The 65,715-nt window shown below is 39.6% G+C and overlaps 5 protein-coding genes and 2 long non-coding RNA genes across 8 annotated transcripts; 4 read left to right on the forward strand and 3 right to left on the reverse strand.

The window, feature by feature from the left end:
• The first annotated feature begins 9,247 nt into the window (after nt 1–9,247).
• LOC133741229 (uncharacterized) lies at nt 9,248–12,120 on the forward strand. Its single transcript, XR_009861698.1, has 3 exons — nt 9,248–10,179; nt 10,855–10,930; nt 11,858–12,120. It is a non-coding gene; the product is annotated as an uncharacterized LOC133741229 (long non-coding RNA).
• A 2,272-nt stretch (nt 12,121–14,392) lies between these two features.
• On the forward strand, nt 14,393–19,113 carry LOC133738688 (pentatricopeptide repeat-containing protein At4g33990-like). Of its 2 annotated transcripts, none has more exons than XM_062166270.1 (4): nt 14,393–14,512; nt 14,885–14,962; nt 15,550–18,707; nt 18,799–19,113. In XM_062166270.1, exons 2-3 carry the CDS (start codon nt 14,955–14,957, stop codon nt 18,002–18,004), a joined length of 2,463 nt encoding a protein of 820 aa, XP_062022254.1. In that variant the 5' UTR covers nt 14,393–14,512; nt 14,885–14,954; the 3' UTR covers nt 18,005–18,707; nt 18,799–19,113. The 2 variants fall into 2 exon arrangements, with proteins under 2 accessions (XP_062022254.1, XP_062022253.1); XM_062166269.1 differs by having other exon boundaries at nt 14,909–14,962.
• LOC133737171 (uncharacterized) lies at nt 18,416–18,893 on the forward strand. Its single transcript, XM_062164780.1, has 2 exons — nt 18,416–18,707; nt 18,799–18,893. Exons 1-2 carry the CDS (start codon nt 18,416–18,418, stop codon nt 18,891–18,893), a joined length of 387 nt encoding a protein of 128 aa, XP_062020764.1.
• A 9,346-nt stretch (nt 19,114–28,459) lies between the features above and the next one.
• LOC133736831 (folylpolyglutamate synthase-like) lies at nt 28,460–28,959 on the forward strand. The gene is made up of 2 exons (XM_062164425.1): nt 28,460–28,646; nt 28,749–28,959. Exons 1-2 carry the CDS (start codon nt 28,467–28,469, stop codon nt 28,860–28,862), a joined length of 294 nt encoding a protein of 97 aa, XP_062020409.1. The 5' UTR covers nt 28,460–28,466; the 3' UTR covers nt 28,863–28,959.
• A 1,659-nt stretch (nt 28,960–30,618) lies between these two features.
• LOC133737172 (receptor-like protein 9DC3) lies at nt 30,619–31,262 on the reverse strand. Its single transcript, XM_062164782.1, has 2 exons — nt 30,906–31,262; nt 30,619–30,633 (listed from the first exon to the last, which is right to left on the reverse strand). Exons 1-2 carry the CDS (start codon nt 31,260–31,262, stop codon nt 30,619–30,621), a joined length of 372 nt encoding a protein of 123 aa, XP_062020766.1.
• A 439-nt stretch (nt 31,263–31,701) lies between these two features.
• LOC133737173 (receptor-like protein 7) lies at nt 31,702–33,045 on the reverse strand. Its single transcript, XM_062164783.1, has one exon. The coding sequence runs from the start codon at nt 33,043–33,045 to the stop codon at nt 31,702–31,704; it is 1,344 nt and encodes a 447-aa protein (XP_062020767.1).
• Nucleotides 33,046–58,407: 25,362 nt separating this feature from the next.
• On the reverse strand, nt 58,408–59,553 carry LOC133736330 (uncharacterized). The gene is made up of 3 exons (XR_009859510.1): nt 59,244–59,553; nt 58,825–58,937; nt 58,408–58,544 (listed from the first exon to the last, which is right to left on the reverse strand). It is a non-coding gene; the product is annotated as an uncharacterized LOC133736330 (long non-coding RNA).
• Nucleotides 59,554–65,715: the final 6,162 nt, after the last annotated feature.

Genomic DNA, 65,715 nt, shown 5'->3' on the forward strand with positions numbered 1-65,715 from the left:
ATAGAAAAAATAGAAAATTAATAAGGCTTAATTGAGCGGGTTTATAGAGCCGGTCCGGGCTTGGCCCTAATGGGCTCAAATGGGTCGGGCCGAAGGGCCGGGCCGGGCTTCATTTGCATGGCCCATATCCTACCCTATTTGAGAAAGGGTCAGGCCGACCCGCCCTAATGCAAAGGCAGGGTCGGGGTCCGGCCCTACGGGCCGAGCGGGCTTGGAGCTAAAGGCCTAGGGCCAAATGATGACCCCTAAGCTAATCCATGAGTACCCGTACGTGCATGACCTTGATTATAGTTAGGAGGTCTCTCCTATGGTCCCTTTATTCTATTAACAAATCCTCAATATAGCAACACATTAATAATGAGAAAAATCATTAATCATTATCTTGATTCTCCCTTAAATGTCTAATGTTTGATGGGCTAAAGGTTGACAAATTGGGTGTAAGCAATACTAACATGATATAAAATGTGCGCTCATCAATTTCAATCAACCCACCTTACCGGTTTGCTTGGATTAAAAAAATAATTTTTAAGTGTTTTAATCTTAATCCTTTAAATTAAATCTAATGGTGGGTGATTAAAAAAATCTATGGTCACCTGGTGACCGTGTGAACACTACTCTATTGAGGAAAACCAAAATCCAAACATCATTCATAGTAAAGAAATTCCAAAGAAGAACTCAAAGCAAAACCAAAGAGAATTCTTCATGTGGATAGATTCACTACTTGGACAAGAAACATGGTCATTTCTTTTCTCTTTGTCTCGATTCCAAAACAAATCAGGGAGCTTTTCTTTAAGTTTCCTTTGTGCATCTTCTTCTGCTTCTCCAATTTGAATCAGATAACGAAATTGAGTAACCACCATGAGTTAATCTAATTTGGAATCACCAGATAACAAAATTGAGTAACCACCATGAGTTAATCTAATTTGGAATCACCAAACTAAACTTAAATATGATAAAGTAATCATGAGTTCACATCCATAATCAATTGACAATGGATGGAGTGGCCCAAATCATTATAAACTCATATGCAAGGTCCTTATTTTTCCATGTACGATTCATACTCTCAACATACCCCCGCACGTGTGGCGAATTTTCAAGTCATACACGTGGACAACTTATATTGGGTGACGTTGAGCCGATGTGGTTGGACGACATTCACACGTGTAGTAACCCGCTTTGATACCATGATAAAGTAATTTGAGGTTCACATCCAAAACCAATTGGTAATGGATGGAGTGACCCAAATCCTTATAAACCCATATGCAAGGTCCTCATGTTATGCCCCGTACCGAAATACTTTAACTTATTACCAGTTTACAGTTAGTAAAAGACAATTTTACTTCATGGGTTTCTATTTTACAGTTTAGGGGAGGAAGAGTTGACTTTTTTGTTGACCCGATAATTTAGGAAAATTTATTGTGGAAGTCGTAGAATACGTTAAACCGAGTTTGTAGACACGTAGTTTGGAAGAAAAAGTTATAACTAAAAAACCTAAGTTACTATTCCTGGCTTTTGGGTTTGACATGGGGCTTCTATTTTTGGAAAGTGGGAAGAGAGAGAGAGAGTTTTGGCAGCAAAAATCGAGAAACCCCGATCTAGACCCCTCTTTTTCGCCGTTCGGACCCGGAATAGAATTCCAGCGATATCTTCGTCGTCGGACCGCCATTGAGCACACCACCGGTCACAAAAAGATCATCTCTTCCTTCTATATCATTCCATGTAAGTATTTCACGTTGTAAAGCTTTGATTTGAGAGAATCGAAGAGAGATTTCCAGGTTGTGCGCATCGGAATTTTTGGTTCGATCTCTGATTTTCGGCCGGAAACCTTGGTGGGTTTAGTTGTTGGGGAGGCACTGATCGGTTTGATAATATTCTTGCAACTTGAAGCGACCAGAGGAGGAGAAATCGGAGGTGAACAGTGAACTTCGCCGGAATTTTTACTTTCGGGCCGATTTCCAGCCAATTGGTCTTGAATTGATTGTTGTGACAGGTACAAAAGTTTTTGGGCGCGCATGTTGTGAGGATTCTTTTGGTGTAGGTGGTGTGGCCCACGCGCCGCCACTGGTGGGGGCGCGTGGAGGCGCATGCAGCCACTTAAAATGTTTTATGTTAGCTTTTAAACAATATCCTGCGATTAGGAACCTTTAACCACACTTCGTGTTAGGGAATTCGAATTTGGATATCGATTGGAAAGTGTTAGTTTTGAAATTTTGGGTGTTTTATTCGTTGTTGTGAATCGAACTCGGTGGGTATCCATATTGGATTAAAGCATGTTAAAAGAAAAAAATACAGAATGTAAAAGAGGATTTGGAAATTGGTGAATCGTGGAGAATCATGGATTTCGAGTAATATGAATCCTAAATTGGAAAAGCCGGGTTTAGGAGAAATGATGAGTAAATTGAGTTCTTATTATTTTGAGGAAGTAATTGTTGATTTTAAATTGTTTCCCTATTATTATTTATATGCTGCCAATTTGTACAGTACGTACTTAGCCCTCGAGTGAGGAGGATCCCGACAGGCAGCAAGCATAGCTGTGAGGCTTACCTGTGAGTGAACCTTAGCTTTTAAATTAAATTATGCATGCAATAGTAAATCTTCAATTATGGTTTCAACTTAAGATTTAAATACAGATTACTACTCTGTAGTTTGGGTCCAAAATCAATTCAGTCCCTGAACTTCTAATTTCATCAAAAACACCCCTGCACTTTCAATTTTAATCTAATAGGTCCAATTTGTTAGTTTTCCGACAATTGAGCTATTTAACTTGTTAATGTGGCTCATATATGGCTTATGTTTTATGATGTGGTGTCGAGGTGGCCTGCATAGTCAATTTAGGAGTGAGTCCTACTATTAAAAATAAATAGTTTTCAACAAATAATCCAACTATAACTTGAATCCATAACAGAATATTAACGAATTGGACCTATTAGATCAAAATTGAAAGTGCAGAGGTGTTTTTGATGAAATTAGAAGTCCAGGGACTGAATTGATTTTGGACCTAAACCATAGGGTAGTAACTAGTATTTAGCCCTTTAAAATATTTGATTAAATATGTTTTTATTGTTATCGAAACGAGATGAGTTTTAAAACGTGGCTTGATAAGGAGGCTATCATTGTCGCATGCATGCACTACCTGGTCGGCAGTACCCTCCAGGTAATAGTCTGGTCGGCAGTACCCTCCACACTATATTCTGGTCGGCAGTACCCTCCGATGCGTCATCTGGTCGGCAGTCCCATCCATATGGCATGAGATAGTTAGTCAGCAGTACCCTCTAACTATCTGTGGTTAGTCGACAGTCTCCTCTAACCACCGCCACCTAGATTCTATTCGGCAATACCCTCTGATGCGTCATTTGGCAGACAGTACCTTCTAGATGGCATGAGATGGCTAGTCGGCAGTACCCTCTAGTCAGCGAACGTTTTACACTAAAATGTGGATTTTAGAAAGGCGGATTTGGAATGATTCTTTATTTGTGCTGCATGCTGGATTTTATGGAGAAGAAAATGGGAAACCATTCACTTATTTTAAACTTATTTAGTAATTTACTTTATTTTTGTCCACTCACTCTAACGGTTTTCAATGCTTTTCCCTGAGCCCTTCTGTTTTCAACGGCCCAGATTTCAGATTGCCGAGGTCGTGCGTTCAGGAATTTGTGGCTTAGGATCCACCGCTTCCGTTTTGACTGTAGGTTATTACTTAACCTACCAATGTAAGATATCGGCTTAATTTTCGTAGAATTGCTCTGATAACCGAGCTTAAGCTGGAGGAATGTTTAACATTTGAGAATTTGGATGTTATGATTGTGCTAAGATGAATTTCTATCCGGAATATAAATTATACCTGGAATGTAAATATTTGGAATGTATAATTGGTTGTGATGTTAGTTTAAGCTTCATGTCCAGGTTTTGTAAAATTTGGGTAGTTCATTTTAGGGGAAAGTCCAGGTTCTGTCGAATTTTCGGTAAAACTTTACCTAAGGTAGGCCCTGAAGGGCCGGTTTGGGTTTCAGGGTGAAATCCGGTTCAGCATTTGTTACCTCATTTTCCTATGTGTGATTCATACTAATTTTGCAAATTAAGTTGCTTTATATAAGGCGCTTGCTTAAGTAGCCTCACAATCCTGCTCCACAAACCATAGTCCTACTCTATTATTCTCACTATGCTAACACAAAACTCAACCAAAGCCAGCGCAAACTTGAGCACAAATTGTGCAAAACTACAATTATCAAAGCTTACTGAACACAAATTTGGGCAATCTCAACAAAATTGAACTTATCACCAAGCTTCCTTGATAAGAAAATCTTAGCATACCATCTTCTTCTTGTCATCACCTTCGAATTGGAAAGGAGAGAGTATGACCTTGTACGTAGGAAAAGGAGCAGCTAGCTTCCTCCTTGTACGTAGGAAATTAACAAGAAAAGAAGAGTGAGAATTGTTAACAAAGGCTGTGTTTGTTTTCCTTCATATAAGCACTTGATAGGAAAAGATAAATCCAATCTGATTGATTAGCGTGTTTGGAGCCTCAGATACATTGCTGCCAGAAAATATTTATCTTGTCAGAATTTGATAACAAATCCTGTTGAAGAGGTAATATGATTTAATTAGTTATCCATTCACTCACCACGGGCTTCTCTCTCTAACCTTCAATCCATGACACAACCATCAGACGTCAGCCACTCATGATTGGAGTCGAGGCCAGAGGTCGGCTCGTCGAGGAAGAGGATGATTGGGTCGTGGAGGATGTCGATTCCTATTGAGACGTGGCAACGCTCTCTGCTGGAGACGCCTCGGTGGCCTCCTTTGCCACGATGCGATTGGCCAAGGCGTCGATCAGAGTTGACTTGCAAGAACTGTTGGCGCTGAGCACCTCTAGCACTTCACCTTCTCTAGCCTCGCCGGAGATTTCGTTCAATAATGTATTTGTCCTTGTCGCGCCTAGACGGTTGCTCTAACCAGTAAACATCCCAGAAAGACTTAACTTAATTCCAGCGAATCTTGACGTTGTAAGTCAAGTTAGTGAACGAGAGCACGAACGGAAGCGACCTCGGGTTGTCAATACTTATGTCGCTCATGTCAAGGACCTGGTGATGATGCAGCGGAGTCTCGCCGCCATCGCTGGTGGCCTCCTTGCGGACATTTCTAACGTGCTTCAGAAGCTGTCCCAGGAAGGGCGACGAGCCGTAGGAAGTTGTCGAGCTCCATAGTGAAAACTGGCGATATCTTCTCCAAACAACGGCCATATTTTAGCTATGGTTCCAATTTTCAATCCAACTTGTATACTGTTGCTCCAAACACCGAGTGAGATTGAGATTTTCCAATCCAAACTGTTTCTAATCTATTCCAGTCAAGTCTGCCAAACGCGCCCAAATGGAGGAAGACATCTGGGAGAATTGTCAACATAGAGATGTGACAAGTATGTCACATGTCTATTACAATCCTTCATGCACTAGGATGCTAATCTTGCATGGAAACTCAATTAATAACACTAACATTACGTCAAACCCTTGGAAACCAACAATTTCCAACTTGCATTAGTAAAGCTAGTCCATGACTACCCGTACGTGCATGGCCTTGATATTCATGAATTCAAACATTCTCTCCTACGGTCCCTTTTTCCTATTAACAAATCCTCAAGATAACAACGTACATGAGAAAATTCATTAATCATTATCTTGATTCTCCCTTAAATGGCTAATGTTTGATGAGCTGAAGGTTTGACAAACCGGGTGTAAATAATACTAACATGATACAAAATGTGCTCACCTTACCAGTTTGCTGGAATTAAAAAAATAATTTTTAAGTGGTTTAATCCTTTAAATTAAATCTAAGGGAAATTTTTAAGTACAGTACTTGAGGTATAAGTCACTGAGAATTAAGGTGAACATACTTTACAAAACATCACAATGATGCTTGGGGTTCAAAACCCGACCTCACATAAATACACACCGTTAATTAGTTGTATCGTTCCTTATTTGTGTGATTTCCGTCAATCTTCTGAGGGAAAATTCGTCTCTTCATGAAAAAAAAAATTGGTTAGACCTAATCTTAATAGCTCGACGGCGGCACCGAGGCGCCATGACCGCCACCAGCATTAAGATCAAACCCAGACCCTTTTCGTTGCTCAATTTCGTCGCATCTCCCTCCAGCTTCTAAACCAGACCCTTCCATCCCTCAGTATTCGCTCTTAACCAATGCCTCGAGCTTCAATTTTTCCCTCTCTAGGTCCCTGATCTTCCCCCTCTGCTCAAAGACACAGCAAAGTCCGAGAGTTTCAGGTAAAATATACAGGCTCCTTTTTTGTTTAATTTCTGTATTGCATGAAGTGACAAGCTTCTGTACTCGCAATTATCCTTGTTTGTACTTAATATTTCTTATTTAATCTGTAGGTGAATGAGAGCTTTCCATTCTCGATTGCTTTATCCTGGAAAGGTTCTGGTGAGAATGCCCAAAGTGGAGGAGCGGATCAGACTACTGTCGTCTTTCCCAAGGGAAATCTCATTCCAAGTATCAAGCTAGGTTCTTACATTTTACAGATCTAGCACGTTTTCAGTTGATGTGCAGTATACCGAAGTTGGTGATTTGCAGGCACCTGCAAAGATCAGTACATATACGGTGATTTACTCTTATCATTTGAGGTAAGATTATTGAGAATATCATAATTTTGTTGATATTACCCTAACCTTTGCAGGATTGAAATTCATGATGAGTTCTCTTTATGCAAAGCACACATGGTCTCACTTCTGTGATCGACACACCATATCCACTATACATGATACATATATTTTATCACATACATGATTGAAGCTTGCAACAATCACTGGGAGATTCTCATCGGCGGGAGTATTCAAGAATTACGCTACCTAGGACATATGTGTGTTGCACTTTTTTTCTCCTTCGACCAAAGTTATTTTTGTCCCACTGGGTTTTTGTTACCTGACAAGGTTTTTAATGAGACAACATTAAGCCAGTTCAACACCATATCATAAATTGGTGGACATCCAAGGCGTAAATTCTCATTTGTTATGTCCTTAGAATGTAAACTCAACTATTATATAAATGGATCCAATAAGAATAAGTAAGATACCTCTCTACATTTTCTCCTATCTATCTCTCTAAATTCCTTGTTTCGTACCAACGTAAGTTTCTAGTTTATAACAATTTCTTTTTTCAAAATGTGTGGTTTTATTGGTAATTCAAAACTCATTTCCCCTGTTTTTTGTTTTTGTTTTTTGTTGACCCTATTTAATATATCTTTTTTTTGTTATTGTTGGAATTACCTTTTTTTTTTTTTATCGAAAACGGTCATCCCAATGTTGTATATCAGCAAGTAGTACCAAAACGACACACCTAAAAAGGGTCTTTTGAAAGAGTCATTTACAAAGTACCCTAAAAATCTATTCTATAAGCAGAATAAGAATCCAGCATATTCCAAGTACACTCATCTTTTTAAGGTTACACACTTTTATTCTAACAAAAACCTAAAGCTCCGAAGAATAATAAAAAGACATCAGAGCAATCTAGATTTTTGCAACCTACTCTAAAAAAAAAAGATAAAGGTAGTCATGACCCCTTTCCAAAAAGAAAGGAGGATGACCAAGAATAAACTACAAAATAAAACAAAGAAAAAACTCCTAAAATTCTTTTGGATCCAAAGCACCCTAATCCAATTGCCAAAAATGCAGCCCACCTCCAACATGAAAGCCCATCAGGCCCAGTTGGACAATTCCAGCCACATCATCCAATCATGCTCGAGAGGAGCATTACCCAAACTCCAATCTTAGCCGCTGTTGACTCCGGACGACCACCCACCATCACCATCGTCGGCACCCAATGATGACGTCAACCCATAAACCCCCGGCCTTGTATTCTAGAATACAACACAGGAAGCCTGTTTTAATAGCTTTCTTGTCAGCAATGATCCGAGAACCTAACACCGACAAGAGGAAAGCTCCACCATCGTGACCTACGCTACCTCAGGCAACCGTGTCAGGAGGAAAGCTCCAGTATAGCCACCCCAGCATATCAAAAAGCCTCCAATCCATCGTAGATCCCGGTTCAGAACTGTAATGCCCCAAACTGCACTTCATCACTTTGAGCACGTCACAGTGCCTTGTGTCTTTAAGACATAAACCGAATATTCAGTTTAAATCCTAGAAACCCACAAGGCATTTAGTTAAATAAAGTTTTTTCAAAAACTGCACAGTGAAAATGCTTAATATACTTTGAGGTGAAAACTTTCAATTGCTTGTTTTAAACTTTTAGTTCGTCTAAGACTCGAGTCAACAAGATGTCGAGGGATAATTGACTTAAACCCAACTACCGGAATAGGAAGGAATATTGAATCAACAAGTTATGATAATGTTATTCAGTCATCGAGAAATTGAATTAAACTTTGAAACTTGTTTCTAAGACCATTTACCGAACTATTTCCACACACCCTACTCTGTCTTTCAATCCCTTCACCAGTGCAAGTACCTGTACACACATTGTTGTAAGGGTGAGCTTTCGTCCTCACTGCTCTGTGGGACCTATCTCGGCTAGGTTTGAAAATCAATAACCAACGAATAATATTTTTAGGATCCCAGTATGAAAACAAATAAATATATATAAGAATGACAAACTTATAATATTTTCCGTCTTAAACTCGATGCATGATACTCAAATAAACACAGCGCCAAAAATTACCTATTGGTCAGTCCCATAGACCCACTACACGACCTTACCTCACATAAATTTCAAACCAGGTAAGCGTAGCGAGAGCGTTCGCTACCTAGCTATACACACGGAACCAGGTTGTCATTGCGATTGAAGCACCGTCCGACCTGTGTAGCTAACCCTTCGGAGGTTAAGGGGATTGAACCCAAGGAAGTCAATGCCACCCTTCATTCTCAAGCCAATAACAGGTATCCTGCGCACGTTAGCTTTTAAACACTTGATCTTTAAGTAACTAGCAATTTTATCATGCATCATACATAAATCGAAACAGAAAATTACTAATCAAGATTGAGTTCGGTGTCTCCTACTTGGATTCCGAAAGTTTACCATTTCATGTTGTCTGAGAATCACGAACCTTCCGTTCCTCGGGTAACTGGAGTCCTTGATTCTGACATAAGTAACATTAATAACTTTCCTTAAGGAAATAAAGACGAAAATTTTTGTCGATTTAGTCGTCCGACCAACTTCCCTAGTTTGACCAGGATTTGACCAAGGGTTGATCGACGTTTGCTTTGTGACACAGCATGCTTTATGTAATACCCGAAAAATTCAAGTTAATTTCCGATGACGTTTTGGAAATGATTTCGTGGTCGTGGACACGAGTACGAAGCTTAGAGGAGTGTGGAATTAGTTCGAACGATTTTATTTTGAAAACTGAACGTTTTAGGGGGGTCAAAGGAGTTGACTTTTTATACATTGGGAAATTGGGAAAACTTCCTTCATGAAAGTTGTAGAGCGCGTCGATACGAGTTCGTGGACATATGGAACGTAATATTCGGAGTTCGTATGAATAAGTTACGAATATTTGAAAATTGGGATTTTCTATAAATATGAAAAAAAATCCGAATATTGCAAATGAGGACAGAATTTCTGGAACTCCAGAAATTTCTCCCCATTTCTCTCCCGAGCCCAGCCGCGACCCCCTCCCTTCGTCACCTTCGTTCTTCCTCATCCGGCCACCGATTGATGTGAAACAAAGTGGGTTTTTCTGGTCTCGACCCCCTTTACGAGTTTGTAGAAGAAATCGAAGTGAAATACGAGCTGTATGAGGCTCTACAAGGTCGAGAAGAGAGCCTCGTCGGAGACGAAATCGCTCTTCCCCACTTTTTCTGGGCTCTACTTTGTCTGGCCATATCTTCCTCTACAGGCCTCCGATCGACCTGATTCCAAAAGCAATTTTTCTCACCGTGAAGTTTTCTACAACTTTCCAGAAGACATCGACTTGAGATAACCATCGTGGTGGCCGCTAGAAGACCGAGAAGCCGCACAGCCGAGCTGGAAATCGTCTTCCTTCGCCACCTTGGTTCTCCCAGCTCCGGCCACTATAGCTCGAGTTCTTTGAGGGCTTTTCTAGCCCAGAGGAAGTAGAAGCTATCCCCAAGAAGGCTTGCAGCGATTTAATCCGGGGTGATCGAATTTTGAAGATTGGGAAACTAGGGTTCTTCGGGTTTCAAAACTTGCGAGGTAAAATTCTACTTTTTGGCTTATAATCTGACTTTGGTGTAGTTATGAAAAGTGAAATTGGAGTTGAGTTGAAGGACTTTGATGTTGGGAGTTTTGTCTAATTTTGACTTTGGATGGGTGGCGGTGCCGCCACTGTGATGGTGGTTTCCGGCGACCTCCGGACACCCCAAGGACAGTTTCTGTCCATTTTTGTGTTCTACGTGTCGATACGATCGTTTGCATATATAATTCATAATTTTTGGATATCGTATGATGAAGTTATGAATTTTTAAGTTTCGATCGATTTCGATCGTTAGATTTGTGATATGTGAAGTTAGGACCGTCAGATGGACTTGTAGTTTTGATACGATGATCTTATGACTGTCCCAGTGGCTTTGTGTGGTCATGGGCGAAGATCCGACCGTTGGATCTTCGTATAAATGCAAAACGGTGATTAGGGAGGCGATTCGTGAGAATCCGTCCGTCGGATTTTTGTATAAATTTGTGAAGATGTTAGTAAGGACGATTCAGGAAGATCTGACCGTTGGATCTTCGTGATGATTTTTGGGGGGTGATCCTAAAGGCGATCCGTGAGGATCCGACCGTTGGATCATCATTTAATTTCGATCCGACCGTTGGATTGTCGTTTGAGTATGTTTTTGAGCTATTGGCTAAGTTAAGGTCATGTGTGATTAGGTGATTGACGGTCTCCCTTGGGTGAACGATTTCGGTGTGTATTGTGTTGAATTGAAGACGCAGCGGGAATATCGAGGTGAGTAAATCGCACATGGTTCATTCACGAACCGAAATTCGGTGATTTTATTTAATTGAGAAATTGTGGAAATTGTTTTACGAAAATAAATATTTGTTTTAAATTATATGGACTTGATCGACTACGGTCCATAGGTAAGTAAAATGTATTTAAACTATAAAAAAATGAATTTCTAGATTTTATTGCATGTGAACTATAGTTGGTATTAGTGGTCACTCTTGTGTGGGTGACTACGTATATATATATTTACGTGGAATATATATTGGATGGTGTGATTTACTGAGTTATATTTTGAGCATTACCCTTGGAATATGTGATTTATCTTAGATGTTGTGTTGTCTATGATAATGGGTAATTGAGTAAAGTGCGATAGTTGAGTCGTTGAGATGAATTAAATGAGGAGTCGAGTGAATTGAGAAAAGCAGTCATTCGTAAGGTGAACCTTGGCCCAGGTGACACTTTACGATACAGTTAGAGCTCTAGTCTGTCTGCCGTCATACTGCTTGGGGGATAAACGAGTTATCATATGCCCTTGGGTATGACATGACATACTGAATGGGGTGATTAATATAATTAATCATAAGCCTGTAAGTATGATATACTGAATGGGGTGATTAATATAATTAATCATAAGCCTGTAAGTATAATATACTGCATAGGATGATTTATATAAATAAATCATAAGCCTGTGAGTATATATTGAGTAAGAAGTTGTTTATTATTGAGTAGTCATGATGAGATGTGAGTTGATTGATGCTTGAAGTGATGTTGTACACTTCAATTCTTATGCAAAACAAAATTAAAATGTGCTTGAGTTGATTTTGTTACTTTAAATCGTGCAATCCTTTCATTTACTCATACGAGCTTTGCAAAAAGCTTACCGGGTTTGTATTGTTGCAATCCCGGTACACTATTCAAACGGTGTAGCGGGTAATCCTGCAGGTCAGGAGAATCAGGACGGTGATCGTGCGGGTTAGAGAATTTGTTTTAGTTTTACAGCAATTGTAATTGTGAGGTGAGTTATGCTCATTTGAGCCTTACAATATAATTTGGTGAGAGTGTGCTGTAATAAACAAATTTGAGATTTGGTTTATGTAATATCGAGCGATGTGAGGTGTGGTTGTTTTGAGAAAAAAATTCAGGTTGTATTTATGTGAGTTGTATTAATTCATGTTTCGGATTTTAATTGTATTTAAAATTCGGGGCGTGACACTTTAAGTGCCAATAATTTCATTGAACGTAGTTTTATCAACCACATACACATTTCCGACCAATCATGACCATATTGAAATAATTCAAATATTGAGTTAATTCCATTTCATATCTGGTGCACCCAAAACTACTAAGGGCCCCAATACATAAATAATTTTCTTTCCTTCCTTGTCATTACTTTTCTTTCTTTTCCAACACTAATTTTTCTTGATTTCATTCTAACTGAAAGTACTAGAATGGCCTAGAGGGGGGGGGGGGGGGGGGGGGGTGAATAGGCAACTCTCTGGAATGTACGCACAAACTCGAAACTGATCTCAAGGATTGTAATAAGATTGCTATCCCAAGACAATGAGAAATAGAACAAGCAGAAATCAACGTAACAAGCAAACACACATATAAGAACCAAAGAAACACAGAAGATGTTTGCGTAGTAAAAATCCTCAAGGTGAGGTAAACAACTGCGTGGCCTTAACTCTTGAAGGCCAAGTGCTCAAGCACACACTATAAGATAGTAGTCAAATTACAAAGTAGACTTACAACCTCTTGGATAACTCTGAACGCGGTTACCTCTAGCTAAACTCATTCAAGCCGGTTGAACTACTTCACACAAATTTGCTCACTTCCTCTAGATGTACTTCACACGTATCAACTCGTCAATCTTCAATTCTTGAATATGCTTGACTCCTAATTGAACTCGTAGGTCTTTCAAACATGAGAATGATATGGATGATGTATGAATGAATCCTTGACTCACTAATTCACTTAGACATGGAACAAATGAATTAATGATCAAGATTCAGCTTTGCCTTTTGAAACAAATGAACTTTTTTGTCTTGCAAAGCGTAACCCCTGAAACCTAACGCAAAACCTATATATATATATATATCAAGAGCCGACTCCCCCTAAAACAATTAGAGTGTGATAAAGACTAATTAAAGTAGATTGATGTCTAATAGGAATCTAATTTTCTAAAAGATAACAAAACGATTTTTATCCTAGATAAAACAGATACATGCTTTAATCAGTAAACGACTAAATCAGTGACTTAAAAACTTGATGACTTTCCTTAAACACATGACACATAGACAACGTACACAGAGGGAAAACTAAACAGACGACCTCAGGATTGAAGCATAACTAACAATCCTGGAACTCAACCATGCACAATGTAATGAATGAACCTTACCAAAAACTTCCATACGAGTCAGTAGGATCTTGTCTTGCGTTACATGCCTTGAACTTTAATTCCAATTATTTAGATCATTCTTTTCACACACTCTCTTAAGCTAGAACTCTCTAGTTTTGTATAAAGGGAATGCCAACATACAAGTTCCTATACCAACACTAACCCATTACCAAATTCACAGTAATCAATCACAATAGCAACAACAATCTCATTTCACCAAAGCTAGCAAGAATCTAGCTCATCTTGTACTAACCAAATCATGAATAGTCTTCGAAAAGCAGCCTTCACTTCTATGACACATAAGTGAAAGAATGCAGCCAATGAGAGAAAATCCTCCCTGTAGGTATAATGTTTACACTTGATGTGTTGGCATCCCTATACAAAGCACTAAAGAAGCCTACAAAGTTCATCAAAACTGATCTCGGAGAATTTCAGGTAATTGCATCTCATGCATAAGCACGGGATTGCAACATGTGTTGCAAAGCTAGGTCAAATTATCTTAATAACATTTATAAATATTGTTTAAGGTGGTTAAAATCAATTAATTATCTCTCCAAGTCTCCCAAAAATTAATTGTACGTTGTTTAACAAAGAAATAAAAATTTTAATTAAAGAAAGCTTTCTAAATCAATTACAAAGTAAGAAAGAGATAAGCTGTATCTGAATAAGAAGGAAAGAAACATATTCGGAAAATAGAAAAAATAAAAAATTGTTAGGCTTGATTGAACTGGCTTAAAGGATCGGGGCGAGCTTCATTTACATAGCCCATACCCTATTCTATTAGAGTAAAGATCGGGCCAACCCACCCTAATGCAAGGGCCGGGCCGAGCGGGCTTTAAATGAACTTAGGGCCATCCTTCTTCTTGTAATAGTTCTTTTAAAGTTTTTGTGGCTTGCCCAAAAAAAAAAAAGAAAAAAAAAAAAAAAGGGAAGCTAAAGGACTCATATTTCACAGTTATCCACTTAAGTGGTATGGGCCGGGTTGAGTAAAATTACCCGTATCCATACAGTTTCAGTTCCCAAATTCCGTGTCTCAGCTTTTATCCGTAAAATCTAAAGCCCTAAACCCCAGGATCATCGGAGGGAGCCCCACATTTCTGATACTCCTCCTTCTCAGCCTTCCAGCTTCAAGCGGCCCCAACAACAACAGAAGACAGCTATCTCTCCTACATTTCCAATACCAGGTATTAGTCCATCCTCACTCTCACTCTCACTCATTCTGATATCTTCAAACCCATTTCATTCATGTTTTTCCTTTTGAATTAGCGCTCTGACTATTGGGTATTGATTGGGGCTGACTAGAAATTCAGATTGGGGCTTTGATTGCTTTCTGTTCTATTATTCCTTCTCCTTTTGCTTTCATAACAGAATCAATTGCTGCTTTATTTGCTTTTTGTGTGCTCAACTTGGAGTATTCATGGATTATATCAGTTTTTCTAACAACAAGTTTGAGTATTCAGCTGGTTTGTATTGCTAATTGCATGATGCCAAGTTGTTACTCTCATTGATTTTTGTTCCGAATTCTGTCATTTAGTTCATTCATATCTTTCTAACAGCCCAGCTCATTTTGGAATCCTCAGATGAACACTGGCCTTGACCATTGAGATTTCTCTAAGACCTTCATGTATGTTCAGGTACAAAGTTTACGTTATCTCTGTTCTTCTTTACCTTTACAGTTTGTTTGGTTACTGAGAGTTTCTTGAAAATGGATGGCGTTGATCTAGGAATTCAAGAAATTTCATATTTTGGTGTAATTTTTTCTAATTTCAACAACACATAAAAGCGTGGAGCTTTTTCTTTTGGTAATTGGAGGTATTATATGCAGAGTTTGCGATGTTCAGATTGTATGATTCAAATGTTTGAAATGATTGTTTTCGAGCATTAATAATCACAATCAGGGTATGCCTATTTAAATAAAGATGAGATTTTGTATTTAAAACAACTGTTGAAGTTCCAATAGATCAATATCCTTTGCATATTTGATCTTTCTACGTGAAACATCAATTTCCCATGGAGAATAGCTTGTTTTGGATTTGTGCTTAACTTGTAAATTCAAATGAAGTTGATTGAATTTTATCAGAAGGTTTGCTGACATACTCTTATTGGTTTCTAATCATATTGCACATATGTGTCTTGAGATAATAAATTTGTTATTGGTCTAGTTTTCTTTCTTCTGAGATTATTCACTGCCTGGCTGATGGTTTGTAGTGTTTCTTTCCAGTTTGTTGCCCACCTGCAAAGGTAGGCGTGCTTGCAAAAGTTTCCCCTCACTGCGAGTCTGTTACCAATTCTTCTCATCAGCTACTAATTCATTGCCTTCTGTATCGGATGGCTTTGGAACTGAGAAAAAAAGAACTGATTTCGGTCTTCTATTTCAATCCTGCACAAAACTTCACCATGCGAAGTGTCTCCATGCTTTTCTTGTGGTGTCAGGAAAAGCTCAAGATATTATTTTTTCCTCCAGGCTAGTCAATCGGTATGCCTACCTTGGTGATGTTTCATTCTCACGCCGCACTTTTGATTCAATGCCTAGAAAGGATGTCTATACCTGGAATTCAATGGTGTCTGCATATGTTCGCAGTGGACGTTTCCGAGAAGCTGTAGACTGTTTCTCTGATTTTTTGTTGACCCCTGGTCTGCGACCTGATTTCTACACTTTTCCTCCTGTCTTGAAAGCGTGTGGGAATCTAAATGTTGGGAAGAAGATACACTGTTGGCTTATAAAGCTGGGTTTGGAATGGGATGTCTTTGTGGCTGCTTCCTTGATCCATATGTATTCACGGTTTGGATTTATTAGCGTTGCTCATAAATTGTTTGATGAGATGCCATTCCGGGATATGGGTTGTTGGAATGCAATGATTTCTGGGTTTTGTCAGAATGGGAATGCAGCAGATGCATTAGATGTCTTGATTGAAATGAGATCGGAGGGTGTAAAGATGGATCCTGTAACTGTTGCAAGTCTACTGACTGCTTGTGCACAATCAGATGATTCCTTAAGTGGAATGCTGATTCATTTGTATGTCATAAAGCATGGACTAGAGTTTGATCTGTTCGTATGCAATGCCTTGATTAACATGTATGCTAAATTTGGTTGCTTGGGACAAGCACACAGGGTTTTTTATGAAATGCATGTAAGAGATTTGGTGTCATGGAACTCAATAATTACTGCAAATGAGCAGAATGATGAGCCGATGACTGCACTTGGATTCTTGAACAGGATGCAACTATCTGGAGTTAAGCCTGATTGGTTAACACTAGTGAGTTTGGCTTCCATTATAGCTCAATTAAATGATGCTGAAATGAGTAGGTCTGTTCATGGATTCATTTTGAGGAGAGATTGGTTCAAGGAAGATGTTGTTATTGGAAATGCAGTTGTGGACATGTATGCAAAGTTGGGTGCTATAGATTCCGCACGTACTGTTTTTGAAGGACTTCCTGTCAAGGATGTGGTTTCATGGAATACTTTGATCACAGGTTACACTCAAAATGGTCTTGCAAGTGAGGCGAATGAAGTGTACTGTATGATGCAAGAGTGCAAAGAAATAATTCCAAACCAAGGAAGTTGGGTTAGCATTCTACCAGCATATACCCATTTAGGGGCCTTGCAACAAGGGATGAGAATTCATGGGCGGGTGATCAAGAACTGTCTCTACTTGGATGTATTTGTGGGTACCTGCTTGATTGACATGTATGGAAAATGTGGGAGACTAGATGATGCATTATCATTATTCTACCAAGTGCCCAGAATGAGTTCAGTCACTTGGAATGCCATGATTTCCTGTCTTGGAGTTCATGGGCATGGTGGGAAAGCTGTGAAGCTATTCAAAGATATGATAGATGAGGGGGTCAAGCCAGATCATGTAACCTTTGTATCTCTAATGGCAGCTTGTAGTCATTCAGGTTTGGTCAATGAGGGTGAATTGTACTTTCATATAATGCAGAAAGAGTATGGAATCAAGCCTGGTTTAAAGCACTACGGCTGCATGGTAGATTTACTTGGCAGAGCTGGGCATTTAGACAAGGCATATAGTTTTATTAAGACTATGCCTGTACAGCCTGATGCTTCTGTTTGGGGGGCACTACTTGGTGCTTGTAGAATACATGGGAATGCTGAATTGGGGAAAATTGCTTCAGAAGGCTTGTTTGAAGTTGATTCGGAGAATGTGGGCTACTATGTTTTGTTGTCAAATATATACGCAACAACTGGGAAATGGGAAGGTGTGGATAAAGTGAGATCTATGGCTAGAAACCGCAGACTGAGGAAGACTCCCGGGTGGAGCTCAATAGAAGTTAACAATAAAGTTGATGTGTTTTATACTGGAAACCAAACGCATCCATTATGCGAACAGATATACCAGAAGTTGAGGGAACTAACTGAGAAAATGAAGAGCCTTGGTTATGTTCCGGACTTCAGCTTTGTGTTGCAGGACGTCGAGGATGACGAGAAAGAGCATATCCTCATGAGTCATAGTGAGAGATTGGCGATTGCTTTTGGAATCATTAGCACGCCTCCTAAAACTCCCATTCGGATCTTCAAGAACCTGAGGGTTTGCGGTGATTGCCACAATGTGACGAAACTCATATCAGTAATTACGGAGAGGGAGATCATTGTGAGGGATTCAAACCGTTTCCACCATTTCAAGGATGGAACTTGCTCTTGTGGGGATTATTGGTGAAAATGAGAATCAAATAGAACAGTTGTGGCATGGTCAAATATACAGAGGTTTGGACCAAAAAAGAAAATGTACAAGAGGCTCCAACTGCAACCAATTGATGCTTAGATGTGAAGGGAAGCCAGCAACAAGCAGCATTAGCTGTTGATGATTTGGCTTCTACCTCAATTGTGACTCATTCGCAATTGCCAGCTTGTTTCCAGTCACATTGCTTCACTTTGACATCATGAGAAAAGGAAAAGAGAACCAGAATCCTACTAGTTTTTGTTTTACAGATAGTTTACTAGAATAAAATAATTCTGCTCTGAGGTGGCAACCAACTAACCTATTATCTATAACAACGTTTCCCCCCAAATCCACTCCCCCTAATATTACTAGGAAATCGACGAAGCTGCGTACAATAGTGGCGAGTTCATGGCAAACCCTCACGCACCACCGCCTCGACCTCTCTACAAGCAGAACTCCTGGTCGCCGGACATACTCCGTGAGGAGACATGGCAGCGTCAGAAGAGCAATTGGGGTACGCGGAGTCTCAACCGCAGCAAAAGCGTTTCAGACGATGACTTGGAGGAACTAAAAGCCTGCATTGAGCTGGGGTTCGGGTTTGATTCGCCAGAAATCGACCCCAAACTCTGCCGCACCTTACCTGCATTGGAGTCTTACCATGCTTTAAACAAGCAGCGGTTTGGTAAAAGCGTATCAACAGGTTGGTTAACAAGATTGATTTATTTTTTTGTTTCCTGGATCCGAACTCTCAAGGGTCTTTGATTCATTGATTTATTTGTGTTTGTTTTCAGGAGGGGATGATGCGGAGGTGGTGAAGATGAGGTTAAAGCAGTGGGCGCAATTGGTTGCCTGTGCGGTTCGGGAATCATCTTCTTCCGGGAGATAACAACTCAGTATTTGATCTTCTGTTACTAATTTCAGATTAATTATGACGAATTGTAAGCTTTTATTGTTCTCATTGTAAAGGAAAGAGAAACTGTAACGCTGATTTATATTTGGTAGAAATTACCATGCACCAGAAAGACTATACTTTTAGCTCCAACATTGCTTTTGCAAGCAAACACTTGTATTTGTTGATCAATGGAACGCAGAATTTTTTGATCAAACTTCAAGTCTAAGACTAGTTCATTATGATCATTGTAGAAAAGCATGACAACGGCATTAACCAAAACCAAGCGGCACGTCTGGGTCCTCCTCAATACTACCAACTACCAAGACTAGTTCTTTGTTACTGTTTGACAATTACATGTTAAAACACGGAGATGACGCCCCTAATTGATCAATGGAACGCAGAATTTGTTGATCAAATTTCAAGTCTAAGACCAAGAGGCACGTCTGGGTCCTCCTCAACGGCATTAACCGAAACCAAGGGGCACGTCTGGGTTCTCCTCAATACTACCAAGACTAGTTCTTTGTTTCTGTTTGGGTCTTTTATGCCCCGTTTGTAACCAAAAAAGAAAAGAAAAATGATTTCTACTATATAAAATGTGTGGCACGGATTCAAGGCAGCTGCTATACCGTCACCCTCGAGAAGAATATGTTCCACGTCAAATTTGTTCATGTCTCATGGTTTTCTTTAGAAGCATATGTTGCATAATTGTTTTTTTTTTTTTTTTTTTTTTTTTTGTGAATTATGTGTTTGTACGTAGAAAAAGGAGCAGCTATAAAATGCGCTCATCAATTTGAATAAACCCACCTTATAGTTTTGAAGTGTTTTAATCTCAATTCTTTAAATTAAGGGGAAATGCCCAAATACTCTAATTTTAGGGAAATTAGTCCCCTTCCCCCATCAAACTTATGGATTTCTCCATTACCCATAAGATAATTGATTTTGTTCCCTAATACCAAATTAAGTGTTTTTTTTAAGACTATTTTGCCCTCTACCCCTTTGTCACATAGAGAGAGAAGAGACTTCTCTAGAGCATATGATAATATAAAAGCTATTAACCCTAATCTCATTATCTAACCTAACCTATGGTCATGAACACTGCTAGCCATTTTACTGAAGCTTGGCATGATATGATTGAGGTCAGTGCACTGTGCATTATTTGGAGTCTAGAATCTATAATTGAAGTAATGGACAGAAGCCCAAACTGTTTGAAGCCCAGAAAGCCCATAAGCTTGAATATGGCCCAGGATTTCTGAGTCGAAGATTTACATAAAAGAAAGAAAGTACGTCGTCTGCAAATGGACGAGGAGAAGCTTCAGAAATTCGTGGAAGCCTACTTGAAGAAGAATGGGCTCAAGTTAACGGAGTACGCTCTCCAAGAAGAACTTCAGCAATCTCTTCCTCCCCCGTCTCTCAATTCGACCCTGACGTCGTCAGGCAAATCCTCGCCTTCTCCGAGTCAGTCGCTTGTAAAACAAAACAAATCCAAAATAAACTAGAAAACCTAAAATAAAAAGAATGTAAAACTAACCTAAAAATATTAAATCACGAATCGGATAATTAAGACGTTACATTTTGGCCTAAATCTGATAGGGCTCACTAAAGTGAGTCTTGAAGATCTCGTCGTTCCCATTCTGGAAAGGTATCATGCGTTTCAAACGGACATTCTGGCCAAAAGTTAGTCAAATCTGATTCAAAATCAAAACCTGACTTTTCGCACGAGAAACCCGAAAAGTCCAAAACCAAATCTTCTTGAATATTCCAGCGGCTAGTAACCTGATTACGCGTGAGTTACCTATTTTCCAATCACGCTTCTTGATTCTACACCGCTTCTTTACTTTTATGGTTTTTTGGCTAAACTGGGTCCATTCTCGTCCTACATCAATCATCTCTCTCTCTCTCCCGCATTCACATGCTTCCTTCATGCTTAGGGTAATTGCGTTTCATCTTTGACAGAATTTTATAGACTAGTTATGCGTGACACATTTTCGGGGTTCAGTGCAGTTGTTTGGTAAGCGTCTTGTATATGAATTCCAGTTTAGGAGCTGGGATTTTGTTTCTGTACCAAATTTCACCCCGGAGCACGCACTTTTGGTGCGTATCTGGAACACTTCACTTTGCTGGATCAGTTAGTTGTAGGTTTCCCTCTTCTTATAACTACAACATTGTCATCAATTAGATTTGGAAGTTGAATCCTTATCGGACATGTATCGAAAGATATGGGCTTAGCTTGAGGTTGGTTGATGAGAATCACGAGATGAAGCGTATTTTAGTATTTTGTGTTTTTTTTTTTCTTCTTTTTCTTTCTTTCTTTCTTTTGAGAAGAGTTTTGTGGTTATATATATTGTGTTGATACAGTGGAATGCATCATATTCATTCAAAAAAAAAAAAAAAAAGCATTTCAATAGAAGTCTAAAGTTGTTTCCCGAGGCAGGGACAATGATCCTCTGCGGAGCAACTTACCTAGCCACTTAAACTTTTAACTAGATAATGACACATGAATATAATGAATCTAATGATCTAAAATAAACTTTAGACTTCTATTGAAATGCTTTTTTTTTTTTGAATGAATATCATGTCGATATATTGATAACTCAAGCCGTGGAGACTACATATTTATGGGCAGTAATAAATTGGAAGTTGTTTCCCGAGGCAGGGACAGTGATCCTCTGCGGAGCAACTTACCTAGCCACTTAAACTTTTAACTAGATAATGACACGTGAATATAATGAATCTAATGATCTAAAATAAACTTTAGACTTCTATTGAAATGCTTTGCCAAAAGGGAAAAACATCATTGAATTCATTGTTTGACAGAACAAGAATCTCGAGCATCACACAATTCGCCAACGACCTTGGTAGTATCCCCTGCAATTTGTTATCACTAACATCAAACATCGTCAGATTTCTCGTGTATGTTTGCGGGAGATGGCCTTCTAAAGAGTTCTTTCCAAGGTCTAAAACCCTGAGCAAGTGTAGGGAGGAGAAAGAAAGAAACACAAACACACTTTTCTTTTTCATTAGGCAAAACAAATAAGCTCAATTTCTCCGAGTCCTCTTCTCACTTTTCTTTTTCATTAGTCTGGTCAGTATCCCCACAATCTCAAGGAAATACTCACGCTTCCTTGTGACGAGGACGACTGCAAGAACCCCTCCAACTAGCAACCACTATGCCAAAAAAGCTATCAGACAACAGAGTTCAGACGACAGAATAGTCATTTTCTGTCGTCTGAGTGTTTCAGACTAAACTCAGACGACACATAAATTAAATGTGTTGTCTGAATACAATGAGAAACCATGCTTGTTTCATTTTGAAGATATGGTCAGACTCAGACGACACTTAAATGTCGTCTGAAAACATGAAAATTTTCTTAGCAGAAAGTTTAGATTTCCCTCCAACAAGTTGAATCTTTTCCCTCCCAAATGCCCAAACCCTATCGGTGACTAACTAATGGGGTGATATTCAGACAACACAGTTAAGAAATTGTGTTGTCTGAATAAGGTGAGTCTGACTTTTTTATGTTTTAGGTCTCTTTTGGCATATCAAAAACCCTTCGTGATTTTTCATTCCCACAAACTCTGTCTAAAACTCTCTCTCCTTCAGCAAAACCCCCTCTTCCTCTCCATCTCTCTCATTTCCTTCCCCAAAACCCCACAACCTCCCAAGTCCCAACAGACCACCGCAATCACTCTCAATCAAAAACCAACATGCCCCAAACTCGCCTCTTCCTCTTCCTCTTCCGGCTCAACCCTGGTTCAGATCCAATCCCCAGAAGGCTGCTTTTCCCAAAGACAATGGTTTTTTTTTTTAATTTGGGCGTTTAGGGTTCTTCTGATTTTGGGGTTTGTTTGGTTTTTTACATTTTTCTCATGATTTTTCTTACTGCAGATTGAAATTGATGAAATCTCTCTCGCAAAGGCTATGCTTCGAGGCGTGGCCGGAGGAAGTGCGACCTGGCGTAGACTCGTGGGGCGAAGGGAAGGCAAAGTGGTGAGGACTCTTTGGGCGAGGACTACTTATACAGGCTGGGCAAAGAGGCCGATAACAAGAACATCGCCGTAGGATACCGAGGCGACGTCGTCGATGATCTTTTCGTCGGCAAATCCCTCAATCGAGACTCCGATATCGTCTTTGATTATCGATAGAAGGTCACCAGGTCCTTCCAGTACCTGCAAGGCGATTATTACATTGCGCCTCTCTTCATGGTATAATGGACTTCGATAACCTTCTCGACTTCGAGAACGACGACCCACTCCTCAGCCCTCTGCTAAAAATTGGTGGGTCTTCTCTTTTGTTCGATTTGGTAGTTAGGTTTTCTTGCTTTCTCACTTTACTTTCTTGAATCATTTAAATGTTTTGTATGAATTTTGCTCTCTTAGAACTTAAAATTTCATTCTTTCTTTTTTGTTTCAAATTGTCATAAATTGTTGGACTTGGAGTGAAAAAGTGAGAGCCCAACACTTGAACATGATCTGTTTCCATTTAAAATCATAGCAGATCTTGCTTTTGCATATACGTTAATGTGAAATTGACACTACAGGAATGCTAATATGCTAATTGTACAAACTGGCTAAGCATGATTAACGCGATGGGAGGTCTCCAACTTAAACTAACAGAGGCTTAAGACTACACTATCTAATTCTACTGATTGCTCCTATAGTTGACTTTGACTTGTCCACTTTTGATGCATTTCTATAGCATAGTCTGACAGAAAGCTTCATCACTAGCTAGCTTCATTTTCTTCCCCAATTACACACTTTACATATTTTTTGGTCTATTCATTCCTGCAGCTGCGGTTTGAAGTGGCTCACAGGTTTTGGTGTCCTTAGTAATTTACCCTGGACACCCCAAGATATATATATTTTGTCTAATCTACTGCAACTGCAATTTTTTGTTGTTATAGCTTTTGTCAACTGAGTTCTAATTTTGTTTTCAATTTTATTTTGGAGTGGTTAGTGGCATTAGACCAATGGTTAATACTAAACCAAATAGATTATGGATTTCAATTTGATTTGTTTCGATTCACTACACCAAAAAGTTAATCACACAACACTAATCACACAACGAAACGAAAATCATCTGTTGTGTGTTTTAGTAAGCTCTATTGTACAACGGTATTAGTGATATTTTGTTGTGTGAATGTCAACAAACTGATAACTTTTTTATCAGAACTAGATTGCACAATGGAATTAACCATTGTCCGTCGTCTGAGTCTTAAAAAATTTAGCGGCAGATTTCCCCCCACTTTAGAGTCTTGGTTGGCTCTTGAAACACTGAAATTTGGGTTACTAGGTACAACGGGTTTCACTATTTCCGTTGTGTGATTGAAAAACTAAGCACCAAATTACGTTTGAGGAAGCTTGAATGTCTTCCCCTAGATAGGCCTAGTGTAAGCTGCTGTAATTGTACAACAGATTTAAGATTTTCTGTTGTATGAACTTGGACTAGGCGGCAACATTTTGAGCCAAAATGTTATACGCGGCATATTTCCCTCCATGTTTTGACATTTTGATTTTGTATTAGTGTGCTCCTACAATAGTATGTTACACAATCGTTGTGGGAGTGACTTAGAGAATTTATTGAGGGTTAATTGTGTCCCAAAACCTAGCCATATCTCGACCTAATTGTAAAGTGGATAAAAAAGAAAACAAAACCTCTCTCTTGCCCCTCTCGAACCTATCGACCCGTCTCGACCCTCGATCATCTTGTTCGCCACTTTCCCTTCCCCTTCTTATCCAAAATGCAAATCCTGTGCCCTCCTCACTTGTAATCCAAATCCCTAGATCCAAACTACTAATTCAAACCCGCAATTTCCCCCATTTCCCACTCAATTTTTCGAAATCCATACCGAAGTTTTCCTCAATTGAAAAAATGGGATTCGAATTGAACGCTTTAGGGTTTCGAGTAATCGAGCAGCAGTGCGATGAGCAACAACACGGAAAGTGCAAATTCTGAGCCTCTTGAGCGTGACGACGGCGCTGAGGTGGTTACCTCAATTCCCGATTCTTCTGGCATTGAGGATGCGGTGCCGCAGCTGCTGCACGTCGTCGTTTCAGAACCATCGAAGAGCAAGACGAGAATGAATCTGACGACGATGAGGATATCCCCAATAAGTTCAGTCGGTTTCTTCACGTTACAAACCCTCAAGCTCGCCGCAATTCCTTCACCTTCTTCTTCTTTACGCTCCGTTTTCAAACCATTATCCAAAACCTTCCTCTACTGCCATAGCCACACACCAAGACCTCAAGTTCCTCTCTTCTTCGTCAAGGGCTTTTTAGCCTCAGCCGTACAATCCACTGTCGCTACAGCACCAAAAGCAACAAGCCCAGATGAGAAAGGTTCTCTCTTTTCATAAACTCGTTGGGTTTTTGAATAAAGTAGAGTTCTTTAGATTATGTTTAGTTAAAATTTTTGTTTTTTTTTTTTTTTTTTTTTTTTTTTTTGCGATTGTAGGTGTGAAACCACAGTGGAAAGTGATAGATTTCAAGGGGCATGGATAAGGGAGAACAAGGATGCTGTTGCTTGGGTAAATGCTTTATCATTCTGCATATGGTTTACTGAGATCCCATTCTTCTGGTTTATTGAGATATGGTCATAGGCTGAATTGGATATGCTTCTGGTACTGTGAATTGAGATATGCTTATAATTTTTGTTTTCTTTTTATAGTATTGTAGCCTAGTTTCATCGGATTTGGGTGATATCTGGTATGAGTCTGGATTTGATCGGTCATGAATTTAGGTTTCTTTTTGGTTGTCCTTTTGTTCTGCATCTTAGAAAGTCAAATCTGCAATTAATTCATAGGTTTTAGTGTAGGACCAACTCTGCAGTCTTTCTTTGTAGTGAAACTTGAATGGCTGGGAACCCATTAGCAAGTAGCAAGGCTTCGTTTTTCTTGTATTTCTAGTTGATGATGCCATTTTTGCTCTTTGAAAGCTATCATTATTGAAAAGATATGAACACAATTAGTATTGCAATCAAAGGATGAGCTGCATTAAATCTTAGTAACAAAAAATAGAGAAAAAGTATGGCATGCATGCTTATATTTAGATATGTTCCCTTGATATAGATATATTCCTAGGACTGCAGATGTAGGAGTGCTGCAGTACATGAAGAAATTAAAATTACTGCAAACACATAAGTAGGAGATCTTCCAATTAAAATTCCTCATGCAGGATTGTGTGCAGTAGGAGATCTTCCAAAAGTTTGTTGCCAAATTGAATGAGCACTATGAGAATGTTCTGATTGAAATGTGTTATAGCTTAAAATCAAATATCTAAGGAACAAGTGAGGGTGAAAGTGTTAGTAATTACTTTTCGTTATTTTAAAATCGATGCTGACTATAAGTTTAATAGTTTGCATAAGTGCCTTAAGTATGTAATAATAGATTCATATACTGATGGTGACATGGTGCAGCTCTTTCCGGTCATCTTTTAGTGGTTATTATAATATTTGATGGATATTGATCAATAACACATCAATGTATTTGCAAATCTGTATCTTCCTTTACAATTCAAGGTCAAGGTGAAATTATTTTTTTCTTTTGAAGAATTTGTTGTTCCTCTGGTATTTATGTTACTTATACATAAGAAATCAGGTGGTTAAACTTTTACCTGCTTAAAAATACAGGAGCACTACTTTTGGCCTTCAGACAGCATTGCTCTGGAGAAATTTGAGATAAAGTGGCCTGAAGTAACAAACCAAGTGGGGGAACAGATCACCTCGAGTACTATTTTGGTAATGTTTAGCACCAACTCCAAATGATCTGTTGCTCGTACTGATATTCATCTTTGAGCAGATAATCCGCTTGTCCCTAGCATCGGCCATTTGTACTTGGCAGTTAATGCTAAACACGATGAACTGGCTTCTGAGGGGACAATGCAATTCGCCAAGTGAGTTTTACAGAGTCTGCTCACATAGTGCAAGCATCATGGTCATCATATGTAATTTTTCTTGGATTGCACTTTAATAAAATAAAGATAGAGGTTAGTGGAAGTAGTATGCTCTAGCCTAGTCAACAAAGTAAACCTTCATGCTATTAAAAGTAATAAAACGTGCACTTTTTAAAAAAAAAAATTGGTGATTAGTAAGAGATAATGGTCACTGGAAGAAATATTTACCAGATTTTCTCAATATCTTTATAGTTTTGTAATGCTCTGAGCATAGTATGGTGTTCAGTGTTCCTTTTAATATAATATCTGGTGCAAACAAATTGCAGTGCCAACAAGTGCTTAAAGAGCTAGAAGCATCGGTCAATCTTGCTAGGGGTTTCTATATAGTCATAATTGCATTTACTTTTGGTTGGTATATATTTGTTGGATTTGATCATCTGCTACAAGCTTGGCCAAGTGGTTGAGACTTGCTGTGAATAAATGGGACAACATCATTGCTGGTAATAAGGTGGAAGTCTGGGGCACAAGTTCTTGTTGTCGTGGACTAGTGAGCTCACTCTCTCTTTTGAAGGCGAGGTTTATGTGTTTTTTGCTGTTATGCCCCAGAAGGTCACTCTCTGTTTCTTTCTTGCTTGTATATTATAAATTGTTTAATTCTAAAATGCTTGTATATTATGTACATAGTAAGGCATTATCCCTCTTGTTCATTGCATTTGTTAATTGTGTCAGGAACTATATGGTGGAATGTTGCATAAAGAGTCTTTGGGAGATCGAGCGTGGAGTACCAAGCATTAATGCAGCAAGCTATATTTTGTTTCATCGTGTAAAACTTAACCAGGAAACTTAAATGCTTTTTAGTCTATCCAATGTATGAATGCTTTAGCAATGTTCCTTAAATTCAATATTTGATGAATTGATGTATCCCAATGACTTTGGAACAAATGTTGATCATTTGATGGTTTGTATTCAATTTGTATTCCAATTGTTCACTATTAATTTATATCCATTCAAAATTTGGGTATTCACACAACGCAATTATATATATCATACAATGGATTTTAATAACTAACGTCATTTAGTTTTAATCTCATACAACAGAAAAGGCTAGAACTCAGTTGTCCCAGTTTAAATCACACAACAGAATAATTAAAAAAACGTTGTATGAGAATTTTAACCCACAACGGCATAAAAACAAGTTCTGTTGTGTGAATTGCTGCGCATGACTGCTGCACATGGTTGCGCCTGGCATCTGTCGAGTTCTGGGACAACGGTGCAAATGAATATATGTCGACTGATTGCATCTCACACAACGGTGAATTCACCGTCGTCTGAGTTTTCATCAGACAACATCGAGATAGACGACGGTGAGTCTCCAAATCACACAACGTTTTTTCGCCGTCGTGTGATGCAGTTTTTGGTGTAGTGTTTCCAGGTTTTGTTGATCTCCAGACTTCAACCCAAAAATTGTTGTAGTATCACAAAAAAAGAGTCCAGGTATACTCTTGATGCTCTTGTGTTTTTGATGCTCTTGTATTCCATTCCTTCTCAATTTAGCCCTCTGTGTTATACTTAGTTTGAGTCTTTAAATAAAAGTCCTCGTGTCTTATGTGAAAAAATTTAAGAACTTCTTGAGTGGCTTAATGTGTAGGTTATAGATTCAAAATGATGTCATCTCAAGTTATGGAACAAATGCAAAGCAATGTGGTTGTCAAAGAGCACTCAGAGGACCTACCTCTTACATCGTCATATGAATCTTCCATGGAAGCACTTTCCTCTCTCATTATAAGTAAAAAACGTGGAGACGGATCATCTGTTGGTGGTAAATATGAAAAATTGGAGAGGATGACGATGTATCTCAAGGTATGATGCTGACAAAATGATTAGCACAGCATGCTCTGAGTAGTTAGTTAACAATTTGATTTACTGTTCTGAGGTTGAAATGCTGGATGATTGTTCTTACAGATACTAGACTTGGAGAAAGACATAGGAGGACTCAGAATTATTCATGTAGCTGGAACCAAGGGACATGTGTTTCTTCTTACCATAAACTATATATGCTTGATAAATCAGACTTAGACTTTCAGAAACTTAGCACCGTTCTTTGAAATATATTATGATATCAAACCGTCATAATGCCATTTACTAATAAGGTCCTCAAACAAGGACATGTTTCTTACCTGTTAGATCAGATATGAACAGCCAACACACAGAGTCAGCAATGCATCTCCATATCTAATGCTATAGTTTGAAAACGTCCTTATTAGATGTGTGCATGTGTTTGTATTTTTAATGCAATTGAATTATGCAATTCTGTACATGTATAGTTGCTTTAAAAGGGTTCAAGGTGTCTGACATGATTAAAATGGAAAATGTTTTTGTAGTTTAGTACCTGCTTCTCTCTCTCTCACACACATTCTATTTTAGATTTGCGGATTTGCATATAAGGGTTCAACATGCACATTCTGTGAAGCTATTTTACGGCAGTGTGGTTTTCGGACAGGACTGTTCACTTCTCCTCACCTGATTGATGTGAGAGAAAGATTTCGTATAAATGGGTTAGTATTTTAACACACGACTCAGCTATATGGATTAGCTTTTGCTTGTAAACCACACACACACACACACAAATCTCAGTCTCTCTCTCTATTGCTATCTCTTTCTCTCAATAAGAATCGGTGTTCTAAACTAATAGGTGGTAGCAAGCCTCTAGTCCTTAGAGTTTCCCAAATTTGAAGAGTAAGAGCACCTAAATTTTCCATGAGTAGATAGTCTATTTGTACCTCATTTGTTTTGGCATAACCCCTTGTGGAAAAGAGTCTCATTAATTATTATACTGGAATTCCTTTTTTTATTGAATCTTTGAAATAGGTCCATCAAGTACATTAGAATTGAAGAGGAGATAAACTAGATGAAATGCAAACAAAAGTTCAAAAGCCTGTTTTCTTCCACCTCCTATTTTTGCAGAGACAACTATTATAAATTATTTCCAGCATGCAAGATTGTTGCATTGCTTTTGGTAGCCGGGTTTTGGTTTTGCGCTTTGTGGTATTTTTGTGTCTTTTCTTGAATATGATATCCTCAGCAAATATCTTTTCTAGCTTCAGTTTTTGTGCACACAGTTAGCTTTGTTAATTGAATATGTAAACAAGTATCAATCCTTGTTCTGAGCATGACGCAGCTGCAATGTGATATGTGGTTCTGTACTAAGTTTCGCTCTTGAAATATGTCATTTTGCTAAATTTCTGTGTTTGTGTTGTCTGCAGACTGCAAGAATTATATAGAACAATGGCAGTCTTCTCTTCAAAACTTTGATGCCTCAATTAGCTGATATCTCTGGAGGATTATCCGCTTCAAGAATCATAGCTGTTACATAATTGGCTAAATTAAAGCTTCTGCTACTTAGTCACTCTAGATTAGTATAGTTGCTCCAAATAGTAGTTTTTTTGCCTTATAAGTTTATTGAGCTGATGCTCATTAGGTTTATGTATGAAACAGTTATGGATGTATGTGTTGACTGTAATGACAGATTGAATAATATATGCCAATTGTGTAGTTTCCGGATTACATCCTAATAGGAATACAAATGTGACCTCTGAAATACCATGCAACCACTAAATCAAAGCCAAAATGTGTTGTTGGAGCTACGTAAGAACAACAGAATTCAGGAAAAATCTATTGTTATTTTCCCACTCAAACAACAGAAAATTGTGGCCTTACAATAAAAACAAAGTCAAAAATATATAAACTTTTGTTGACTCAAAACAAAAATAACAACATATAATTGTATCTTAAATGAATGTACAACAACAAATAATTGTCTTGTGTTGATAGTTTAAATAACAGTTAACTGTTATTAAAATACAAAACAAACATCAGTAAACTGTTATTATAAGTCATTACAAACAACAAATAACTATCGTCTGAATTTTAATCAGACAACAGACAACTTCAAAACCTTCTGTCGTCTTGGGTTTAATCAGACAACAGATGACTTGAAAAACTTCTGTCGTCTGATACCCCAAGAGACGGCACCGTACTAGACAACAGAAATTTTTTTCATCAGACGACAGATCTGCTCTGTCGTCTGATTGCTTTTTTGGCATAGTGTAACCCACACACAGATCCTGCCAGAACAAATATCCAATCCAATTCAGTTCCAAAATCAGAACCATTTTCTTCTTCTGTTGAAGGTAGCAATTGAGGAGCTTCATTGCCACATTTCTTTGGCAATGGATCTCCACACAACCCCAGGTTTCCTTCATATGAAGTACTCTCAAATGTAGCAAACTGGGTTCCACGAGGAATAGGACCACTGAGATTGTTATGAGAGACATCGAGTTTTGCAAGGAATGTAATCTGTGTCAGTTGTCGAGGGATCTTCCCTGAGAATTTGTTCTGTGAAAGGTCCAACGATTCAAGCAACTTTAATTTTCCCAAGGATGAGGGGATCAAACCAGTGAGAATGTTGTTGGACATATTGAGCAAACGAATCGAAGCCCCGTCAGGGCCCCAATGAATTCAGGAACCTTCCCTTCGAATCTGTTGCTTGAGATGTCAATGGCTGCAAAGTCCTCTGGAATCTTGGGATAGAATAAGTTCACACCTTTACTTGTGATTGTGAAGGAGAAATACTTACCGCCATATATATGAAGGATTAAAAAGAACATCTGAGGTTGTCTTCATGTATGAGAATTGATTCGAAGTGGTACCTTTGATTGCATTTCCAGAGAATATGTATTCAAATGGGAAGTTGCCTGAGAAATTATTGAAAGATAGATCAAGAATGCGCAATTGAAGGAAATGATCTAGATTCTTTTCAGGTTTCCTTATCACACCGTGGAACGCATTATGGCGCAGTGCCAAAAGTTTCAACTCCGGGAGAGTCCCCAACCAAAAGGGGAAAACATCATTGAATTCATTGTTTGACAATTGACAGAACAAGAAATTTGAGCATTACGCAATTCGCCAATGACCTTGGTAATGTCCCCTGCAATTTGTTATCACTAGCATCAAACATCGTCAGATTTCTGGTGTATGTTTGAGGGAGATGGCCTTCAAAAGAGTTGTTTCCAAGGTCTAAAACTCCCAGATTATCACTGAAGTTCCCAAGACACTGCGGAAGCATGCCACTCAACTTGTTATCTGACAAATCAAGGTAATTGAGAGATGTCAGATTGCAAATCAAAGGCAAAAGTTTTCCACTTAGCTTATTGTTTGAAATCAGATAGTACTCAATGGATGGTGAAGGTATCAGTGGTGATCCCTGAATCATGTTGGACGAGAGATCCAAGAGTTGTAGGCCGCTCCACGAAAGAACAACTGGAGGTTGGTCAAAGCCGGAAAGGAAGTAATTATGAGAAATGTTCATGACTGTCAAATTTTCTGTGCTTACGTTCCACATCCATTTCGGTACTTGACCATGCATTCCATTCTCAGCAAGATCGAGCCACCTCAAATTTTCTTGGTATCTTAGGAACCTTGGGAACTCTGTTATGTTGCAAGAACCCAATCCTAGAGTCATTAGGTTTGGAAAAGTTGCTGTTGCATTCAGAAACCTTGTCTCTTCGAACAATAATTCCAATTTATTTCCAGATAAATACAGTACGAGGAGATTTTGGAACTTTTGAAACATTTGGAAATTTACTTTGCCGCTCAAACTATTATTATTTAGATAAAGATACTCGAGATTCGTGAGATTGGATATGGACTCGGGAATGGAACTGTGCAAATTATTTGAAGAAAGATCTAGAGCAGTTAGTTTGCTAAGATTGCCTAGAGAAGATGGGATTGGCCCAGTTAATTGATTCATCGGAAGTGAAAGTGTTATGAGCTGGTTGAGATCTCCGATGGAAGACGGGATGTGACCATCGAAATCATTACCAGAAAGGTCTAACTCAGTGAGCTGGGTGAGGTTTCCTAGAGAAGATGGGATTGCACCAGTTAATTGATTTGATGCAAGCGAAAGTGTTGTGAGCTGGGTTAGATTTCCAAGAGAAGGCGGGATGTAACCACTGAAATGATTATTATCAAGTAACAGATATGACAGTTGGGTAAGGGTTTCCAAAGAAGCAGGGATTGAGCCAGTAAGTGTGTTATTTGAAAGGTCTAAATAAACCAGCCGCCTAAGATTACCGAGTGAAGACGGAAGCAAACCTGAAAAATTGCAACGACTAGCCACAAACTCATTCAGTGAATCAAGCTTTTCAATTGAAAAAGGGAAGTATCCTGAAAACCTTGTTCTAGAAACTCTCAATGACATGAGAGGACTTGTTTGTTCAAATGCCGGCAAAAAACCTGTGAGATCTGGATTTGATTCTATATTAAGAAATTTTAAACTCTGTCATTTAAAAAGGATTACCGGGAATTCGCCTAGCAGCTGACAATACTCTAGGAGGAGAGATGTCAAATTCCTAAAAGTCAATTCCCTCGTTTGGCATTATTAGATTAGAAATTTTAAATTTCTCGGTGGAAACAAATAAAGGAATTCATTATTTAAATTCCACACTTCAATTTCCACCAAAATAGGTGTCATTTACGAATTCCTTTGCAGTATTCAATTTTTATTTCCAAAACAAGGCTTTTTTCTATTTTATTTTTTTTATTTGTTTTAAACTTTATTAATTTATTACACATTTCAATTCCTAAATAGATACAACCAAACAATAGAAATTGCAATTAATGGAATTTTAGATTGATAGAGTTAAAGATTCCATCATTTATAAATTTCTACGGATTTTATAATTTTCTCATCCAAACGCACCCTTAAAGAAAACTCAACTATTTTGTTGACAGCTCGGGAATTTCCAATCCCCACCCTAATTCGAATCCAAGAGTCTTTTGGAAGACCCTCTTCAACATGGACTTGGTAACCGACTAATTAAGCCAACCCTATCTCACTGCAAACTTAACATAGGCCATCAATATATATAAGAGGGATGAATAGACCGAGAAATCATATTCCAGTATTTAATACTTCGTGCTTTTCAACAGAAAGAAAACCCTAATTACTGGTCCGATGACTCGGATCATATCATCACCAAAAAGACGACGTCAATCATCAGATTCAGACTTATTCATGGATAATGTTAATATTGACGATCTCCCTGAGGTTCTTTTGGTTGAAATTCTCTGTCGACTTCCTTGCAATAAGCTTGTTTTTCAATGCAAGTGTGTGTCCAAGCGTTGGTTGGGTCTCATATCGGCTCCATATTTTGTTGGCCGCTATCTATGCATCCAACGTGAATCGCAAAAGGCCAGCCCTCTAACTACTCTTGTTACATTTAATGGAGGCTCATATTCTCTCCTTACAACGTCTGACAATCCGGTCTTCCAATCAACAAGTTTCACTCTTAGTTTCCTCCCATGCTATCAACCCAAAGCATTAGGAGAACTAGCAAAATTTCGTCCGTGGAAATTTCTTAAAAAGGGTTGCGTAGTACCAATGTTTTCAAAGGCGATTTTGAGGCGAGCCCGGGGCGCGCTCCGGTGTGAGGCGACCGGAAAACGCCTCGCCGGTCTAAACTGAGGCTTGCTGCTGGAAAAGCCTCCGCCTAGGCGTCGGGGCGGCCATTTTTGCCGAAGGCGAGGTCTGATGCGGCGGGAGGCGGAAGGAAGAAGATGGAATAACGTGTATTTTTGTTTCTCCTTTCCTTCAGCCAAAATGACGTCATTTTATACAGGTCCCTTTTCTGAAAATTTCTTTGGGCCAATCCAATATAGGTAGGTAACATGCAAAAGATAATGGCCCATTTACATATTCAAAGCCAAAAGCCCAAAGAATTCAATAATCTGATAATATATTTATTAGTTTATATTTTTATGTATTTGAATATAATTTATAAATGTAATATATTAGAATAATATTTGCGGAAAAAGCGGTCGCCTCATCGCCTTGAGGCACTCGCCTCGCGAGGCACTAATAAGACGCCTTCGCCTTCGCTTTCGCATTTGAAAACATTGCGTAGTACCACCAGTTATTGTAAGGACGTACAAAGACTTGGTTTTGTGCTGTGCGACCAGGTACAATCAACGTGATTACTACCTCTGCAATCCATACACCAAGCAATGGACTCGTCTTCCTCCCACCCCTCAAGTACACTACCATGAGGTACCCCTGGCCTTTGTCTGTGACCCATACTATAAGTACGAAGGCGATCATTGTCGAAAACAAGAACAAATATTCAATAATAGTTCTGTCATGCTCAATGATGAGTATATGTGGAAGGTCGTGCGAGCAGTACCAAATTCATCAGATCCTAACTTCCATTTAGAGGTCTTCTCTTCTGAGACCCGTCAATGGAGAGAGTTAGTTGTTTCATGCTCGCGACCATTTTCGTCACTTGAAATATCTGTAGAATCTTCGCACTCCATTGCTTACAAGGGAATGTTGTATTGGTGGTGCCGTGACGGGTTTATATTCGAGTTAGATTTGTCCATGTCCACTACTAATACCAGTAGTACTGGCAGCGGTGATCATAATAATGTTGCTAAATGTCGATTCATTGAGCTGCCTGAGGATTTAAAAGTTCAGGGATTTCCCTATCTAGTGTTGAGCCAAGGGCGACTGCTGATGTACCTGTACCTGACGCAAGATGATGATGAGGATTCAATGAAAGTTTGGGAGCTGAAACAAGTGGTGACGGACAATAGTGGCCAAGGCAAATTCAAATGGTTAGTCGATAGAGTTTCCGTAACATCCAAAGATATTGAACTAACACGAGAAAAATACGGCCGGCCCAGTTTTGGAGTGGTAGCTTTCCACCAAAATAATGAGGATATTGTGTATTTATCAAATATTAACCAAGTTATCACTTGTAACCTCCTTGGAGGAAGGTTAGAAGCAGCTACAAAGATTCGATATTTGGGGATTTTAGAATTCACCTATCCGTTTGTGCTTCCATGGTGGCCTACACCAATTCCCTCCAGACCGTAGGCTGTAGATTAGGTAGACTACGATATGTATGTTTGTAAGAGAAGTTGAACCTCTATATTTATTTTTAGCTAGCTACAATCATTGTTATATAAATTATTTCCTTATTAGAAGAAGTTAAGGAGTTGTATGCATTTTTTTTTTTTCCTTGGACTCCTTGTCCATGTATAGCTTCTGAAGGTTTCTTGTGAACTGGAAGGGGTAACTATAGTAGGCAACAGAAAGCGAAAAGGGGAGAAAACAGTGGAATAAGAAACAGCAAAACAACCCAGTAAATCATTCTTGCAAAACACCAAGTCTGCTCGCCAAGTTTTCTCGCTAGCTTGTTAGACTACGTTAATAAATGAAGAGTACTGTTTGTCGAAATTTGCTTACTTCTCTCTCTCTAGCTCTCTTTCTCTCTCTCTCTTTTTTTTTTCTTTTACATTAATACTAAAATACTATTGAATAACTTGACATTGCCAACAGATTGAAGGTATTTTTGCAAAGGGATATCAAGGTGAGTTGAAATGCATCTCATGCCTACTCGAGGAAAACTAACTTCAAAGGGATATCAAGGTGAGCTGAAATGCATCTCATGCTCTCACCCTTTTGAAGACGTAGCACATGTTTTTTGTGCATGCCCTATTGCCAAAGAAATTATCGCAGGTGCCCCCTTTCATTTACATGCTTTCATCTCGCCAATTTTTAATTTCAAGGAATGGATGCTTGAGCAAGCAGTGAATCTTCAAACTGATGTGTTCCAAAAACTACTCATCGTTTTATAGGGTATTTGGATGAATCGAAATTGCACTCTCTGGTCATGTAAACCTCAGACAGCGCAAAACATTGTGTGTGGTACAATGGCTTGGTATTTTGAGTACCAGCAAGCCAACTGCTCTTCTGTTAGACCTGCTGTGGTATGTAAAAAACAGAAATGGACTCCACATGCACCTGGGATGTTAAAGCTTAATGTAGATGGAGCCTTTCTGCCAAATTACATGAAAGGAGGAGTGGGGGGTGTTCTTCGAGACTCTAATGGCCATTTTGTTGCTGCCTTTGCTCATCACCATGTTAACTACGTTACTTCTGCAAAGCAGGTTGAGCTGCTGGCTATTAAATCGGGTTTACAATTGTTGCATGAACGGCAAGTCAGCGACTGTACGTATTGTGCAGACTGACTATATATCCAGTAGCTGTAACTGAGATTCATGCGGAGAATTATCACATTTTGGAACATGAGAACATAATTGATGATATTCATTGGTGGTTGCAAGGTAAAGCAGGGATCTCTATTATCCACACACCTAGAACTGCAAATGCAGTAGCTCATAGGTTAGCTAGTGAAGCATATGAATCTGTGGATCGTTTAGATTGGCAGGGCAATGCTCCAGATATACTTAGACCATGTTTAAGTTATGATTGTAATCATACTGCTTAATCTCAATGCAATGATGATCCCTTTATTCAAAAAATGTATTTTTGCCTTCTCTTATCTCTCCCTTTCAAAGTGCATTGGTGCCAGGAAGATTAATTACAGATAATATTTTAGTGGCAATTGAAGTTGCTCACTTTGTGCATAACAAGAGGGCAGGTCAAGATGGGTACATGGCTCTAAAATTAGATCATAGTAAGGCTTTTGATCGAATGGAATGGGCCTTCTTACGCAAAGTGTTGGTGTACGTGGTTAATTTGGTTTTGCACAGACTTGGATTGATGTTGTTATGCAGTGTGTTACCTTAGTGAGGTATATATTAATTCCTTTCTTGTCCGTGGTAAACCTAGAGGCTAGCTATGTGATTCCTTCTAGGGGTTTGTGTCACGCCCCGAATTTTGAATAACAAATTCAAATCCGAAACATGAATTAAAACAACTCATACAAATAACGTCCTGAATTTTTTTTTTTTCATAAACAACCACACCTCACACCACTCAATATTACATAAACCTAATCCTCAAGTTACTTATTACAGCACACTCTCACCAAATCAAATTGTAAAGTTTAAATGAGCATAACTCACCCCACAAATACAAATGCTGTAAATCAATTACAATCACTCTAAACCGCACGATCACCGCCCAAGTTCTCCTGACCTGCAGGATTATCCGCTACACCGTTTGAATAGTGTACCGGGATTCCGAAACACAAAACCCGGTAAGCTTTTTGCAAAGCTCGTATGAGTAAATTTAAATTAAAACAATACTAACCATTCATACGAATTCATTTATCAAGACAACCACAAATCAGAAGTCATTCAACGTACCATTTATCAAACAGATAATGACTCTCAAAATAACCAAAGGAACTAATCGCACATCTTTCTTCTCAAAACCCCAAAAGCGTGACTGACAGACTAGAGTTCTAACTGTAGCGTAACCCATCACCTGGCCTAGGTTATGGCATCCGACATGATTGTCACTATCGTAGTCCATCAACATAGTTTAGAACATCCGATACGCATACTCAACTTAGCCCGTCACCCGATAAGGGTCGTGGCATCTATTACACTCAAATAATCGTAGCCCGTCATCCACCTAGGATTAGAGCATCTGATATGATTGTCACTATCGTAGTCCATCAACATAGTTTAGAACATCTGATACGCATACTCAACTTAGCCCGTCACCCGAAAAGGGTCGTGGCATCTATTATACTCAACCAATCGTAGCCCGTCATCCACCTAGGATTAGAGCATCCAATTCCCTCATACCGGTCACTACGTCGACCCTAAATCCAAAATCGGAACATATAGAATAGCTTTCACACCACATGATCAACATTTCATTATTCAACAATTAAATGCGGGAATAATAGCTTGAATAATAACCATTCTCAATCATTTCATCACTCAATAACATGCCATCCAATGTATATATTCCACGTAATTATATATATACGTAATCATTCACTCAGGAATGACCACTAATACCAACTATAGTCCACACGTAGTGAAAACCGAGAAATTCATTTTTATAGTTTAAATACATTTTACTTACCTATGGACCGTAGTAGAACAAGTCCATATAATTTAAAACAAATATTTATTTTCATAAAATATTTTCACTTCAATTACAATAAAAATAAAGTAAATAACGACATTTGGTTCGTAATATGAACCCCATGAGATTTACTCACCTCTAATCCCTCTGCGTCTTCTTAATAGCCAAAAAATAACGATCCGAAATCGTCCACCAATCAATTCGTCAATCACCTAACCAAACACGATATTTAACTTAGCGCACAATTCATAAAACGCACTTATACGAAGATCCAGCGGTCGGATCTTCACTCGTGACCACACAAAGTCATCAGGACAGTCCTACGATCATTATATCAAAACTACAAGTCTATCGGACGGTCCGATCTTCACAGATCACAAATCGAACGATCGAAATCGATCGAAATCGTAAAATTCATAACTTAATCATACGATCTCCAAAAATTAAATGTTGTATGTTGAAATGATCGTATTAACATGTAGAACACAAAAATGGGCAGAAACTGCCCTTGGGTGGCCGGAGGTCTCCGGAAACCACCATCACAGTGGCGGCGCCACCGCCCATCCAAAGTCAAAATTTGACAAAATTCCTAACACGAAAGTTCTTCATCTTAACTCCAATTTCAACTTCTATAACTACACCAAAGTCAGATTATAAGCTAAAAGATCGAATTTTACCTCGCAAGGTTTGAAACCCGAAGAACCCTAGTTTGAAATCTTCCAAATTCGATCTGCACAGGTGAAATCTGTTAGCGTGAGTCATGGCTTAACGTTAGGAATAGAATATATTGTAATTATTTCGTAGTTAGTACTTACCTGTTATATTCCTATAATCTTCTTTATATACCTCCACTGTGAGATGAATCAGATATTAGAAACTTCATTCTCTATATCTCGTCTTATTTGACTTGGTATCAGAGCAAAGATCCGAGAGGACTTTGTCTCTTATTTTCTGCTTCTAATTTTCCTAGTTCGAGGAATTAATTCAAAAAACCCATTGTTAGGGTTATTGTTTTTCCTTAAACGGCCTTACTCCCGTCGTTGTCTCTCATCCAAGAACGACCAGATTGTCTTCTTCTTGGACTTCAACGTCATCAGACCAGCCACTTCCATTGATCAGACCGGCTTCGTCTCCAGACTAGACCGCTGTCGTCTTCCTTGTCGGCTTCGTCTTCAGCCCGAGACCGCCGCCGCCATCTCTCATCAACCCAGATCGGCATCATTCTTGGTTACCATTCCAGAATCGTTCCTTCCCCTTGATTACCAGACCGGCGTCAACGTTCCCTGTCCAGATTGGCGCCGGTTCTTTCTGTCCAGATCGGCGTCTGCAATCAAAGTCTCTGCGACCCGGATCGATTCTTGTTCAGATCGCTCCGACAACCCAGACCGCCGTTGCTTCCATCCCTCACTCAAGTCGGCCGGATTCTTCAGTTGGCAGCCCAAGTCCGACCAGGTCTGACCTGATTCTTCATCTCGTCGCAACCCAGATCGATCGGACTCAACTCGGTCAACTCCAACAGGTTCCAAAAAAAAAAAAAAAAAATTTAGAGCCTTCTGTTCTTCTTATTTCCGCTGCATACTTTGGGATTTGTGTGTTTTTTGCTATTGTACTATTGCAATGGGTGGTGATGACAGTCAAAGTTCTAAGGCCAATGAGGTCCAGAAGGTTGAGGTCTCTGTCAAGAGCTCAGAAGGTGGTTCTTTCGGGGGTACCAAACTCACTGGTACCAATTTCCGAACATGGAAGAAGATTATGTCAGTTTATCTTCGTGGAATACACAAAATGGGGCATGTGACTGGAACAATCAAGGCTCCTAGTGAAGATGATGTGGAGGCCTATGCTAAGTGAGAAGATGATGATGGGTTTGTAATGTCAATTCTATTTTGAGCCATGACTGATGATGTGCTACAGATGGTGGAGCAATGTGAAACTGCTGAGGCGATATGGAAGACATTGGGGGATTTGTATACCAACGAGTCTGATTTTATACAGGTTCATGTATTGATGTGTAAAGCTGATAGTATGCAACAGAATGGGCAACCAGTAGCTGTGTATTTCACCAAGCTGAAGAATGTATGGGTTGAAATTGATCAGAAGCGTCCTTGCAAGATCAAGAATCAGGAAGATCTTGTGTGGTACCAAAAGGAGAAGGAGCTAGAAAGGGTTCATGTATTTCTAATAGGGCTTGATGAGAAACATTGCAGTGCTAAGGGAGAATTGCTCAGAATGACAGACCCTCCTAGTTTGAACACAACTTTTACATACATCCGCAAGGATGAGTCTCAACAGGAGAGTGTCAAACATGCACAGGTTGAAGTATCTAGCCTAGCCATTCAGGCCAAGTCACCGGCACCTTTCCTTCAGCAGCAGAGTTCAGCCCCACTTCATCAGCAAGGTTTCCCACAAGGCTTCACCAACCGCCCTCGTCCTCAATGTTCTTATTGCAACGACCTTGGGCATGTTCGGGAGACTTGTTGGAAGTTGAACCCACACCTTAAACCTAAAAAGCAAGGTTATCGTCCTAAGGCGAAAGCACCTGTTGTTCAATTGGTCCAAGAACCGGATTTCTATGGAGTGGCTGGCCAAGATCATCATACAGCAGGTGGAGTTACTCCTACAGCCTCTATAGCTGGTCGAGGTAAAATTGGTATGGCTTTAAAGGTTTCTAACTTTGTTGGTTCTGATACATGGATTATTGATTTTGGTGTCTCTGATCATATGACTTATGACAAATCATATTTTACTGAATTGTCTTCCCCACCAGTGTCCTATGTAACCAAGCTACCTTGAGAGAATCCTTCCCCAACCTCTGGGCAACAAAACCCCTCAAGAAATTCCTACTATGGTGGCCGGATGTGGGAGATATCGGCCGGTGAATGGAGGCAATTTCCAGCTCGGGCTGTGCGGCTTCTCGGCCTTGTATCGCCCTCCACAGTTCATTTTTCACCTCGATGTCTTCTGGGGAGTTGTAGACGACGTCAAGGCAAGAAAAATTGCTTTTGGAATCAAGTCGATTGGTGGCCTGTGGAGGAAGATATGGCCGGACAAAGGAGAGCCCAGAAAACGGTGGGGGAAAGCGATTTTTGACGTTGGCAGTCCCATTTCTCGGCCTCAATTCTTCTTCTCCAGCTCGTTTCAAGTTCGATTGGTTACCCAGACTTCATGTAGAGGCCAAGGCGAGCAACATCCCTCCAAGAACTCGGCCAAAGGTGGCCGGAGTTGGGAGGACGATGGAGGTGAAGGGGAGGAGGTCGCGGCTGGGCTCGGGAGAGAAATGGGGAGAGATTTCTGGAGTTCCAGAAATTCTGTCCTCATTTGCAATTTCCGGAAATAGAAATGCATTTATACTAAAATGGAAATATCTTCAAATTTCATAACCAATTCATACGAACTCCGATTTTTGTGTTCCGCATATGCACGAGTTCGTATCGACGAGCTCTACAATTTTTATGAAGGAAGTGTTCCCAAATTCCGTACGTATAAAAAGTCAATTTTCGAGACCCCCCAAAAAACGTTCGTTTTTGAAAATAAAATCGTTTCGAAACCAATTTTCTCGTACAACGACATACGAATCAAGCCTATATTTCATAATTCATATAATTGAACAAATATTAAATTATATAAATTAATTGAGTGAAAATTCGGGTATTCACAGTTTGAGGCAAGGTGACCCCCTTCCCTCTTATTTATTTATGTTTGGTGTGGAGGGCTTCTATGCATTACTGCAACAAAAACAGCGTTTGGGATTGGTTCCTGGTATTGCTATTGCCATAATGCCCCGAGCGTGAATCATCTTTTTTGCAGATGATGGAATGCTTTATACGCAAGCTACCCCTAAGACCTGCTTTCAGATTAAAGAGGTGATCAAAGTGTATGGAAGAGCTTTTGGTCAAGTGGTGAATTTCAACAAGAGTTCAGTTGCGTTTAGTAAAAATGTTGGAGAGCCTACTTAAGGTTCAGTGGCTCATTTGCTTGGTGTAGCGATTGTGGAGTCAGATGAATAGTATCTTGGCTTGCTTACCTACGTGGGACGTAAGAAAACTGCTACATTTTAATATATCAAGGAGAGACTTGGTGAGAAGCTGAAACATTGGCAAGGAATTGAAAATTGCTCAGCGGTGGTAGTAAGGATATTTTAATTTGAGTTGTAGCTCAGGCTCTTCCTAATTATGCTATGAGTGTGTTCCAACTAATTACACAAAACTTTTGTGAAGATCTTGAGCAAATGTGTGCAAGGTTTTGGTGGGGAAGTTCCTTAGATAAACGCAAAATCCATTAGAAGAAGTGGGATGATTTGTGTCACGCTAAAGAAGTAGGTGGTCTGGGGTTCAAAAGCTTATCTGAATTTAACATGTCTATGCTTGCCAAGCAACCTTGGAGGGTGATTTCAAACCCTGAGTCTTTGGTGGCACAGTTGTCTATCTAAAGCACGTCATTGTCCAGATGACAATTTTTGGAATGTTGATGTGCATGCTACACCTTCTTACTCTTGGCGTAGTATATTTGCTACAAGGGAGTTTATTCAAACTGGTGCTTTTTTGCAGATGGGGACTGGGCATAATGTTTGGGTATGGAATGATGCTTGGACACCCAAGCTACCTTCTCATAAACTCAGGTTGCTTTAATGAGTCAAGAAGATGTACAGACGGTGAATGAACTGATTATACCTCCCAATAATTGGGATGAGCACAAGGTGAGCTCCTTCTTTGTTCCTAATGACGCTGCAGCTATTCTTTCTATTCCCTTGAGTACGAGGCAACCCGAAGATAGACTGACATGGCATTTGGAGAAAAAGGTATGTTTACTGTCAAATCGGCTTATCGTTCTGCTTTTTCAAGAAATGCTTCTACTCTTCCTCCTTATGTTGTGGCAAATCAAGGAGTTTGGAAAAAAAATCTGGAATGCCAAAATGCCTATGAAATGGAAGGCACCTCCTCAAAGTTGGGTGAAGTTGAATTTTGATGGGGCCTATAATTCTGTGACTGGAAGAGCTGCTGTGGGTTTCTTGGTTAGGGATGCTTAGGGCACTTTCTTAAGTGGTGTTGGTAAAATAGTACATCATGTTCAATCAGCTGAACATGCTGAGCGTTTGGCTTGTAAGGAAGCGGTATCTTTTGCATTGGAGCAGGCTTTACAGCCCATTATTTTTGAGACAGACTGCTTGGTCTTGCAGCAGCAGTTGGCTCATAGAGATGTTCAGAACACGTACATCAATGCTCGGGAGACTTTATGATGATATCAATGCTGAGTTACAACTCATGACCAGTTCAAGATTGGTTTATACTAGGCGGGAAGCAAATAAAGCTGCACATACTTTGACAGCTTATGCTTATGCACAAGACCAGAATTTCTTTTTTTCTTCTAGTCCTTTTATTCAATCTGTAATTGATGCTGAAAAACAGGTACCCTGAGTTTGTTCTTGTTTATCAATAAAGTATAACTTCATTCAACTCAAAAATTGTAATAGGAGAGAATGTTCTAGAATTCCTAGTCGTATTTGGAATAGTTTTCATTGTATTATTAGAACATGTACTTTGTAATCCCTATATATAGGGCTCCTATTCTCAATAATGAAATACACAATTCTCTCATCAATCTCTCTCAATTCTCTTATTCTTAAACACAAAGGGGTAGTGTAATGTTTGCCCAGATTGAGGAGGACACTGACGCAGAAGAATTGCACGTGGGTGGAAGCATTTCACCAAGAGCTTATATCAGAACAACATGGTGATCGATCAACATATATAAGATGCTGAGGTGAACTATAAATTCCTGTTTGAGCCCAAAAGTAATTTTGGCAAGATCCTTTAGTGGATTTAGCGTAGCGGGCCGATACCTGCGGCCAAAAAATAAGCCTAGCTACTTGGGTTTGGGTTACAGCTTCACCCATTCCAAGGTCCATAAGGAAAACGAGCCATTATTGGAATCAAGTAGCAGAGATTGAATAGGAAACTTCAATCAATAATCCTTCTATGGCAAGGACCAGTCGAAACCCTAGGTATAAATACCAAGTTTCAAGGACGAATCAAGGACAACTCTTCAATCAACTAATCATACAGATTATCAAGCCTCTCCGGAGCAAACCTACCCGCAACCTAGTTGCGAACCAGCGAAGCAAGGGCAACGCCCTCGCAATCCAGCGAAGCTAAAGTCACGCTTTAGCAAACCCCGTGCTTTCTTCAAACTTCCCAGTGATTGCTCTGCTCAACCTACAACGTTAAGTATCGATTCGGTGACGCGAAGAGATCACAACCAAAGCCCTTACCCGTAAGGCAAGAAGTCCTTTTCCAGAAGGCATGCATAGAGAAGAACCTGGTGACGAGGTTGGTACTCTCCTCGTCCACAGCGTTTGATCAAGAAGTCAGGTCAAGGGATTCTACGACCACTGCACACCACGGTGCTGGCACGCCTGCGCATATGCTCAAAAGAGACAGTTTGTACGCGAACTGGTTTTGGAGCCAAACAATTCCCTTTGAATTAACAATTAGAGATGGTTTATGAGTTGCTGTCATCTGATTAATTATGACTAAATTCTTATCTTTATCTAAGCTGGTACAGATTTTTACGGGCACAGCAAGTGTGGGGTACAGATATGTTCAACTTGAGGAAGGAACAGAACTGTGGTACAGATTTTTGCTTCCATTGGAGCTTTTAGTGGAGACAGTCTTGTTTGACTATTTTTAAACTTCTTTTCTTTGTTTATTTTGTTGACACACTGATCTAATCAGTGGGATGCCAAACTGATCGAGATTTAATTAGTTTAGTACTGGGTTCTACTCTACACTTGTTTTTGCAACTCTTGATATTTGACAAGATGAAAATCAGCAATGTTGTCGTCTTAAGGCAAGCTAAGATGAATCTAGAGATCTGGTCGAGACAATAATGAGTCACTGAGTTCAGGTAACTTCTTTGTCTAGGAGCTACTAGTGCAGACAATTTTTGCAATATGTTTTAAAGGTTAGTCTTATGGGATTTGAACTTTTGAAGGTGCTGTCTCCTAATTACATGCGCGCAATGATCCATGTAGAATGCATTTTAAAGTGTTTTCAAGAAGATTTTGGATTCTTGGTAGCAGCCTTGCATGGTGTATTACATCCCTATTTTCCAGTCAATTCTCAGCATTACCAGAAGCAGTCCGGAAATGCCAACATGGATTCTGCATCATACATCTGTGTACCAATGTGAGTACACTGTTTTTCTTTGTTCTGTTGCAGTTCTTTCTTCCACAATTACTGTAGGTCTTTGATAGTAATATATGTTCAGAAAAGTTGTCCAGTCCTTTTGGCAATCGTTGATTTTTGCTGTCTACCTCATTGTGTAGGCAATCAATTTGATTTTGCACAGCTTGCGTCTTAGAGAGACCATGATCCTACCTCTGCAGTAGGAATACGAAACCTACACGACTACTCTAAATACTAAATGTACCCCATACCTCCAACACAAATTGTCCCAATTGGTGCAAGGTTAACATTGACATAGTCTTGCAGCTCTGTCTCTGGAAGAATTGGTGCAGGAGAATATTATGAAGGAATTTAGCAACTGGATCAAAGGTTTTTCTGTAAGCCTTGCTCTTGGTACAATCATGAAAGCTGAAGTCTGGGATTTATTCAAGGGTCTTCTTATTCAAGCTTAGTTAATCTGCGAAAGCCTATTCTATGACACGAGCTGTGACATCTCAGTGACTCATGTCTAGCTACAAGGAAGTTAATGAAACAGCAGATAACTTGCCAAGCTCGATCATTCTTAGCGGCTTAGCCATAGATTTGAAACTTTTGGCTAAAGAAGTCTTATGGGTTATGAAATATTGCAAATGCAATGCTACTTTGTTTCGCGCTTAAGTGCTAGAGTTAAAAAGGAAATAAGAAAAGAAAGGGAAATGCACCCTATGTAGTTGAATTTCAGATACTTACGCTTTGTGTGCCACATGAACTTTTTTTTTATATGGGAAACTGATTCCTGTCCCTTTCTTCCAAATTTTTGGTTGTAGCTATTTTTGTTGTATATTTGGGGAAAATGTTGAGAATGCTTGAGATAGATTAGATAAACAAGGTATAGATAGTATCGATCTTTTTGGAAATCCTACGAAATGATGGTCTTCCCTCTCTGCGTGCATCTGTGTTTTAAATTAGTTTTTCCTCTGTTTTGACTTCTGAGACTCTGAGAGAGTGGTCTCCTTTTTCCCTATAATCATAAGTTTTTTTTTTTTTTTTGATACACGTTGTTGATTAAAGTTGTGCGCAATCTTTCCTTTATTGCAAGTTTGGGCTCAGCTATTCCATCTTCTTGGGCTTGCTCTTTGTCAAGTCCCGTATCCGAAAAAATAAAAATAAAAAATAAAAGAATTAGCACCATCTCGCTGGACCTTTGAATCGTCAGCTAAAAAGAAATACCGCAAGCCGTATTAGATGCATATATTATTACATTTGCTTCCTGCGGTTTTAGCCTTTTCTTGTGGTTACGGCGAGGCAAAAAAGGAAGTTTACTCTTGAAATCCAACCATTGTGGCTCTTCCTTTTTTTGTCAAAAGCTCACAAAGATGTACATGTACATAAAGTATTATTATGGTCACAGACCCTACCAAGGTTCCCATCTTTCAAAATATCCCACCTTGTTGAAGGAAAATCAGTTTTATGTGTGCCTTATCAAACTAGGAGTAGCAATAGGAGAGAAGGTTCTAGATTTCCCAATCCTACACGGATTAGTATTCCATGTACCATTAGAACTAGTACTTTGTAAATCCCTATATAAAGGGCTCCTATTCTCAATAATATGATTTACATTCTCCCTACAATTCTCTCTACATTCTCTCTCGAATCTATTTTACTTAAACACGTTATCAGCACGAGTTCTAACCACAAACCAAAAACCAAAAACCCAAAAATCTTCTTCATCACCGCAGCTCCTAGCCCACGCTAGCCTCCCCTACGCGCCTCTGCGCACGCATCCTTGCTACCCCTGCACACCGCCGCACGTCTGCTGCCCCTGCAGCACCAACGCACAACCACTGCATCCTTTTTTCCGTTTCTGTGCACATCCGTCTTCTTGCAAGCCCCGAAACGTCTAGTTCAGAACCTCAGATCAAAATCCTTTCTTCATCAAAGTTGTTCGTATCTGTCTCTTCCATCTGACCTCCGAATTTAAGCCTTATCGGAGTTGTTTTGAGACCGGTACACCAATCGAAGTGCAAGCTGTTCAGAAGAGAATCTGTTCCGAATTTCAACAAGTAAGTTTTTAAATTAAAGTTCCAGCTTTCTGAATTTTAATTTCTCCTTCTTTTTCTTCGGGGACTTGCAACCTCCCTTCTTCTACATCCCACCTTTCTTATAACGTGGGTTCGATTCATGAAAAAGCGGAATCGTGGGGATTCACGCAATTAACGAACTAAGAGCGTTCGTAAGACTTCGGACTAAGAGCGTCCGTAAGCATCGATTTAACGAACTAAGAGCGTTCGTTGATAGGAGCATAATTATGCGATAATAATGTTGTTAATTCCCATATTTACTTTGTTAGTTTATCTTATTTTCTGGTTAATTTAGTTGTTTTTATGTTTATTAGGTTTTCCGAAGTAAGGAAAGAAATAAGAGCAAAAGGAAGGAGATATGTGCAATTGATGGAGAATTGTGGACTCTTGATGAATCAAGGAAGCTTAAGGCAATATGAAGGAAAAGATATTCAGCAATTAATTCTCTTGGCTGCTCCTATTGGATAGAAGGATGTCAATGAATCCAAAATCAATCAGAACATTAAGGAGTTAGAGTCCCAAAAGAAAAGAAGGAAAGAGTTACAAACTGAATAAAATCTCTCCTTGGACGTTCAAGAAAAGATCATCTCACATACGAAAAAGCATAGACGCACCAGAGCTGGAGGAGAACCAAGACTGCAAAATCACACCAGAAACGATCGATCGTTGGAATTCCCGAGATCGATCGTTGATCCGTATTTTCCAATTTTCTGATTTTTGTTGTCTTTCTTTCTCCATGAACTCCTTTGTGTTTTTGATTCCAATTATGTGTAACTAAATTTCCAGTAGTTAGGGGGCAGTTGAAGCCCCTAGACATGATCCACAACATGCTTTGACTTTCAATTTGTTTTCCAATTAATAAAGTTGAGGTTTTGTTTACCAATTTCTCATTGATGAATTCTATGTTTGTATGCTTTGGAGGCCTACTTAGTATGCATGCTAGGGTTCTAATACTTTGATTGTTTGATGCCTGGATCAATAGTTGGATTCCTCAAATTGTCTAGAGAAGTAATTGGTAGTTTTCACTAGCAAGTGAACAAAACCCTAGGTTTAGCAAGGCTCTAAGTTATTTGCGATGCCTAGTGATTGCTCAAACTCTTTTCAAACTTAACGATCTCTGCATGTTTAATCTAATAAACGTACCTTTAGGTTGCATTGCTTGGGAATAGTCTAGGTGTAGAGCACTTCCTGCCTAGCGTACAAAGTAAGAAAGGGTAATAGGTTGTGTTCAAGCGTACCGAGCCAATCTGAGCGTTTTCAACTAAGTTAATTGGAAGTAAATTGGACAAAGTGTGTTGTGTGTGATTGTTGGGGGTGGATACTTCCTTCCTAGCTAGTTTCATCATCTTGATATCAACCAATCTTAAATCTGTTCAGTTTCGTTTTTCTTTCTGTTCTCTGTTTTAAAGTATTTTATTCTCATAGTAAACGAACTCCAAAAATTCCCAAATTTTGTGTGCTGGACGCCTTGTGTGTCTAGTACGTCTCTGTAAATTTTCATATTTTTCTGGGTTGTTTTGGTTAGGATTTTAGTTTGTTTTTCGACTGCTGTTCAGTAGGAACTGCAGTCACGTATTGTGACTTTTGTTGAAGTTTTTAGTTTAACTTAATCCTCTGCGGGAGACCCTTATTTCCCTATATTACAATTGACATATTTGCAGGAGAATAAGGAAAATCAATAGCTTTTAATTTAGCTATCATTCTTAAGCTACGGACTAAGAGCGTTCGTGAGCACCTATTTTGACCATTCAAACATCATTGTTTCGGTCTAATCCAAATTTCTTGGAAATCGATTTCTTGGTAGCATTAAGGCTCGGAAATCTTAATACTAGTTTTCGTGGAAGCATTGACTCCAAAACTAATCCGTTCTTGTTTCTCCTTTTTGGATATCAAACTTGAACGAGCTCGATTTTACTCCATTGGATTCTACGGGCACGGATATTTATTTGCCTACAATCCAATAGCCATGTTCTAAAGGAACCGCTCAAGACTCACAAACTGAGATAGAAAATTCCAGGGCATTTACCCTGATGAAGCGCCACATGAAGATGGCCCTCCAGTTTGAGTACATGAATGAGGATAACTCTAACAACCTTTGGGTTGCGCCTAGTGAACGTTTTAGTAACATTCACAACTTTTCGAACATGGAAGCACGATGGAATAATATCTGCTTCACTAAAACTTTGAAAGAGTTATGAAATATTGTTCGGAGGCTCTCTGCATTATATTATTTATGCATGATTGTGGAAAACACAAAAGAACAAATTGATTGAGAAAACCCTAACATGACCATAGGGGTCATGACGTTGAGGGTATAGGGTTGGACACCATGGCGCCAATTTTGGCCATGATTGCACTATTCCAACGCCATTGGTCCTAGAGACCATATGTATTTTGTCAATACACCTCAATCAAGAGAGCATCCTCTTCATGGTATTTTATGGAGTACCTGATTAATGGTAATCAAGATATCGAGCTATAAAAGACTTTAAATCTGGCGATGAAGATAGAATGCCGCAGATTTTCATTTAGCATAGTCTTTTAATTTTCCAAGAATTATGTAATGGTAATTATGCCTTAATCAATAAAATGACTTATTGGATTATCTCTTTTCCACTAGGCGTACTCAATTAAGTATGATGTCTAGGAAAGTAATTGAGATTAGTGGTACTTAACAGAGCTTTGCTCCACCGACATCTCTCTCTACTTCCCTGGTCATATTTAAATTGGAATTACCGAACGAATTGAGTGACTACAATTTGTCTAATGTTTGATTTTACTTTGGATTAGATTATGGTCACGAAACCTTGATGTAATCATTGGCTATTATTAATAAAGTATTGATTTATTTTATCTCATGTCATGGACATATTTTTCGAACTTTATTACTTAAAAGATATAAGAGCCAATGGTTTTCATGTGGAAACACATTGTGAGAATGGACAAGAGTTCCTTTGCATCACCTCTAATGACTACGGACATAAAAGAGTCTTAGAGAAACTTATGTGTCGCTCTAGTGGGTTGTATGCAACCACTATTCGAGTAATTGAATCCAATCATGTTATGAGAGATGATTTATGGGATTCTGACACATATAGGCTTTGGCACGACCGTTTGGGACATCCAGGTCGTGATATGATGATCCGTATATTAAAGACTTCACACGGACATCCATTTTTCAGAACGAAAAGCAGTAAAACTCGGTTTTTGGACACCGAAGGAGCCCCTGCGCCTCACGGCGCCTTTCACCCCCAAATCCGGCCATCATTGGCCGGCGCCGCCATCCCCCTGCGGCCTCAGGGTGGCATTGACGCCACCAAGGCTCCTGTGACTCCAATTTTTACTTCTAAAGTCAATTGTGACTTCGTGGCTTAACCAAAATCCTCATTGGTTGTTTCTAAAGCCCATCATTCGTTCTACAAAGCCTGCTCTTTAGCAAAATTAGGATCGAGACTATCCTATGCAAAGGACACTAAAGAAAATATACCATTCTTGCAAAGAATCCAAGGTGATATTTGTGGACCTATTCAACCACCATGCGGACCATTTAGATATTTTATGGTGTTGGTTGATGCATCGACACGTTGGTCACATGTCATGCTATTGTCCACTAGGAACGCTGCATTTGCTAAACTCCTAGCACAAATTATTAAGTTAAGGGCTCACCACCCTGATCATCCTATTAAGTCTATAAGGTTAGACAATGCTCGGGAGTTTACATCAAAAACTTTTGATGATTATTGCATATCCATTGGGATTGAAGTTGAACATCCAGTTCCTCATGTTCACACCCAAAATGGTCTCGCAGAAGCCGCCATTAAACGTCTACAAATGGTCGCTAGGGCATTGGTAATGCGCACCAATCTCCCTATTTCTGCTTGGGGCTATGCAATATTGCATGCACCTGTGCTTATTCGTCTGAGGCCCACTGCCACTCGACCATTTTCTGCGTCCCAGATGGTGACTGGGTATGAGCCTAATGTCTCACACTTACGCATATTTGGGTGTGCAGTTTATGTGCCTATTGCGCCGCCACAGCGCACCAAAATGGGACCTCAACGACAATTAGGCATTTATGTTGTATATGATTCTCCAACAATTGTCCACTACTTAGAACCCTTGCCAGGCGATCTCTTTACCGCAAGATTTGCGGATTGTCACTTCGATGAGACAATCTTCCCGTCGTTAGGGGGAGATAAGAACATAAATGTTCAACAGGAACGACAAGAATTGTCGTGGTCTGTCCCCACTCTGTCTCATCTTGATCCCCGAACCGCACAGTCCGAAATTGAAGTGCAGAGAATTCTCGATCTTCAGAACGTAGCAGAATCGATGCCTGATGCGTTTTCTGATATCGCTAAAGTGACGAGATCACACATACCTCCTGCAAACGTGCCTGCAAGGATTGATGTCCCTAAAATTAGAGGACCTGACGCCATCTCAAGGGCAATTGAGCATGGCGCCAACGTCCCATCTCACAATGATGGTGACGTTGTGGCTAGGCCCATGGCTCCTGCCATGAAGCGCGGGAGGCCTATAGGTTCGATGGATTCTCGCCCAAGAAAGAAAGCGAGTTTGGCACAAAATAATCCATTAATCATCGATGTAAATAATCCATCTCATGAGAATATTCCGGATTATGGTTATGTCCAAGAGACATCATTGGGGGACGCTCCAATGTCAGAACCAAATCCAGAGAATAGAGAGATCTCCATAAATTACACTAGTGTACATGAGATGATGGATATAAATTCTATGGCAATTGATGATGCATTTGCATATCATGTTGCAAAAGGAATCATAGAATATGATGATATCGAACCTCGCTCTGTCGAAGAATGTCAACGAAGAGCGGATTGGCCTAAATGGAAAGATGCGATCCAGACTGAATTAGATTCACTAGCAAAGAGACAGGTATTTGAGCCTATAACGCAGACACCCCCATATGTAAAACCTGTTGGCCACAAATGGGTCTTTGTTAGAAAGCGTAATGAGAAAAATGAGGTGGTTAGATATAAAGCCCGCCTTGTGGCGCAAGGTTTCTCACAACGCCCTGGAATCGACTACGAGGAGACATATTCTCCCGTAATGGACGTTATAACGTTCCGCTACCTTGTCAGTTTGGTAGTTTCCGAAAAACTTGACATGCAGCTTATGGATGTGGTTACAACATATCTCTATGGGGATCTAGATTCAGAGATATACATGAAGGTTCCAGATGGACTTCAATTACCCAAATCAAGTGGCTCTAAACCACGGAGCGCGTTTTCAATAAGATTAAAACGCTCACTATATGGATTAAAATAATCCGGACGGATGTGGTATAACCGTCTAAGTGACTACTTGATTGGGAAGGGATATATTAATAACAAAATATGCCCATGCGTGTTCATTAAAAGAACAAGTTCCGGATTTGCAATCGTAGCAGTTTATGTCGATGACATGAACCTAATTGGAACTCTAGATGAGTTAAAGGAGACTGCTATATAGTTGAAATCCGAATTTGAGATGAAAGATCTTGGGAAAACACGGTTTTGTCTCGGTTTAGAACTCGAGCACCGTAGTGATGGGATTTTGATCCATCAGTCTGCATATACTCAGAAAATCCTAAGGCGCTTTAATGAAGATAAAGCAAAGCCTGTGAGTACTCCCATGATCGGTCGTAGTCTTGAGCCTGGAAAAGATATGTTTCGCCCAAAGGATGAGGACGAAGAATCATTAGAGGCCGAAGTGTCCTATTTAAGTGCAATATTTATGTCGATGACATGAACCTAATTGGAACTCTAGATGAGTTAAAGGAGACTGCTATATAGTTGAAATCCGAATTTGAGATGAAAGATCTTGGGAAAACACGGTTTTGTCTCGGTTTAGAACTCGAGCACCGTAGTGATGGGATTTTGATCCATCAGTCTGCATATACTCAGAAAATCCTAAGGCGCTTTAATGAAGATAAAGCAAAGCCTGTGAGTACTCCCATGATCGGTCGTAGTCTTGAGCCTGGAAAAGATCTGTTTCGCCCAAAGGATGAGGACGAAGAATCATTAGAGGCCGAAGTGTCCTATTTAAGTGCAATAGGCGCATTATTGTACTTAGCTCAATGCACAAGACCAGATATCTCATTCGCAGTGAACTTGTTAGCTCGACATAGCTCTGCGCCAACACGCCGCCATTGGATTGGCGTAAAGACAATCTTTCGATACCTAAGAGGTACGATTGATATGGGCCTATTTTATCCCTACAGAGAGAAGAGGAATGACGGAAGAATGGGATCGGACCCCATTAGGCATGGAGCCACCGTCCACCATGACAAAGTGGCCGGCCATGTTGCTGCCAACGCCGCCACCACCACCAAGGGTGGCCGGCCTCACCCTATCCCCCTCCATCAAAACGACAAGTGATGTTTTGATGGGTTTTGCTGATGCAGGGTACCTCTCTGACCCTCACAAAGGTCGCTCCCAAACGGGTTATGTCTTTACCATGGGAAGCACTGCGATATCTTGGAGGTCTACAAAACAGACAGTTGTTGCTACTTCCTCAAATCATGCAGAGATTATTGCTCTACATGAAGCCGTACGTGAATATATATGGCTAAGGTCTATAATTAGACATATACAAGGAAGTTGTGGTTTGAAGTCTACCACGGATGAACCTACATGCATTTATGAGGATAATGCAGCTTGTATTGAGCAAATGAAGTTAGGTTTCATCAAGGGCGACAACACCAAGCATATATCGCCTAAGTTCTTTTATAATCAGCAACAACAATCACTTCTAAAGATTGAAGTAAATCAAATCCGATCAGAGGATAATGTAGCGGACTTATTCACTAAGTCGTTACCTAAATCCACCTTCGAGAAACATGTGAAAAGCATCGGATTGAGAAAGTTATCCGAACTTCCATGATTGTAGCAATCAGGGGGAGATATCGACATCAGGGGGAGTTATGATGTCTACATGTTCGATCTCGAAGAGTAGAGGACGTGTTGTACTCTTTTTCTCCTCCTCGAGCGTATTTTTTCCCACAGGGTTTTTTCACTCGAGCAAGGTTTTTAACGAGGCAACGGATGAAGCGTCACCACCAAGTTTGAGCGGCACAAGGGGGAGTGTTGAAGGAAAATCAGTTTTATGTGTGCCTTATCAAACTAGGAGTAGCAATAGGAGAGAAGGTTCTAGATTTCCCAATCCTACACGGATTAGTATTCCATGTAACATTAGAACTAGTACTTTGTAAATCCCTATATAAAGGGCTCCTATTCTCAATAATATGATTTACATTTTCCCTACAATTCTCTCTACATTCTCTCTCGAATCTATTTTACTTAAACACACCTCCAGAACATCAAAATATCCTTCATTGAAAGACAAAAGAATCCCTTCATAATATCCCATATGCATATCAAAATATGCTGCAGGGTTTGTTATTTTCCGGAATTTTATACATAATAGAGTAACAATCATAATCTAAAAAGCATTAACTGAAGGGTTTAAAACATCATTAGAAGCAGAAAATCAACTAATAGCTCAAGCATACACCGCTGAATCTATTTAAGATTACCAGTCATGGGGCCAAGAAGAAGCAGATTCTAATAAGTCACACAAACTCTTACAGTTCAATGTCTCAAAAGAAAACTAAATCAGTGAACTTGATATATACACTACTACCAGTGCTATTTGACAACGTTCATAACACTACGTTTTTTTTTTTTTTTGGCAAACCATAACACTACGTTTAAACATGACTTGACCATATATATATATATATATATATATATATATATATATATATATATATATATATATAATAACATAAATCCACTCCATTCTTCATCATTTAGTAGTCTTCAGTCCTAGCAACTCTCATAATATGGCACTCAATCTCCTGGTTTCAACAGAAGCAAAGCATTAAGGACTGAGGAAATCATGCATTTTATAATTGATTCAACCAAATTGAAGCTATAACGGATGATGGAAAACAAACCTCTTCCTCTTCAAGAAGATCTAACCTCTCTCCATCTTCTTTAGAAACATGCCAGGCTTCAAAATCTGAAAGAACACAGCTTTAGAAGGTCTCAGCCAATCACGCAGCTAGTAATAACTATTTGATGTACTGGGGCATTTATCATACTTTCATGAAATTTATTAGAGGTCCCTTTTAAGATAGTTCAAAAATCATAAGCATAACTATTCAGTTTGATAGCCACATTCTTTCTAGTACTTCAAACATCAAAACATAAGCATAAGAGTAAAAAGCCACATTTTTTCTAGTAAAGCAACACAGATATGTGGGTCTTTCCACAACCAGTTTCCAGATACACAATTATGTTCTCCTCCAAATTAAGCTTTCTTACACAGTTCCAATTGATACCTTCAAAAACAACACATAAAAATCAATAAACAAAACGAAAAGACTCCACTTTTACTTCATTTTCAGTAATCAAAATCCAAATGAACCCAACCCAATATCCATTAATTGAGCAAAACTTTTTGTCAATATCTAGTACCAGCTGTCCAGTGTGTGAATATATAGTTCCAAATGATACCAAATCCTATCAACATGCAATGTATATTCGTTCTCTTCAAACCATTTTGGCCCTTGAAATCAGGCATGATCGGGTTTTGCAACTAAAAGCAACTAAAATTACCTCCTTCTCATTGCCATAGAGTGGAGCACAATCAATATGCCGATATCCTGCCTGCAATTGGAAGAATCACAAAAAGACTGAAATTTGATCTCAATCGGGTACAAAATTCAACAATCCTAAGAAGGAGAAGAGGAAAACTCTTCTAGGTTCCTAAGCCAGGGCTGGACTGCTAGGTTCCTAAGCCCAAAGAAGGCATCTTAGCTCCGGTTTTCGGAGCAAGAGAGAATTATGAAACTCTGGTAGAGCTGAGGGGAGGAAAGCGAAAGGGAAGAAAAAAATGGGGCGCAGACTAAGGATCGCCTCTTATACCTAGGGCAGAAACTTCATCTGTTGTCTCTGCTACAGGCCTTTCAACTGCATCCGACGATCATTCCAATCTGAAGCCAATGGTGTACTCTTGTCAGGTTGTTCTTTAGCAACGCATAACTTTGAAAAAGAATCAAGCAGGAAAATTGGGTCAAAAACAAAAAATATGATATTTGAAAGACATAATGTTGGGGAACAGGTTCAGTACATACTATAGCAGCTTCTGGGGCTCTCAAATAGGTTCCTCGACAGAAGGCAGGTGTTCTTGTATAACATTCAATGCACTTTCAAATGAACCAGTTCTGCAGAAGGATCCTCCATGATATACTTAGATTCGACAACCTAATGCAATCGTTGCTCTGCATAGCTAGAATTGTCAACTGGACCATTCCATTAGCATCAGGCACCACATAGTCTCTAGTATGAGTTTCTCTACTCATCATAGAATTAGCCACTGCAAAACCATGAGTATCATAAAATGATCAGTAAATGGAAAACACTAAATTTTACATTGTTAAAATGAAAGCTCGCGATCATCTACTCATCACAAATCAAGTTGCTGAGAACTTTGGGGCCGGGGGGGGGGGGGAACAATGCCATTTTAACCAAAAATAGCTAGCTCAAAAGAGACCAAAAGAAAAAGGCATTGAGGGCTTTTTCTTATGAGACCATAATCAACTATGAACATAAGAGGATTCATCTCATTGTGAATGTTGTAGAGAAATACAGAAGTATAATCCCATAAAAAATGTAGAACACTCAACAAACTCCTTGCCACTTGTTTAGTAAAAAACCATAACCTTTCCCTACCTGTCACCAAAAAAAAAAAAAAAAAGCAAAATCTATTGTCCCAACTGCCAATGGAATTCCAAAAGCAAAACTAACCTGGCTCAGCCCTTGATCCATCTCGCACATAGGCGCTCCAGCAAGAATCCTAGTCAACGGACCTTTTTGAAAAAATCAAGCAAATACATCTTAAAATGAAGAAGAGGGAAAAAAATATATATAAGGAATCTAAAAAAACAAAACAGTTGTTGGAATCAAATATGAAATTGGTAAGATCTCAACACTGTATTGGATAATACTTGAAGAAAACTAAGATGATGATATGCACAGTTGCCTCAATAGTGTTAGTTGCCTTGCAAACCGTAGAGGTACATGTGCCTTGATCAGTATCATGTGCTCGTTATATTCCTATAAATTAGAGAAAGTTAGAACTTGGAAATAATGGTTTTAGTTACCAAGTAGAAAATTTTTCCAATCACGGGTAATATGTGTTTACTTCACAAAAGAAAATAGAAGAAGAAGATAAGATAGCAGGAAGAAAGAAAATAATCAACATCCACCGTATACTTACTGTTGTCTCCACCATTTCAACCTTATGTATTGTACTAAGAAGCTCTCTTTTTTCAAAATAGGATCAAGGCTTCCACCGGTACCATAGAGTCCTGTAAAACAAAAGACATTCTTATTTTTTAACTTATAAGAGCACACACATGACAAATTACTCATAGTATGAAACAATTAGAAGTACTTTCAATTTTGCCTGGATTGCACTGCAGAAATCATTTAAGCCCTGGCCACTCAGAGCAGATATGCAAACAACATCATCTCTTTTCTGCTTCTATTCTGATGCTGTTAGGATTGCTCACCTTATCAACCTGCAAAAATGTAGCTGTCTATCATCAATCTTGTGCATTTTCTTATATTTCTCCATATGTAATAGCAACATTCAATTTGACTAAAGCAACCGAATGTTGTGCATTATGATCCCCACCACTAACAGTAACTTCATAATTCTTCGAATCCATAAAAAAAAAAAAAAATAAATAAATAAAAAACCTTTATTTCCCAATCTATTTAGAGACAGCAATATCAGAGTTCACCAAAACAAATGCATATAACAAATTCCAAGCATCAACAGCCATTTACAGAACTCACATCTTGAGACATTTGAGTAACACTATCTGCCAAGCTTGAAGCCAGCTCTTGTCAGAGCACTCCACTGAATCCAAAGAGGCTCTACACTTCTGAAGCGGCAATTCTCCACGAACCTAAAGCAACCAGACGCACAATTCATATATTCAATCCAAAAACTTCTCCATACATATAAACACAATCTTATTGAAAAAGAAAAAACCAAAGGCTTTCTGAGCTTCTCTGCAACCAGATTATACAACAAACACAATAGACAATTATGAGCAAATTGAAGAAAACCCATCAAAACTATCAAACCTAATCAAACTTCAAAGCTGTTAACATCTATATAATTGTTTTCAATAATAGACCCATATCAATTTTCATGCTAAATTAAAAGTCAGAAGTTAATCGATACCATAGAAAAAATCAAAAAATCTTACCAATGTGGTGTTCTATGTCAAGCCTCCGATGAATATCCTAAATGGAAGTGTCCCCTGATGAAGAAGATTAATGGTGTTACTGTTACTTTCAACTGTCAAGGCCATTGAATGGAGTTATTTGGATTCCAGGCTGATTAATTTTATTTGTTTCTTATTATAACTTGGTTTTCTTTTGAAGCATGTAGACTATCCTTGGTATTTAGGAATTAAAGGTCCTGAATCTTCAACAGTGTAAGGACTATAGGAGTGCAAGTAGTGGAGAGTGAAGTGGTTTCAATATATGAGTGTAGCAAATAAGATGTTCCCACTTGTTCAACAAAACAATAGTATAGTGATGGAAAAAGTCGTAAGATTCCTGGTATATTACCTTGCCACGAATGATGTACCAAGGATGATTGATTTCTGAGTCCAAATCACAAAAAGCTATACTTCTTAGCACTTGAAAAAACAAAAATGTTTAAAGATTGAGAGCATTATCGTTGAAAAAGTCAGGACAATTAAGAAAGCTGAACTCAAATCATGTTATTGAGTTCATTTTTAATAATGTTAAAGCTTGCATACATCCTCTATCTTAGTTCTTTTTATTGTTGGAAATGTTAGGATTCCCCTGTTTTTACCAGTTAACAATCTGTAGGCAATTAGAAATTATGATTATCATTGAAATAGTTTAATTTGTTTCAAGTTAGAACTTGATTCAGTCAACTAAAAGTAGTCTGACAAGAGTCATATACCTATCGCAATTAATCCAGTTTATATTCGTTTTGAAGTAGTTATCTGTTGTTAAGAGTTAGAACTGAAAGGAAACAAGTGACTGGATATGCCTGCTCTAAAGCACGTACCAAGATCTATAAAAGCTATTGAACTACAATTAAATAGCAAAAACACATTTACTACAGAAAATGACAGATTCTCCAGCTTAAGTAACTTGGCAACATTACTGTCTTTATGGAGATGGCTGTTGAAGGATATTGACACTTAGTGTGCCTAGTCAAACTAGGATAAGTTCTATAGTTGTAATAGGAGAGGTTTCATACTCCAAGTTAGATAAGGAATCCTTGTACTCTTAGATTATGCACTTTGTAATCCCTATATATAGGGCTCCTATTCTCTATAATGAAATACACTTCTCTCATCAATCTCTCTCAATACCAATATACTTAAACACGTTATCAGCACGAGCCCTAAACCACAAAAGCTAAAACACAAAAACCGAAACCAACTATTCTGCTTTCCTGCGTGCCTACTGCCCCAGCAGCCCCTAGCCCGAGCTAGCCAAGCCTTCGCTGTAGCCTGCCTTCGCGCGCCCCGCGCTACATGCCCCTGCGCTCCTTCGCTGCAGCTTGCGCGCCCGTGCGCTTGCAGCGCTGTATCGCTGCCCTTGCAGCCTCACAGCAGCCCCTGCTGCCTTGCGCGCTGCCCCTGCAGCCTTACCGCAAGTCTGCTGCCCCTGCAGCGTCCGTGTCCTCCAGCTAGCTTGGCTAGCGTTTCTGCCCTACGCTACCAACTGGCAGCAGCTGCAAACTGCAGCCCATAGCCGACTGCACACTCGGTCACACCTCCCATTCACCTCGGCCAACTCTGCCGTGTATCTGCTGCCCCTGCAGTTTGCCTCCACTGCTCCTGCACCACTACTACCACCGCAGCCCCTGCTGCCCCGCATTCACTGCACTCCTCTACTCGGATTGCTTCGCTCCATCACGCCTGCATCGACATGCGCGTGATCCAAATACAAGTAAGTATTCAAGAGTAAGTTTTGAAGATCATAAATTTAAATACTTCTTCTTTTCTCGGGGACTTCAAAACCTCCCTTCTTCTTCATCCCACCTTTCTTATAACGTGGGTTCGATTTTGAGAAAGCGGAATCGTGGGGATTCGCGCTATAAACGAACTAAGAGCGTTCGTAAGACTTCGGACTAAGAGCGTCCGCAAGCATCGATTAACGACCTTATAAACATCATTGTTTCGGTCTAATCCAATTTTCTTGGAAATCGATTTCTTGGTAGCATAGCTCGGAAATCTAAATATTTAGTTGTCGTGGAAGTTTTAACTCCGAAACTAATATATTTCTTCTTCTTATTTCAGGATGTCAAAACTTGACTTTCCTATCCTTGACTCAACTGGCTCGGAATATCATAGTTGGGTCACGGATGTTGAGAATCATCTCACTTCAAAAGGGATCCTACCCGTAATTCAAGCACCAAATCCCGACCTCATATTTGAGCGTACGGCTACAAATAATGCCACCGCTCTCATCTTAATGAGACGCCACATGGATAAATCACTCCGATTGGAGTATATGCCAATCAAGGATGCTAGAGAATTATGGGTTGCGCTTGAGGAGCGTTATGGTAATGTAAAGGATACCCTCCTCCCTGACTTGAAAGTTCAATGGAACAATCTACGATTTGCTGACTTCAAATCTGTAGCTGAATATAATTCAGAAGTTCTTCGCCTCAAAACCATGTTGGGGTTCTGTGGACAACCTGTCACAGAGCAAGAACTAATTGAGAAACCTCTCTCCACCTTCCCCGTCTCAGCTATTTTGCTATCAAAGCAATACCGAACTGAATTCAATACTGGACGGCTCACGAGGTTTCATCAGCTAATTAATATTATGTCTGTAGCTGAAAAGCATGATAATATCCTCTTGAAGAATTATAATTCGAGGCCCATCGGAACTAAGAGCGTTCATGAGGCAAATTATAATAATGCACCCAAAGGAGGGCGCAAGGAGCGGAACCCTAAAATTAAGGGACACAACGGCCGTTTTGGTCCATATAACCGCCCTACAAAGGAAGGAAACCGCCAAAATGTCGCGGGAACACGTAACAACAAAGGCAAACGTGGGAGAGGGGGACACAAGGTCGCCGGCCATAGAGGTGGCGCCATTGTCCAACAAGGACGTCAATCTCGTCCTCATGCACGTGATGCATCTCAATTCAAGGGAGGAAATCGTAATGATGCATGCCACAGATGTGGATCTATTGAACATTGGTTCAAGCAATGCAATGCAAGCAAACAATTAGCTGCACATTACAAGGCATATAGAGACTTCAGAGAGTCTGAAGCACATGTTGCCGAAGAAGAAGAAGGAGATGGTGATGATGCCAACGTCAATCTCACCATAGCGGACTTCAAATCTGACAAGGAATTGCACAAGGATGCTGCAGATTTTGATTAGTATAGTCCCTTATTTTTCCAAGAATTATGTAATGGCTATTATGCCTTAAATCAATAAAATGACTTATTGTATTAACTTTTTCCCTCTAGGCGTACTCAAGAGTACTTGTGATGTCTAGGCAAGGTTTGATATGAGAGAACGGTTTTAAAAGTGAGCAACGCTCCACCAAAATCTCGCATTACCTTACCTGGTCACAACTAAATTGAAACTACCGAAAGGATTGAGTGACTACGATTTGTCTATGGTTTGATTTTTAAGTTGGATTAGATTTTGGTCAAGAAACTTTGATGTAATCATTGGCTATTCTTAATAAAGTATCGATTTATTTTATTCAATGTCTTGGACATGTTTTAATTTTGAACTTTATTATTTTTCAGTATGTTTCCTGGAGAGCTAGAATGCCTCGTGGATAGTGCCACTACACATACTATCCTTCGAAATAGACAGCTATTTCTATGGATGACACCATCTCGATCTTCCGTGACTACAATGGCTGGATCATCTCGATTGATCCATGGTCGAGGACCAGCCCAATTTCTGTTGCCAAATGGCACGACTTTAAATGTCATCGAAGCTCTTTATGCTCCTAGGGCAGGAAGAACCCTATTAAGCTTCAAAGATATAAGAGCCAATGGTTTTCATGTGGAAACACATTGTGAGAATGGACAAGAGTTCCTTTGCATCACCTCTAATGACTACGGACATAAACAAGTCTTAGAGAAACTTATGTGTCGCTCTAGTGGGTTGTATGCAACCACTATTCGAGTCATTGAATCCAACCATGTCATGAGAGATGATTTATGGGATTCCGACACATATAGGCTTTGGCACGACCGTTTGGGACTCCCAGGTCGTGACATGATGATCCGTATATTAAAGACTTCACACGGACATCCCTTTTTCAGAACGAAAGGAAGTAAAACTCGAAATTTGGATCAAGGAGGAGCACCTGCAGCTCACGGCGCCTTTCCCCCTCAAGTCCGGCCATCACCGGTCCGCGTCGCCATCCCCCTACGGCCCAAGGGTGGCTTTGACGCCACCCCTGCTCCCTTGACTCCAATTTTTACTCCTAAGGTCCATTGTGACTTCATGGCTCAACCAAAATCCTCATTGGTTGTTTCCAAAGCCCATCATTCGTTCTGCAAAGCCTGCTCTTTAGCAAAATTAGGATCGAGACCATCCTATGCAAAGGACACCAAAGAAAATATACCATTCTTGCAAAGAATCCAAGGTGATATTTGTGGACCTATTCAACCATCATGCGGACCATTTCGATATTTTATGGTATTGGTTGATGCATCGACACGCTGGTCACATGTCATGTTATTGTCCACAAGGAACGCTGCATTTGCTAAACTCCTAGCACAAATAATTAAGTTAAGGGCTCACCACCCTGATCATCCTATTAAGTCTATAAGATTAGACAATGCTGGAGAGTTTACATCAAAGACTTTTGATGATTATTGCATGTCCATTGGGATTGATGTTGAACATCCTGTTCCTCATGTTCACACCCAAAATGGTCTCGCAGAAGCCGCCATTAAACGACTACAAATGGTCGCTAGGGCATTGGTAATGCGCACCAATCTCCCTATTTCTGCTTGGGGCTATGCAATATTGCATGCAGCTGTGCTTATTCGTCTGAGGCCTACTGCCACTCAACCCTTTTCTGCGTCCCAGATGGTGACTGGGTATGAGCCCAATGTCTCACACTTACGCATATTTGGGTGCGCAGTTTATGTGCCAATTGCACCTCCACAGCGCACCAAAATGGGTCCTCAACGACGATTAGGTATTTATGTTGGATATGATTCTCCAACGATTATCCGCTACATAGAACCCTTGACAGGCGATCTCTTTACCGCAAGATTTGCGGATTGTCACTTCGATGAGACAGTCTTCCCATCATTAGGGGGAGATAAGAACATCAATGTTCAACAGGAACGACCGGAATTGTCGTGGTCTGTCCCCACTCTGTCTCATCTTGATCCCCGAACCGCACAGTCCGAAATTGAAGTGCGGAGAATTCTCGATCTTCAGAACGTAGCAGAATCGATGCCTGATGCGTTTTCTGATATCGCTAAAGTGACGAGATCACACATACCTGCTGCAAACGTGCCTGCAAGGATTGATGTCCCTAAAAGTAGAGGACATGACGCCAACTCAAGAATGCATGAGCATGGCGCCAACGTCCCATCTCTCAATGATGGTGACGTTATGGCTAGGCCCACGGCTCCCGAGCTCCCGCCAGGAAGCGCGGGAGGCCCATAGGTTCGATGGATTCTCGCCCAAGAAAGAAAGCGAGTTTGGCACAGAATAATCCATTAATCATCGATATAAATAATCCATCTCATGAGAATATTCCGGATTATGGTTATGTCCAAGAGACATCATTGGGGGACGCTCCAATGTCAGAACCAACTCCAGAGAATAGAGAGATCTCCATAAATTACACTAGTGTACATGAGATGATGGATAGAAATTCTATGGCAATTGATGATGCATTTGCATATCATATTGCAAAAGGAATTATAGAATATGATGATATCGAACCTCGCTCTGTTGAAGAATGTCAACGAAGAGCAGATTGGCCAAAATGGAAAGATGCGATCCAGGTTGAATTGGATTCACTAACAAAGAGACAGGTATTTGGGCCTGTAACGCAGACACCCCCAATTGTAAAGCCTGTTGGCCATAAATGGGTCTTTGTTAGAAAGCGTAATGAGAAAAATGAGGTGGTAAGATATAAAGCCCGCCTTGTGGCGCAAGGTTTCTCACAACGCCCTGGAATCGACTACGAGGAGACATATTCTCCCGTAATGGACGTTATAACGTTCCGCTACCTTGTCAGTTTGGTAGTTTCCGAAAAACTTGACATGCAGCTTATGGATGTGGTTACAGCATATCTCTATGGGGATCTAGATTCAGAGATATATATGAAGGTTCCGGATGGACTTCAATTACCCAAATCAAGTGGCTCTAAACCACGGAGCGCGTTTTCAATAAGGTTAAAACGCTCACTATATGGATTAAAACAATCTGGACGGATGTGGTATAACCGTCTAAGTGACTACTTGATTGGGAAGGGATATATTAACAATGAAATATGCCCATGCGTGTTCATTAAAAGAACAAGTTCCGGATTTGCAATCGTAGCAGTTTATGTCGATGACATGAACCTAATTGGAACTCTAGATGAGTTAAAGGAAACTGCTAATTACTTGAAATCCGAATTTGAGATGAAAGATCTTGGGAAAACACGGTTTTGTCTCGGTTTAGAACTCGAGCACC

This window comes from Rosa rugosa, chromosome 3, assembly GCF_958449725.1.
Source record: "Rosa rugosa chromosome 3, drRosRugo1.1, whole genome shotgun sequence".
NCBI lineage: Eukaryota > Viridiplantae > Streptophyta > Magnoliopsida > Rosales > Rosaceae > Rosa > Rosa rugosa.

Bases quoted from the DNA above. Each gene is read 5' to 3' on its own strand.
- LOC133737171 (XM_062164780.1), top strand. From the start codon at position 18,416: ATGGCAAACCCTCACGCACCACCGCCTCGACCTCTCTACAAGCAGAAC. The intron at 18,708-18,798 runs GTTGGTTAACAA...GTTTGTTTTCAG, and splicing joins TGGTAAAAGCGTATCAACAG to GAGGGGATGATGCGGAGGTG.
- LOC133737173 (XM_062164783.1), bottom strand. From the start codon at position 33,045: ATGTCATTGAGAGTTTCTAGAACAAGGTTTTCAGGATACTTCCCTTTT.
- LOC133736831 (XM_062164425.1), top strand. From the start codon at position 28,467: ATGGAACAAATGCAAAGCAATGTGGTTGTCAAAGAGCACTCAGAGGAC. The intron at 28,647-28,748 runs GTATGATGCTGA...TTGTTCTTACAG, and splicing joins GGATGACGATGTATCTCAAG to ATACTAGACTTGGAGAAAGA.
- LOC133737172 (XM_062164782.1), bottom strand. From the start codon at position 31,262: ATGTCCAACAACATTCTCACTGGTTTGATCCCCTCATCCTTGGGAAAA.